We start from the raw sequence: 72,089 nt of genomic DNA on the forward strand, positions 1-72,089 counted from the left end.
ATACATCTTTTACATTATGTATCCTTGCTAGTTCCATAATTGCGGCCCTGGTTTTACGCATGCGTCGAAATATGCCTCTCTTTGTGACATCCTGATCGTAGTTTAACACCCAGTTAAAATCCCCCATCAAAATGAGTTCACCCTCCCATGCAAGTAGTTCCATGTTCAGCCAGTCAATGATATGTGGCTCATCAATATTAGGCCCATAAATAGCACAAAAATCATATTTGCGGTTTTCCAGCTGCATTTGAGCAATTGCCCATCAACCCATTTATCTGCAGCAGATTTAATCACTTCTCCGCATAATTGTCGCTTCTTCAGAATTGCCACACCCCGAATAGGAGCATTTAAAGAAGTGCATACCACCATCTCATACCCCAGTTGGCCCAATAGCTTCTTGTCCTTAAAACATATATGCGTTTCCGTTAACAAAACCAGGTGTGGATGATACATTTTCAATTCCTCATACATCAAACTTCTTTTGTTTTTGTAATTCAGGCCTGAAACGTTCCAGGCTAAACATCTAAAATGCAGCATAATAAATGATACCTAAGTCAAAGCGATCTGCACCTTTCCTTAAATTCAGCCTCATTACTAGTCTATAATCTACAAAGTTAATCATCCTTAAACTTGTCTTGTCCTTTTCTATTTTTTCCCCTCCCTTCGACCCCCCCACCCTCCACCAAACCCTTTCCTACCCTCCACCCCTACGTACCTTAAGGGAAAACCCCCCTCTATTACCTGCTGCCACTGGATGGGCAGCTGACTAAGGGTGCAGCTGTCTGAAGAACCCTTACCCTCAAGTATATAAATTCTGGACCCCCCAGATACAATAATCAGTTAGTCAGCTAATCTCCAGCAGCCAATTCATTTGAAAGACTTCCTATTGTAAACACAGTTATACAGTAGTAATTTTTGATAAGACCATCTCAGCTTCCTTGACCTCTGTGAGATAATACGTATGACCTGCTTTGATAACTTTAAGGCAGGCCGGTTCCTGAAGAAAGACCTGAGCCCCTGCTGACTTAAAAGGATCAATAGCTGTCGCAAATTCCAGCGCTTCTCCATTGTGCTCTTACATAAATCTGACCTGACAAAAAAAGTTACATCTTCTGTCACTACTAGGGAATAGGGTCTTGCTTTCATAGAGACTGCCTATCTAAGTAAGAAATTCCCAAAAAAGATCAGGAAAGGGCAGGGGAATTTACTTCCCTTGTTTCTATTTACTAAGGGCAGTCTATGAACTCTTTGCAGTTGAGAGTCCCAGTACCAGTCAGCCAGGTCAGGAAAAGCACGCTGAAAAAGTTTGACAATGTAGGCGCGAGGGTCCGAGCCTTCTGAGCCCTCCGGAACGCCGAAGAGTCTGAGGTTCTGCCTTCGCTGTCTATTCTCCATATCCTCAATTTTGTTTTGCAGAGCTCGGATCTCTACATCATGACGGGCAGACTTTAGCTCTGTGCCTGCGGACTGCTCTTCCACAAGCACGACCCTCTGTTGTAGTTCTTCTACTTCATGTGTGATGCCTCCCATCTTACTAGTCACCTCTAGTAGGCAATTTTGCATTTTAATATTGTCTTCCTTTAGTTGTAGGACATATTGCTGAGCTTCCAGCCGCTGCTCGGTCAGTGTATGCAGTATTAAAGCCAAAGAAGAGCTCTCAGATTGAGCAGAGCCTACCGGATTGTTAATGCTGGGTGAGGAATCAGAGAGTAAATTTGAAGAAGTATGCACTCCCATTAGATGTTCTCCGCTCGCCTCACCCCTTGGAGCAATCGTAGAAGGGGTTACGATGGAAATTTGAGTAGGATCCGTACTACTAATTCCCTCTACCCCACATATTGCCACATTTGTTTCAGCTTGTAAGTATCCCCCATCTTTAGAAGTTGTGTCCAGAGTTCTGGCCGCTAGGGAACAATCGGGAATGATAGATTTGCCGCATGCCTCTTGGATGGAAGAGCTGTATCAGTCGGGCTAGTACCTGATAGTCAAAGTGCCATATTTTTGACCCCTCCCTTAACCTGAATCCACTTTCGCAATGGGCTCTCATCCATGATGGGTTTACCTCTCGTATTTGAGAAAGAAATAACCGTTGAGAGAGTGGAAGGATTAATGGGTTTTTTTTGTTCTTGACTTTGCTTTTAGCCTTCGCCTTTCCTTTTCTCTTAGATATCTGCTTTGCCGCCTCTGAAGGAGACCCCGCTACCCCCTCTTCTGCCTCTTTGGAAATTTCCTCATATTCATCGTTAGAGAGATCTTCGGTTCTTTCCACGCTCCCAGAAGCATGCTCCGCAGTAATATTTACACCATCAGCACTGTTGTCATATATTTCCGGTGTCACAACACTCTGCTCCAAGTTGACAGACTCCAGGTTAACAGTAACCGATGCTTGGGGCTTTCAACGCCTATAGCATTGTCCTTATCAGTGGTACTCAGTTCCTACTCCATGCCCCCCTGCTCCTGCTCCCCAGCTGTGGGAGCCACAGATACAGTGCTTGCAAGTGCGCTGCTCAATGACTCCCCCTTGTTGCCACCAGAAGTGACCCCAATCGCAGTGTCTATATTCCGGTTAGCTCCCCCATTACGCAGCTCTCTCCCCGAAGTATCCCCTTTTAACTGAGTTCTTATTGGTGTAGCAATATTGTTGCCCTTAGTGCTGGTGGCGGCTCCAGTGACAAGGGCGGTTTTTAATTTGGCAGCGGGTATTTTGTCTGCGGCAGAAAATAAGGAAGGGCGAATAATTTGCTGCTTACCGGTCAACGGAGCAGCCTTGTCCTGCCCCCCGCAGTCTCCGCCGTAGCCGATAGTTGCCGAGCAGTCCCATTAATCGGAGACTGATATGCTCGCGTTCTCCATCTGAGCCGGCATCAAGGCAGCCCCCTGAGCGGAGCCGTCATCCGTTCCCGGCGCCCTCTTCGCAGCACGAGACCCTCTCGGTAGGTTCTTTGGGGCCATATTTTTGCCTGGAAGTGTATGTCCTAGCTTCCGCGGCGTCTCTCTGGCCACGATGTCTGACCGCAGAGAGTAGGAGCCAAGTCCAGAGTAGCCGAGCCAGGAGAGGAGCAGCCGCCGAGCCCAGCACAGCGTACCAGGACACAGAACATCCCGCCCCATCAAACCACGCAACAGTAGAAGTTGCAGCATCTGCCGCTCCTAAAGATAGCAGACTCACCACAGAACTTCGCCGCACACTTCTTGCTTTCCTGCTTTCTGGTAGCAATCCTTGCAGTAACAAATTAACGCTGGGAGTCCCAGGTCAGCATAACCGCCACAGCTGCAGTATCAAAGCAATGGAATGAGGGAAGTTCGGACTCTGCTGCACCGCAGTGGCATCTTCAATCCGCCATCTTTTTTCCCCCATCAACTGAGGCCTCGATTACCCATTGTTCACATACTACTACTACTATGCGATGAGGATGGCATGCCCTAGTAAGATATTCTATGCATGTTTGTTGAGATGATGAGGCTTTCTTTTACTTGCTCATGCTCAATCAGTAAAATGGCCAGGTTGGACACCCCGCAGTTGTTTATTAACTAGGGCTCGTATTAGCCGCAGTTCATGATGACTGTGCACCTTGGCTGGAAGTAAGTATGAGGAGGTCAGCCCCATTTCATTTGCAAGCTAAAGTCATATGTCTATTTTTCCACTCTTTATTTCTTGATCAATAGCTCTACCACTCCATTACAGTTTGTCTTGAGGCTTTTAAAAAATTGCCACCAACAAAATGCCTAACCTGATATTTTTCATAGAAGAAACTGTAACCGAATAGCAGTGATGTGTGTGGTTGTATTTTTCTATAAAGATAATTTTTAGGGAGAGGCGGATCTGGCATCTAAAAAAAGTGTAATCTTTTTCTATGCGGACTGACCACCAGTGCAGGGCCAGCAGTGATTGTGCCAGCCAGTCAGCAGATGTGGCAAAGGTACAAGGGGGTGAGCCAGCGGCAGTGGGGGACGGTGGTAAGTCATAATGCTTGCTTATTGACAATCATATACTCACTGCAAGGGTGTACTGTTGAATTGTGAACAGTTGAAGGCACCCCTCTTTAGCAGATACAGTGGGAGCAGATAATTGGCCTCTTTTATCTGCAACTCAACTATGATGGGTTGACAGAAAAAGGAAAGAAGAATGACACGAGAAAAATGGATGAAATGTAATATGATTGCAAGAGAAGAATGCGTCCGTTAAAGGATGCATATCGGTGGCTGATAAGATGCATGGGTGGGTGAAGGATGGATAAAAGGGCATACAGGTGAAAAGATACCTGTCTGGGTGGGTGAAAGTTTACGGGTGAAAGGAAGCCTGCCTGGGTGGATGAAAGTAATCCTCAGGTGGGTTTGATTGGTGAAAGGATTCTTGAGTACGTAAATGTATGTTGGAGAAAGGTTTGTTGAGTCAAAGAGCAATGTATGGATGGATGGATATATGGATGGATGGATGGTTTTCAATGGTGGAGGCTGGATTGAGATAATTTAAAACTTAAACTGTGAGTAGCAAATCCAGGGGTGAAGAATAATAATAGTAGAATAACAATGCATAGTACTGGCTGGGAACCTAATTTTGTGCAGATGACTGCCACAAATACAAAAAATGAAAACCCACCCCTTGAAAAAAGAAAAAGGGAGGAGGTCCAGAGCTAACATTTTAGTCCGTTCTACGTTGTATAGGCGTGCCATTGGGTGGTTACGTTCATACTGCCCCTCCTGCCTAAACATACCAGGGATAGTAACCTGGACTATTTTCTTTTATGGTGCCACCGATGCAGGTGACTTCTTGAGAACCAACAGTGGTAGGCTTAATGTGCATTTCAGTGGGACAGTCACTGTCCTTGCTTGCCTTGGTGTCTCGACCTGAGTTTTGTGCCATTGCAATGTTGCTGATGTGGTCTGTACTACAGCACAGCCGGGAAGAGGGCTGCTTTGTTTAATGAAAATGTCTTCCTCTTCTTCACCTTCCGACATGATTGGATCAGATTTTCCGTTCAGCCTTTCACCCCTACACCAACAACACTTTCAGCTTTTTGGCCACTGAGTTGCGCTTACCACTGGATCATCTGGGGAGTGAGGGTGAGTGAGGGTGAGGAGGTGTGAAGGTGAGGGGTTGTGAGGGTGAGGGGGTGTGAGGGTGAGTGAGGGTGAGGGGTTATGAGTGTGGGTGTGTGAGGGTGAGGGTGAGGGGTGTGAGGGTGAGGGTGTGAGGGTGAGGGGGTGTGAGGTGTGTGAGGGTGAGGGTGTGAGGGTGAGTGAGGGTGAGAGGGTGAGAGGGGGTGAGGGGGTGTGAGGGTGAGGGGGTGAGGGTGTGTGAGGGTGAGGGGGTGTGAGGGTGAGGGGTGTGAGGTGTGTGAGCATGAGGGTGTGAGGGCGAGGGGGTGTGAGGGTGAGTGAGGGTGTGTGAGGGTGAGGGGGTGTGAGGGTGAGTGAGGGTGTGTGAGGGGTTGTGAGGGTGAGGGGGTGTGAGAGTGAGGGGGTGTGAGGGGGGTGTGAGGGTGAGGGTGTGAGGATGAGGCAGTGTGGAGGTGTGAGGCGGTGTGGAGGTGTGAGGCTGTGAGGGTGAGGGGGTGTTAAGGTGAGAGATGTGAGGGTGAGGGGGTGTGTGAGGGGGTGAGGGGATGTGAGGGTGAGGGGTTGTGAGGGTGTGGGGTGTGAGGGTGAGGGTGGGTGAGGGTGGGTGAGGGTGGGTGAGAGGGTGTGTGAGGGTGAGAGGGTGTGTGAGGGTGAAAGGGTGTGTGAGGGTGGGTGAGGGTGAGAGGGTGGGTGAGGGTGGGTGAGTGGGTGAGTGAGGGTGAGGGATGAGGGTGAGGTGGTGTGAGGGTGAGGGTATGAGGGAGGGTGAGGGGATGTGAGGGTGAGGGGATGTGAGGGTGAGAGGGGGGGAGAGGGTGTGTGATGGTGAGAGGGTGAGTGAGAGTGAGGGTGTGTGAGGGTGAGGATGAGGGGGTGTGAGGGTGATGGGGTGTGAGAGTAAGGGGGTGTGAGGGTGAGGAGGTGTGCGCGGGTAAGGGGGTGAGGGTGAGGGGGTGTGAGGTTGAGGGGGATGTGGTGTGAGGGTGAGGGTTTGTGGGGGTGTGAGGGGGTGAGGGTGAGTGAGGGTGAGAGGGTTGTGAGGGTGATGGTGTGAGGGTGAGGGTGAGGGCTTGAGCCGGGAGATAGGTAGCTTGTTCTTGATGCCATGCATTTCTGCCATATGATAGTCCCTGTGCTGTTATTTTTAATTGTGGGCTTTTTACATCGCGTTTTTGCAAATTTTTGCTGTTTTGAAATAATACCTTATTTTTGTGGGGTTTACTGTGTGTTCACTGTTCTTACCCGTATCTATGCTCCTGATTCCCTTCTAACGTTGCTAGGGAGGGCTCCCTGACTCTGCTGACTCGCGTTCGAGTCGTGCAGAGGTAGCTATCTTGGGAGGATGGGGGGGCAGCAGGCTAGAATTTCACCAGCCTTAGCTACATAGGCAGACGCTGGCGCGAGCGCGTCCACTTACTCTCCTGACGCTTGAGCCACGAGATAGGTAGTTTGTTCTTGATGTTGTGCATTTCTGCCATATGACAGTCCCTGCACAGTTTTTTTTAATTGTGGGCCTTTTACATCGCGTTTTTTGCACATTTTTGCTGTTTTTATATAATACCTTATGTTTGTGGGGTTTACTGTGTGTTCACTGTTCTTACCCGTATCTATGCTCCTAATTCCCTTCTAACGTTGATAAGGAGGGCTCCCTGACTCTGCTGACTTGCGTTTGAGTCGTGCAGCGGCAGCCATCTTGGGAGGATGGGGGGGCAGCAGGCTAGTCTTTCACCAACCTTAGCTTCATAGGCAGACGCTGGCACGAGCACGCAGAGGACGCGCGCAGCGGGCGTGCCGTTTGCACGCCGATGGCGCACCTAATGCAAGCCCGTCTGCGCCCGTCCGTGCCCTGGTAACGCACAGCGCCCAAACTCTTGGCAATTCAGGACCAGGTGAGTCCCCAGAATACAAATATTCCAGATCTGCTTTGTTGAATCTGATGAGGGATTTTAAGACTGCTGATTGCATATGCCTTGTTTTTGATCTAGGGTTTGCAGTTCCCCGAGTGACCTGTCCTAACTGTAATACTGTTTTACTGGCTATGTGTCACCAGCTGATTAGGCCCATGGAGGTTATAAGGACAGGGGCAGCTAGACCTGACAATAAAAGTTTTTAAATATTTTCTGGTGAACGCAAGGTCCTTGGTTAACCATAGCCTGGAATGTGCAAGGCTTACAGAAGACAATGATATAAAGATGGCATTTATTACTGAAACCTGGACAGATGAGGCGTCTGGCCCTAATTTGGTGATAGCCACTCCTCCAGGCTTCCTTTGCCAGGTATTAAACAGGTCAGATAGGAAGCGGGGTGGGTTGGCAGTGATTTACCATAACTCTATCCAAGCAACATTCAGGCCAGTGTCATTAACAGCCTGTGAAGCCCTGCCTTTCAATTTTAGCCTTACTGATCATCATTCTTTCAAAGGCGCGCTTATGTATAGGCCACCAGGGGCAAGATATTCGTTTACCGTTCCTCTGGGGAACATGCTGGAAGATGGCCTTTGCTCTAATGCTTATACCATCTTAGGAGATTTTAACTTCTATTTAGAACGCCCGAATGATCCTGATACATCTATGTTGATGGATATGATGGGCAGTGCTGATCTTAAACAACTTGGCATAGGGCCAACTCATGTAGCGGGACATACCTTGGATGGTATATTTTCAAACCAGCCAGGCTTGTCGTGTCTAGGCTTACTACCTCTTGTGTGGTCCGACCACATAGCAGTTTTGTTTGAGCTAAGTGTGGAGGTCCAATGTATAAGGAGAAGTCAGCATAAAGGCCAGAGAAAGACCAGAGCCTAGAATAGAGAAGATGCAACTGCTTTTCAGGAGCTTTTAACCTGTATGGCAGGGCATGTAACCGGTGGGGCAGAGGAGGCTTCTACCTCATACACCAAATGGCTCACACAGGCGTGTGATGAATTAGCTCCGCTTAAAACGATTTCCCCAAAATGATTACATCCCTCGGCTCCTTGGTATACAGAGGAGATAAACACTCTTAAATGTAATTGTAAACCCCTATTACGCAATTGGAGACAAGGCTGTAGGGCTGCAGAGAAGACATTTAATAAAGCTAGCCTTCAAATTTACAAACAGGCTAACTTCTCTGCTAAACAAACTTTCTTTTCAACCCAAATTGAATTGGCTAAAGATTCATCCATAGAGCTCTTCCCAACGTTCTCCAAATTAGCTGCCCTCAAGCCTGCTATCGTCCAACCTACTAAATACCTTTGCAAGGATATTGCCAAATTCTTCCACAAAAAAACTTACGAGCATATTTTCAGTCTTCATTGGCTCCAATGATGATCGTTTAATTATGGCGAAGGAGGTTTCTGAACACTCTAGATTCCTCCCGCATATCTTGGATAAATTCAGCCCACTCACAGTGCATGAAACTTTGGAGCTCCTAACAGGAGCTAATCGGGCTCACCCTTTGATCCGTGCCCAGTTATGGTCACAAATTTGGCCCCTGGTCCAATTGCTTTATGTCTTACAGCTATCTTTAATGGGATGTTTGAATCTGGACAGTTTCCCAAGCGGTGGAAGGTGATCCCTGTACTCCCCCTTTTGAAGAAGCCAAGCGTTGACCCGAATGACCCTAATCATTTTCATACAATCTCTCGTCTTCCTCTCCCTGCCAAGATGGTTGAGAAAGTGATGAATCGTCAACTCAGTGCCTTCTTGAGGGAAGTTCAAGCATTACATCCCTCCCAATATGGTTTTAGAGAGGGACACAGTACAGAGTCTGCCCTTATCAAGGCTACCAAAGAGATTAGAGTAGCAGTGGACCAGGGAGGCAGGGCTCCTTTGATCCTATTGGATCTTCAGCTGCATTTGATACGGTCCATCATGTAATTTTGATGGACCGTCTCAAGGATTGTGGGGTACGAGGAAAAGCTTGGGATCTTCTCAAGTCCTTTTTAACAGACAGAAGCCAGATAGTATCTATGGGGAAATTTCAATCAAAACCTTTCACGCTTCCATGTGGTGTACCACAGGGGTCCTCGTTGAGCCCAACACTTTTCAATGTGTACGTCTCATCTCTGGCTCCTGTCATTAGTGCTTTTGGGTTCGGGATCACATCCTATGCGGATGATACGCAAATTGTGGTGTCCCTTTTTACTGGGCCAAGAATTGGGAATTGATACTGCTTTTCAATCTTGTATGGAAGCAGTTGGAAGATGGTTGGCTGAAAACTGTCTAAAATTGAACTCGGATAAAACCAAAGTGATGTTCTTTGGGAACAACCCCAACTTCTGGACCCCCAACTGGTGGGCGGCCTCTCTGGGATTACCCCCCCCCCTCCAAAAAGGTGAAGAATCTGGGAGCCCTATTGGATGAGAAATTGACTCTGGGAGCCCAGGTCAATGCAGTAGTTTCAAAAACAGTGCATGTTCTTAGAAGGTAATGCGTCTTCTTCCGTTGGGATGCCGGAAAACAGTGGTCACAGCTTTGGTTTAATAGAGGCTGGACTATTGTAACAGTTTATATTCAAATATTCAACAAAAGTTTTTGTATAAACTTCAGCTACTCCAGAATGCTGAGGCAAGACTTCTAACAGGCATAAACAAATTCTCCCCAATCTCAAAAGAGAGGAACCGGGTACAGTTTAAGTCCCTCTGTATAGTTTTTAAAGCGTTGCAAGGGTGGGGACCTGACCATTTAAGGTGCCAGTTACAGTGGTATAGACCATCAAGAACACTGAGATCATCAGTAGCAAAACTGGTGGCAGTTCCACACATAAAAAACACCAGTGGGGCAGTAGAAGCTTCTCCCTATGCGCGACTAAGGCTTGGAATGTTCTTCCATTCCACCTGAGAAATGCCTTCAATCTTCTTGTGTTTAGAAAGGGGCTGAAGACTTAGCTTTTTGATAAATAATTCCTCTCCCCAAGGCTTGCTAAATGAGAAGTATTGAGCGCCAGGACACTTCCAGGTAATCGTGCGCTTTAAAAATTTCCATAACATAACATAACAGGGTGAGTGAGGGTGTGTGAGGGTTAGAGGGTGTGAGGGTGTGTGAGGGTGAGGAGGTGTGAGGGTGAGGGTCCAAAGTAAATGGTGGCAGGGCAGATATCATAAGACAGAGAGAAGAGACTGCGTTGTGACTGTGTTGGTCAGTTTCAGAATCAGGAGGGGCAGAATCAGCACAGTCTGCGAGGGATCAACATGTCTAGAGGCAAAGCATAGCAGATGTAGCATTGCAGCTAGCAAGTCCAGTGTTTTCAAGCTGAGTGTCCCTAGAGAGATGGCAAGACAGCAACAGCATTTGAGGAGCAAGGCTACTATAAACAAGCACGGTAGGCTTTCACAGAAAAAAAGCGAGAAAGGTGCAGAGAACGTCGAAAAAAACACGGCTTCCCTGCGAAATGGATGCAAAAAAAACCAAGCTCTCAGCATTGCTGTAGCGGGGGAGGGTTGGGGGATCGCATTCCTTTGAAGTCTGATGCCAAGGATCGGACAATTGGTGGTGTGCGATGTGTACGCGGGGGCGGGGAGCGGCAGCCTTTGAAGTCTGATGCCGTGGTGTGTGATGTGGCTGGCTCTGTGCACGCGCATAGCTCTCATGAACTGTACGCGATCCGCAGGCTAGGCAGACTTTTCATTTCCGCTTGCTATAATCTCGCCTATTTATCCCTGCAGGATATAATAAGCAAGACCTTAAAATGAACAGGGCTTTAATATTTGCAACACACAATCTCCAAAGACATTACCTCACCTCTACACTGTTTGCAGAGAAAAAAGCGAGAAAAGCAAGAAAAAAGCGAGAATTACCACATAAAAACACTTTTTGGATTTTAATCCAATGCCATCCTTGGCCTATATGATGTTTCAATTTAACAGACACCATAGAAACAGTTGTTTTTTATGCACCCATGGCTAGCACTGGGCCTACTGGCTGGAAGGCTCATTCCATTTGCAAGCTAGGCCACATGGTATATTAAAAGAATAGAGCAAATTTATTTAAATAAACAAGGAGATAATGCACTAAAACTGGGCAACATTTTTCCTTTACAAAACATGAAAAATCACATGCAAAAAAAAAACAAAAACCAACAAGAAGGAATGGCCACAACAAATAACACATGCAAGCCTTGAGAAAAAGCACGCTGACTGCTTATACAAAATGTCGCCAGCCACATGGTCACAAGCAACTACAAGCAGGAGGCCTGGAAAACAAAGAACAAATGCAGGCTTATAGCAAAAGCACACTGGCTGCCTACACAAAATGACCACTGATCACATGGTCAAACAGCAAGTAAGGAGGCATGGCCACAATAAGAACATATGCAGGCCTATGGCAAAAACACACTGGATGCGTATACATAATGGGCGCTAGCAACATGGTCACAACAATAAGCAGGAGGCTTGGAAAACAAAGAACACATGCAGGCCTGTCAACAATGACTATATAAAATGGTCACATGGGGAACAAAGCCAAATGGTGGCCTGTGGTACACACATACACACACCAACCAGACAAAGAAGGCAGGGTAACACAGGAAACACAGATTTAAGTCAGCAATGCCAAAACCGAAAATTAGCAGGGCTAAAAAATGTTGCAACAACACACATCCTCCAAAGGCTTTACCCCATCTATACACTGTTTGCAGGAAGAAATACAATGTGAAATACAAAACAAACAGCGCATTTTGAATTTTAATCCAAATGCATCCATGGCCTAAATGATGTTTCAATTCAACGGACACCACAGAAACAGTTGTTTCATGCACCCATGACTAGCACCGGGCCTACTGTCAATTAAGAGTAGAAATAAATCCAGGTACATTGCACCAATCAGACAAACACCAGTTGTGAAATCTCAAATACAAAGTCCTTAAATGCTATGATATATGCAGCAGACACAAAGAGTGACCCTTCCAGCTCCAAATCCAAATGAAAAGTTACCTGGAAATAGACAGAGCTCCGGGAGGAGCCTGCAGGACAGAAACAGGAAGTTGGAAACTCTGGGGCACTTCCTTCCAGTTGGAAAAAAAGTTTTTAAAAAGGACTCATCGCACAACATGCCAATATCAAAGGTCTATTTGAGGAGGTTTTTATTCCAAATCGTCATTTTGGGAAGGTTTTGATGCTTCTTGAGGAGAGAATTATCCCCATGTTGCAGCAGCAGTACATTATGTGCGTTCAGGATTGCGTACAGCAGAAAACATCTGCTGGAAGTCGCTGGTGCTCCCGAATAATGTGCTGGCGACCAGTAAATATCACTGGAGCATGCAACCAGCTTCATATCTTGTGGCGCCCATGAACGGCTCTGTAAATCTCATGGGCAATCGTGAGCAACCATCAAGTTGCTTCCTCTGGCACAGAAGGACCTTTTGAGCATGCTAACAAAAAAAACCTCAGCTTTGTTGCAGAGTGCAGAGTTTATTGGTAACTCTGCATTCTCTGCAAATGTGGAGTTGCTGAATTCAGTAAACTCTATGAGCAGAGCAGAGTTTTATGCCCATACCTAATTTTGACTGATCTACAGGTACTTTGGTGTAAAATCACACATCCATAGTTGCTTGTACCTTTTGAAGTCATATTTTGAAATGTGTATGTTGGATTTTTGTTGTTTTGGTCTTGTTTGGTTTAGATAAGGATACTTTATTTCTCTGAACTGGGGTGGTCTCCATTTGTGGTGTTTTCACTGTGTTACTATGCGTTTGGGTACAAATACTTTACAAATTGCCTTTGGGATGGATAAGCCTGTCTGCTCGTGCCAAGCTACCAAGGGGGTGAGCAAGGGCTATCTCAAGTGTGTAATCCCCTTACCCTAACTATAATCAAGGCTCTCTACTTGCACAAATGTGCATATCTCTGCCAACTAGTGAACCCCACTTCTAACACCTGGCTATCAGAAAGCTTCAGAGTTAAATAAAAAAAAATGTTTACCCCAATTTTGGTATTTTTCAAAGCGGTCGCACGTTTTCCTTAAAACCAATTGGTGATCTTGGGACAGCAATACATTTTTTGAAAAGAGACACAATTCTAAATTAAGCAAGGGGTAATTTGTGTAGATCCCTCAAGGTTTTCCCAACCAAACTCATAGGTGTCGGTCCCACTGACATCAGAAGCAGCAGTTAGACCCCCCATTACAATGCGGTCGGTCTAACTGCATGGGTAATGGACCGACCACTGCAGTTTTGGTGGGCTCAAAGAGCCCATCAACCCAGCGGTTGGAATGTATTCCCTATAATTAGGGCAGGCACCGCCGTAGGGATTACAATGGCCCTTTCCAATGGCTTTTCAATGGTGGTCTGACCGACATTTAAAAGCTGTTGGAAACTGACTTTGGGGGCCCATTGCCGTGCCTCCATCTCTCCGCTATGAGGCCAAGGGTGCCCCCACAAACATCCATGCCCCATGTGGCAAGCACGGTAAGGTGCCTGCCACAGGGTGCAGGGATGTTTAAAAATATGCCTTTTGGCATTTGGGCTTGTGCTGCAGCCGTTTTCTGGGCCACAGCACAAGCTTCAGTGCAAAGAGGCATGTTTCCAACCTCCTTCACGTTGGTCATATCCTAATTTGATGGTCAGAATAGCGACTAATTGTCAGCCGGTCCCTTTAACGCAATGATGCTGGTTGGACGTTCATCCAATTGAGGCCTATGTGTTAAAATAAAAAAAAATTGAAAAAGTGTTTAAAAAATGCCCATTTGTGACAGCATTTTCATTAGTAACTTCCTATGATCATGGCCGATTCACAAAAGCAAAATACCATTACATCCGCTAAACATTTCTGTGTGCATGGCTATATAGGGTTTGTAGGTTCTCCAAGAACCCGAGGTACCCAGAGAAAACAACTAAACTGCACCTTATATTGGCTTTTAATTTTGTACCGTGTATAGAGCAATACATTTGGAAAACAATAAAGAGTGAAAAATGGGTATGAAAGAAACCTATGAATATCTGAAATAGACACCAGATACAGAGTTTATGAGCAATGGTTATTTGTACATTGCTGAGTTTGTGGGTAAGTATTCTACCATGTGATTCTCAGAATTGTCCCGTCGCGAACAGCAAAAGGCCTTTTGGGATCATCCCAAAAGTGTATCACAAATTAGAGAATCGCAAAATTTGCGATTCTCTATTTTGCGGTTACATTTACGGAATCGCAAATTGCGATTCCTTAAATGAAATGTATAAAGCACCTAGGTTGTGCGAATTTGGCATAAGAAATCGCAAATTACCACCAACTGACAGTTTTTTGGTAATTTGCGAATTCTTTGAAAAAAACACTTTTTTGCTTTTTTGAAAGTGTCATGTGCCACACATGCATGCCCTTAGGGCATGTATGTGCACCATATATGCACATATACATATTTCAGGGGTGCAACAGGGTGTCCTTTGGATACACTGGCAGCCTTAGAATTGCATTCTCAATTGGCAATCCTCAAATTGCGAATCGCAAATTGAGAATTTCTTCCCATTCATTCCTATGGGCCTCCTAGCCCATAGGAATGAATGGGAAGGTATTGTTGCAAGGATCCTGCTCACACACAGAACTGTGCACAGAGACCTAGGACATCAGTGAATTGCGCTGTACCAGAAACTCAACTCAGTACCTACAAAAACCACAACCAGCTAGCATCAGTGTCACATTAGCTCTTCGTCCTAAAGCAAAGGAACCAATGATCAAACAACCTAGAACATGCTACTTAGAACAAACTCAGGAGTGGTGGGAAGTGAGAACACTCTTCCGTTATACTCTCATACATGTCCACAACAGGAGTAAATAAGAGACACAGTAAAGTTAAAATATTTATTTTAACAACGTGATCTCATGTGCAGTATCTTAGCCAACATAAGCAGACATATGATTAGAAATAATATGGTCAGCATTATTACAATTCCATAAAATACAAAAGAAGAAATCATATTACAATGATGGTGAAAACAGGTTGTATAGCACCTAGTTTTAACACCCTCCCTACATAGGAATTATGTATTATAAACTATAGAAGGTCTCTTAGGCTTGTTTGGGGGACCCCATTATCTTTCTGCTCAGTAAGAGTAAATTACATCTGGATCAGCATAGGCTCTCTGCATCCCTGGAAACGAAGTGTGTGAAATCATGGCAAGTTGGTAATAATAAGGGTGCCAGACTCTTAGTTGGCTCACAGCTGCCAATCGTTGTGTCTAGAAAGCGCTACTCGAACATGTTGAAAAACAGCTAACATGTTTTTATAACCTTGACGGCTTCAGCACTCACTGTGCAGACTAGGGGCACAGTGTGTGTCTAGAGATGTCGAAAACAAAACCTTTTCTCATGTGTAGACCTTCGTGAAGGCTAACTAACAAAAACAGCTATGCAGTGTTGTGTGCAAAAGCAGCAAAAGGTAAAATGACGTTTAAACTTCTAATAAGCCATGCTAACATAACATGCATGCAAAGCAGGACTTAGGCCATACTACACCCTCCCTTGATCGGGTAACGCACAATAAAGGGAGCAAGATTCATAGAATGCCGAGTTCAAACTCGAATGAGACAGAAGCAAATTCAGGAATTTTGCCAAACTTGATAATTGGGAGTACAAATTTTTAAATAAAAAGGAACCAAGTCAGTGAAAACAATCACGGGTGGCCACGGTGTGAAAAAAATACCTCAAAAATTAGGAAACACATTAAGGCATTATAGAAAAAAATGTTCCTCAGTTCAATACATGTCTATGAAGCAGAACAAGTCACACTTCAATCCAACAGCGTATATGCACCGTACGTTGCAACCGCCTCCAATAGGAAGTCGTTGTCATCATCCATGAACATTTCAGCTATCTAAATAATTAGCGGAAATAAACATACATGTTCTTCAACAGCCTGAGCCTCTAGCAGCATCAGAGGACAACTTAGGCTTTCTTCAAGATAACTACGTGCCAGAAAGTCATTGGCCGCAGTCAATATGTTCCAATTGCCTAGAACCTCATGAGCCGCTGTGCAGGCCATAATCCAGAAACTAGAACAATCTATTTCATGAGCAACTAAGGGACTCATTAATTAGTAGATTAAAATTCAGGTCAGGAGACACCTTGTTGCTGAGACACAAAGCCAGGGCCCATTAAAATCCACAATCCAAGTAATGGAAAACAGGCTGCACGCAAGTAAAAAATGAGAACCGGAAAGATAATCCATACGCCACACTCAGAGTCGCCAGAGGCAGCGATCCATAGTATTCTAGCATCCGGTTATGAAGCTTGAGCAGCTGAGGCAGATCGTTGTGGGGCACAGACTGTGCTTCCATTGTGAAGTAAAAAAATTAACAGCAGCACTCCCGCATCCCAAAGCCAGAATTAACGGGAAACCGCCGAAGATACTAGAAAACATTTTATGAAAAAATGCTGGGATCACACCAAATATAGTTTGGAATGCGGTCACAAGGCCCGAACTTACTACTTTAAAAAAGAGTGCCAGGCCTGTGGTCGACAAGGCATTAAAGATTGTGTGAATCAAAGCACCAAAATGCAGGGGCAGGTCTGTGTTTAATAAGGCATTCACCTCAGTACGAGTATTTGCAACGTGAAGGATGAATGTCTCACGTGCAGATGTAAGGGAGACCTCCTTCTGGGACAAAAGAGCTCTTATTCGACTCATCTTGCTGAACTCTGCTTTCAAGGTTGGGATAGAGGGCCAGATGGAAACATCGAGCCTCCCATCTGGAGGAGGAAACAAGACATTCTTACAACAAACTACACGTTGGGAAACTGTAACGATATACGGAATACCGGCAAGCATACCACAGCAATCTTCATTATTTAATAACAAATAACTACCGTTTGCAAGCAACGTGAAAGTTGGTGTAAAAGCTGGAGAAGAGGTGCCTTTCAAAACACTTGCAAGATTTGGTGCAAGTACATTACAAAAACCGTGCAATTGCAGACAGATTTCTACAGAATAAAGAGTGATATTGTGTGGAACTGCAGTCTTCACCTTTTAGAGAAACCTCTTTTCCTTCTATCACACCTCCTGTAGAAAAGCGCAACCTAAAGGTTCAAATCTGCCTATGGCATAGTGTTTCATGCATGACTCAAATTTAAACAGAGGAAAGGGTAGAGTTATTATAAGATAATCATGGATAGAAAGGGTAGAGTTATTATAAGATAATCATGGATAAGCCAAAGTGCCGAATTCGACTCAGCCACTGAAAATGGTAACGGTTCCAGTTTTTCAATAAGCAATAGTGAAAAGGTGGCATCTTTCATTGACATACATTGTTATTTAACAGTCAAATTAAAAGGCAGAAATAAAGATGTTGTGATCATGTAATCCCAAGGCACCTTGCCAGATTTCAACGTTTGAAGAGTCTAAGCAAACTGCATAACAGAACGCAATTGATTTTACCCATGGTACAGAACTGCAACGTCTTCTTGTACAGTATCAACAACAGATGAAACAATGGTATCTAATGTGCAAATACAGGAAGAAAGGGTGTTAATGCTATTATCTGCAACGATAAGCACTATTTCTAAATTGACCTGATCTAAAGCTCTGAGCCTAGAAGCAGCTTCAATCTGGGACAGTTTCCAAACCTCGTTGTAAGCAGCACATATCCAACTTTTCAATCTGTCTGCTGCAGGACCTTTTACAAAATCATTTAAATCAACAGCGTCTGTCAGTTTGGACAAATGCAACTTTACTGACACTAAGGTTGAGTGTCTTAGACAATTCTGACATAATTTGCCTACAGAATAGGTAGTGACTGAATGTTGACTCTGAAAACAGGGGTCAACTTTAACCTCTGTATAGCTAGAGGTCAGAACCAAAAAACGGTGCTGGCAGGAATCTGCACCTTTTTGCCATAGCAACCAGGCTTCGTAATTAAAGCTGGAAACGTTAAAAGAGGAATTTCTCAACAGGGCTTGTAAATCGCTATGGGAGGTACTGGTGTAATTATTCCAATGGGGGTATTCACCCAAATCAGGAAATATAGGAGCATTTAATTTTTTAGAAGTAGTCAATCAAAAGCAGGTGGATTGTGAAATAGTGGCATACAGAAACAACATATGGTTTGGGATGAGATACGTACGATGCAAAGCCTCAGTGCCTTGCGCTTGCCAACTTTTAGAACCCCAAACAGATTTAGGATCAATGGTATCTTTCCGCCATTCATAGCCTACAACAGCCAACTGGTCAATAAAGGACTTGGCATACAATAATTTTTTGTGGGTAAGTCTAACCTTGGAAGAGGACTTCTCAGTCATCTTAAAATAAAATACATCAGGGTTTGATTGATTAAAATCAGTAAAATAAGAAAACTTTTTTTAAAGTGTTTTCAAGCTGCCTTCCACAGGTGCGGGACAGTGTTCCCACTGTGTGTAGTTAACCATATGTATAAAGGAATTTGTCTTATGCAGAAAGTGATTGCCTACATGCTGATAACAGTACAAATCACCATTGTTCGCAGACTCTAAATATAAATCTTCAGCATCGAAGGCAGCATAATATTTGAAATCAGAAAACAAAGCCTCTACGGCCTGGACGTCCCAATCATCAGAGCGAATATTTTGTTTAACCACATCCCCATAGAAACACAAAGTACATTGGGAACATTAATAACCTCTGTGGGCCCATGAATATGGAACTTGACAGCATCCCATACAATCCCATCTAAAACGGGCCAAGCAGTTATATTCACAAACGTCGGTCCCTCTTCATGATGTGTGAAGAGGAGTGGGGAGCCAAAGTTCCATCAATAAGTCTGATTGAAGTTTTCTTGAACGTAGTGTCCATTTATAAAACAAAAAAAATACACCACAAATCCGATGGACATAAATAAAAAAATTGAGAAAAGCACCAGCCAAATGTAAGTCCAAGGGGGGATCAAAAATTGTTTTTTAAACCAGGTAGCAAAAATCGAAATTTTTGAAGGGGACTTAGATGTGGAAAAGCCAGTGTCAAATATAAAACGTGATTGATTAGGCACACGGGTCTCCAAATCAGGCTTAGACAAGTCAGTGGGGTAAGTATATTCAGTATCATAAAGAGGCTCACCAGCAGGTGTATGCAATAAAGGATTCACAACTGTATTCATCTCAATAGCAACATCAGGCCTGATGGCAGGATCCAGGACTAAAACAGATTGTTGCACCATTGCTGGACACGAAACCGCAGGTGTCATACTATGAAGAATCTGCCACCTTGTGTAGTTTGACATTGTCAATGGAGATGTACCTGTTCCCCTTTCTTCCAGGAAGAGGAGGTAAAATGACTGTTCTTGTACCCTGCACGCTTAGCACAGGAACTGGGGCTCGATAGGAGGGACAGGATTCCTTCTTGTTATCGATCTTCTCTCGGACCAGTTCTCCAACTTGGGGTAGCCATCCGACTACTGGAATCTGCAATGCAGCATCTGATGTGAAGGGCAAATGTTCCTTTGCAAGACTGTCTCTGGTCTTTTGTAGGTTCTCTAAAACATTAGAATGTTAATCTACGTCAAAGAATGCCGCTGCCGCCGTCATGTCTAGACCACCAAGGTCCGGGACAAACATTTTTATGCCAAAGAGCATTTCGTTTGGGGTTCTGCCCACCCAGAGACCTTCTAGGGAGATTATTTAGTGCACGTTGAGTGCCATTTAGGTGGTTTAGCCAGTCTTGGCCTGTACCTAATACCTTTGCTGTCAACGATTGCTGTAAGTCACGGTTTATCCGCTCCATAACACTGTTACACTCAGGCCGGTATGAAGACAAAAATGTGACCTTGACCCCCAAAGAACTCATGGCATTCTTGTATGCCTTTGGGGCAAACGCTGGACCCTTGTCTGAATGGAAAGTACCACACACAAAAATTCCCACATAGACACAGAAAATCCCGTACAACAGTTCTGGAATCACACTCCTTTGCGGCCACAACCACACAAAGTGCGTGCAAGAGTCAACTGTTACTAAGATGTACTTATACGCAGTATTAGATGAGAAATGACTGCAGTGATCTAAATAAACACACGCAAGTGGTTTATTAGATATGTACAACTGAGTTTGGGGCAGGCGTGCAGCAGTAGAAGGTTTAATTTGCTGACAAATTCCACATTGAAGGACCTATTCACGCATTTGTTTGTACAAACCGAGAAACACCCAACACATCGGCGTCAAAACATCGCAGTGCTATCGCACCGCCACTTTGGCATCGTATGATCGTTCACATCGCATGCTATTACCACGCATGCTACGACGCCGCGAGGCCATTAACACTGCATGTAATTACAACGCATGTGATGTTAAGGTGGCATTTGAACGCTACAGAAACAGGTTCAAAATGGGCTTTCCCAACAATAAAAGCAGAAACAAGGATTTATTCATAATGCTGAGTATCACGCCAAACGGGCTCAAAACGACGGGTTCTGCATACCTGCAGTGGCACCGAGTATACAGCACACATGTACACCCATTTTCAGATTTTCAGACCCACTTGTAAATGACATCGCAATTCCATCCAGGTGTCAGCAAGGCAAAGCATGGTGAAGCACCCTGCAGCGCTTTAACGCAGAGGTGCAGACACATCCCATCAGCCCTTTGCACAAAGCACCTAGGAAGGCTGTTCCCAATTATTTTCTAGAACACTTGCACAGCCATTTACACCTATACACGCATAATTATGGATTTGCCGCACTTGCCACATAATCCACCATTTCCTGCATGATTTCCGGATTCCAGCAAGAGAACGTTTTGTTTACAGATAAAAAGGATTAAACGTTAACAGAAATAAGCATCACATACGGTGCCAGGCAGTGACCGACCAAATTTTACTAGTCATCTTTTTACTGCTGTATTCTGGTGTTAAATTGGTACTAACATGTCAAACTTGCGCACCGTACTAGCGTCAATTAAAATGACAAAAAAGTGAAATGATACTGCCACGGAATGTGCTGCATCAAGCCTCAGAGTTAGTCTCTATTGCCTCATATTGCAGTCAACCTTCTCCATACCTGCAGTGGCACCGAGTATACAGCACACATGTACACCCATTTTCACATTTAAATAAAAGCAACGTTGTCGTTTTAATGATCTTTGTTTTTTTTTAACGATGTGTTTACAGTGGGACAGCTGTAGGGCACAAACATCGCGTTGTTATGTCGTGCGATGTAATGTCGGCGATGTAACACGCGATCCAATTAAAAGGCCACATTAGCGGCGCAATAATGCCCGATGTTTAAATTGCCGATGTCATCGCCGTTGGGATTTAAAAGCTGTGATGTAAATGCGCACAATATCTATGTCCGCCATATCGCGTCATACAACTATACAAACCCCTCCACCAATATCATTGATGTAGAAGAGAAACAGGAGCTGACACGCCGGCATGCAATGAGGCCATCCAAACGTGGGCTGCTGTAATCAAAGTCTGCCTGCGGTCCGCGTTGGGTATCAACCTGTCACCAACGTCATTAATTCTCACATAAGGAACTTTATCAGGACTTAAATGATAAGAGTATTTAGAAGGGAAACCTCTAGGGCAATTACCCCCCTTCTCTGTTGCTGCAATAGCTGCTAAGATGTCATCATTAATCTTACTTTTGGAACGTGTAACCACTGCCACTGCATATGTTGCAACTGCTGTCTTCACAGATTCCAACAGAGTGAACTCCAACACGCTGGTGACCCGGAGTATGAATTACAAAGACAAGTGTCAGCCTCTCTTTATGCTCAGCCAATCGAACCCAGTTCATTTTATGTTTTATTGCGCCACGCTTGGAGTCACAATAATCATTTTGAGTCCAAAAGGGTAGATTGTCATTGTATTAATGAACACAGTAGTAAGAGTCACTTACAATAAGAGTAGTCACACGGGGATCCGTTTACCCCAATGCAAGGATCAGAGCACGGAGCTCTGCCAATTGGGCGGTACAGTCCCCTAATGTCTGTGTATGCACGACATCGGAATTAAATTCACCATCCACCATAGCACCAAAAAACTTATGCGCAGGCCAAAGAATATGCGTGCTTTGAATCCATAGTCGCTTGCGTCCGTGTAAATGATACAACAAAAATCCTCAAGTGGGCGCATAGTCAGAGAAGCAGGATGAACAAGCTCTTACTGCAAGAACTCTTGCGTCTGCAGAGAGGAATCAAAAATGAACGTGACATCCGGGGATGTCAAGGACGTGGCCCATTGTATCCAAAGAGTGTGCAAAGCTTTAGAATTTGGTGAACTGGCTTTCCTCACTGCCTCCAAGGCAGGATACAGAATAACAACCAAAATGCGCTTTCCCTGCGACAGTGCACGTTTGTTAAAAATCGCCATTTGCACTGCTGCCAAAACTTTTTCCACAGTAGAAAACCGCAACTCAGCCGAAGTGTACAGGTGTGACTTGCAAGCGATAGGGACTGTGTCACCCTCATTAAAGTGAGGTACGTGAAACCCACCGCCGCTGGCATGATTCTTATCACTAGGTTGGTGTGGTTTTCACGGGTCAACAAGAATTTAGATTCTAGAAAATCAGCCTGCAAAGATTGCAAGATGGCTGAATGTTCAGGCAACCAGCATGATTTGGAAAAAGAAGGTTGTATCAAAGCGTAGAGGCTTGTTACGCTGGGCATATCGGGAATGTAGGTAGGCCCGAAATTCAAAAAGCTCAGTAAAGATTGTAGTTTCTTTAGTGTTGTGGGAGCTCGCAAAAGTGCACATTTCTCCAGGAAGTGAGGAGCTAAACCTCTACCTTCATTGATGAGCTTGTAGCCAAGGAACAACGCTGTGTACTCTGCAATGTGTGATTTTGAAAAGTTAAATTTGCACCCAAAATCTGCAAAATTGCAAATTATGTGGTCCACACGGCACAGATGCGGCCATAATTCGTCGTCTGTGAGATAGATGTTATCCACATACGAACATGCATAGCCAAACGGTGAAACTGATGCTGTTTGCCACCACTGGTAAGAGCTGTTCATTGACTACTAAGAGGGGACAGGTTGTGGACAAAAAAAACATTGGATATGTCAAGTGTGGTTTTAGAACCTTTTGCGCAGAACTGTGGGTATTCTGCACCGCGCACATACAACAATGCAAGTTTAAGTGGCGGTAATCCAATACCAAATGGTACGACCCATCTGGCTTGGTCACAGTAAAAATAGGGTTATTCATTGAAGACACAGACATTTCAATTACACCTTGATATTCCAATTGTTCAAGGATTTCTGGAAAGGAAGCTTTCGCTTCTCGCCGCATGGGGTTTAGGGGTTGAGGCTGGGGCATTGATCGCAAAGTTATCTCATGACGAGGGGAAAATTTGTCTCACCCACAGTAAGTAAAGTACAAAGCCGGTGCAAGCGCCTTAGCCCAGTCTTCTGCAAAATGCAGCGCCTGCTCTTTTGGCACTGTGTGCGTGAAACTAGGGAGGATTACCTCCTCCCCTTGGGGAGCTGCTAAGATAAAAGGTGGGGGCCAGTCGACCTCTGCCAACAATATATCATAGGTAGTATTAAGATTTTCCCCAAATACCCCTTTTATGGTATGTTCTATGTCACCTTCAATTGTAAGGACAATTTCATAAAGTCTTTCAGGGGGAGCCACTCTAGTGTCAGCTGTCTCAACTACAACGAAAGTGTCAGTCGCTGTCACCTTCAGTAGTGGACGCAACGCCTTTCAAACGCAACGCCTCTCAAACAATGGTAATCTCCGCCTCGCTGTCCAACAGTGTCAGCGCCCATGTCAGATTATGAATCTGCGTTCTCACTATCTGTGGCATATCTCGCTGTTACAGCAGCTACCTTCTTCTTCTGAAACTGGGGTCTTTGACATGGTGACTCGTCCTGCTTGCCTTTTCTGTCAGCCTTGCGAGGTTGCTTACGGCTCTGTTGGGTACCTTGTCCTCTGCCGCCGCCTCCTCCAACGGTGGGTGAGACCGATGTTTCCCGCAAAGAGCGAGGAGAACATTGTTCAGGAACCTGAAACCGTCAGGTGACCTAAGCGTAGCGCCATTGCGCAACTCATATGTACACTCAGCAGAGGCAGGTGCAGGTGAAGCAGGACGGGACCCCTGTTTCTGCTGCTGTTTCCCCAGTATTTTTTTATTACTCCAATTTTGTTTCTGAACTTTCGGGTGGTCATCTTTATCAGATGACGCCTGTTGAGTTTTCTGCTGTGTTTGTTTTTTAGCAAAAAGCTTAACACCCAACTATTACGGCCTACGGTCTTATATGCCTCCGTAACAATTCTTGGTAACTGATGGGGTTTCTAGGCCTCTGGAATATCGCGCAAAGCATTAGACATCTGGAAACTTACAGCATCCCCCTTAACATTTGCAAGGACGAGATCGCGAACCATGTCAAACGCTCCCACGAGTAGCTTTCATAACTCTACAGCTGTCTCCGGTCCATGCTCATCCTGAACATTCTTAATGACAGAGGGCAGGACAGCCATTGACGGGGTGCCGAAGCACCTAGTATAGACTGCTGCAACAATCACACCCCAAGTGGTACAGTCATTTACGTCTGGCACTAAGTCTTTCTGCAAACTAATGGTAAGGATCCTGTGTTTTTCCATTCCACAGGAGAAGTATTCGGGAATACTGCCTCCAGTTGGTCACATTTTTTGGCAAGCCAAAAAGGCCTCTCATCCTTATCTTGGGGACACTTGCCCATAATTGCATTAACCATAACGGGATTAAGCTTCAGTCTGTTTGGCTCAATTGGATGCGTCGCACCACCCGAGGCCCCACCCGGGAGGTTGCGGGAAATGTAATGAACCAGACCCCTATTCACTGACACTGCATAGGGTCTCAATTCAGGAGCAGTACAATGCGCCACAAGAGGGTACGGAGTTTAAACAGCTAGAACAGGCCAAGAATAAGCATGGGCGAATTTTGCGAATCTGGCGTTCGCGAATTTGCGTATTTGCAAACTCGCAATTCGCAAAATCCGCGAATTCTTGCAATTTTTTTTTTTTGTGTGGGGTTTCTGCCAGTTCGCGAGGGTTTTGTACCAGTTCGCGATTGCGAACTTACTTGTTGGCTCGCAACGATCGCGACTTTGTTGTTTCTACGTCTGGTTCATCATCATAGGTTCACAGCACCCTCTGTTTCACCCCTGCCACCCTCTGATTCACCCATGCCACCCTCTGGTACATCACTGCCACCCTCTGATTCATCACTGTAGATTATGGGGGGGAAAGCAAGCACACCTGCCCTGCTTCAACTGACATGAATTAATTTGGGGTTGATTAATGTGTCACTGAATTTAAACTTCCTGTCTGACACCTGCTTCCTTATCTGTAATTTGCTTTCTGTTGCAGTGCAATTTTTTTTCCCAGGACCTTTGTGGCCTACTTGTAGCTATTCTATGAGCCTGCTGTGAGGGTCAGAGCAGGGTCGTAGAATAGTTGCAAGTAGGCAACTGAACTCTGGAGGGGCCTCTCAGGAAGCACTACAGGGAATGGTTACTAATGATGAGTTTGAACTTTTGCACCTGCTGAGTGCTTTCTGTTTTGCAAAACTCGTTTTTCTGCAGAACAGCAACTGTAATGCCCCAAACAAATGTAGGCAACTGAACTCTGGAGGGGCCCCTTAGGAAGCACTACAGGGAATGGTTACTAATGATGAGTGAACTTTTGCACCTGCTGAGTGCTTTCAGTTTTGCAAAACTCGTTTTTCTGCAGAACAGCAACTGTAATGCCCCAAACAAACTTACTTGTGAAACTTGATTTCTAATCCAAAAGTGATCCAAAGAAAGTCAAAAAGGCCTCAAATCCAAAAAAGTGCAGGCAAATGTCAACCTGAGGAGGTATTCTGATAAAATCATCATTTTCAGAAGGTTTATGCTGCTTGCTGGTGGATTTCTTGTGCAGAATTGCAAATCTTGTAATTTTGCGAGTGCGAGATTGTTGCTGCCCGCCGCATCTACATGTTCGCAATTGCGAACTCTCGCAATGCGTCGCCAAACTCCTGCGGGATCCCGCAGCAAGATCCAAAATGGCGCAGCACTTGCAAAATATCGAGAAAAGCAACTCGGCAAATGCTGAATGACGGTAAGTGAACGCCGCATTATTGTATCACCAAGCAAAAAAATCTGCTGCGTGCAAATTTGCGGATTTTCGGTAAATTCGCGAAATCCGCAAGCGGAACGGATTTTCCGCCCATGCTTAGCCAAGAAGTGCCTGCAATAGACAATGGTCCTTGTCTGACCGCCATTAGAACATGTGGGAGGCCGCCATTAAACCGAACATCATGCCGCCAAGCAGAAATCGGAACTTCCTGTGTCCTATATGGAGCGTACTCTGCAGGCACGGCAGTCGGAGTGTAAGAGTGAAAAACACCAGTACCAGCTTCAACCGCAGGAAACGTTACCCATGAGTAAACAACTCAAACGGGTACACTGCATCAGCAGATGCAACAAAAACCACTGCCTGACCTTCAAAGAGACTAGAAAATCCTCCAAATGATTCCGCACAGCCAAGCGACTGTGAGCTCGGATATCAACCGCAGCCATATTGACACAGTGAACGATAAGTACAATGCAATATAAAAAGCACAACTTGGTAGTAATTCAATAAAACACTATTTTATATTATCAAGCTTGAAAAAGATCTATGTAACTATAGGTAGGTTTTATCCATCACCACTGTCAACCAGAAACAATAGTGAGGGGGTCATAGACTGATACAAGCACTACTCAAGAGTCTCACAATAAGACCACAACGTTGGTGGCACCATGTTGCTTGGATTCTTCTCACACACAGAACTGTGCACCGAGACCTAGAACATCAGTGAATTGTAGTGTACCAGAAACTCACCTCAGTACCTAGAAAAACCCCAACCAGCTAGCATCAGTGTCACATTAGCTCTTTGTCCTATAGCAAAGGAACCAATGATTAGACAACCTAGAACATGTGACTTAGAACAAACTCAGGAGTGGTGGGCATGAGAACACTCTTTTGTTATACTCTCATACCAGTCCACAACAGGAGTAAATAAGAGACACGGTAAAGTTAAAAGTTTTATTTTAAGGACTTGATCTCATGCGCAGTATCTTAGCCAACATAAGCAGACATATAATTAGAAATAATATGGTCAGCATTGTTACAATTCCATAAAATACAAAAGGATAAATCATATTATAATGATGGTGAAAACAGGTCTTATATCGCCTAGATTTAACACCCTCCAGATATAGGAACTATGTATTATAAACTATGAAAAGTCTCTTAGGCTTGTTTGGGGGACCCCATTACCTTTCCGCTCAGTAAGAGTAAATTACATCTGGCTCAGCATAGGCTCTCTGCATCCCTGGAAACGGAAATCTTCCAAGTGTGTGAAATCATGGCAAGTGGGTAACATCAAGGGCACCAGAATCTTAGTTGGCTCACAGCTGCCAAATTGTTGTGTCTAGAAAGCACTACTCGAAACATGTCGAAAAACAGCTAACATGATTTGATAACCTTGACGGCTTCAGCACTCACTGTGCAGACTAGGGGCACAATGCAAGTCTAGAGATGTTGAAAACAAAACCTTTTCTCATGTGTAGACCTTAGTGAAGGCTATCTTACAAAAACAGCTATGCAGTATTGTGTGCAAAAGCAGCAAAAGGGTAAATGGCGTTTAAACTTCTAATAAGCCATGCTAACATAATATGCGTGCAAAGCAGGCCTTAGGACATACTACAGTATTCCTTAATGGCAATTCGCAATATATTTGCGACATATTTATTACATACCATTTTGCGGATCTCAAATAGCGATTCTCTAAAAAACGCTTTTTGAGAATCGCAATGACGGAATATGATACATATGCTCCTTACTCGTTAGAGCATCTCTGTTACCTCACCTGATGTCAATCACCAGGTACTGCACTTCACACTCACCTAATCTAGGTTACAACCTAGAACATGGATGCGCTGTAAGAAGCAAATAAGAAGAAAACAACACGCAAATGCCTTGCACTGTCGACCGGAGTGGAGCACAGGCAGTTCCTGAGAGGACTCACTGAATTGTCTTTAGCTCGTTGGCTGGGAGAGTTTTCTTCACCGCAACAATGAGGAGGATGAATCGTGTTCCCTTTGAACTCAATATGTATGCATTTTATGCAGACTTGCGGAACATTAACCTGCCTAGGTTTATTCAAGTGCAGAGTATGGAAAAGCCTAGTTATCTATTTTTACCTTTATCACAAAAAAGTATAGAGCTAAATGTCAAATGTAGGTGAGCCTATTGCTTTTTGAGGGAAGAATAATTTCACACATTCAAAAATGTAACGCAGAAGAAATACTATGTGTCATGTGAGGATTCAGACCTTAATGTGACTCAAGAACATCAGTGCGCCAGTGTAATAATAAATGTGCAACATCTTTGGTTCTAAAGTAAGGAAAAACCTATTATTTAAAAAGAGACATGGAAAAACTATTTTGATGGAAACATGTAAAAAAAAATTCTAGAGATAGAAGAGAGAGAAGTCTCCCTAGGAAAAAGCATGTGGTGTTTTCATATTGATCTCTTCAAATGGCATATGACACAGTATGTCACATTCTTAAAGGATGACTTAACATATGGTCCATAGACAGTAAGAGATGTAGTGCATAAAGTTCACAGTTGTGGTTAGAAAACTATGTTCATGTTGTGGCAATTTGTCATTGTTCATTGTAATTAAAGTTCATGTGAAGGCTGCTTGCCTAGAATCTTCTAGGGTGTTTAAGGGCCCTAAGTGATCACTTTGAGTTTTTAATGATTAAAAATTTGAGTACTTTTTATACCATTGATGTATATGATTGTATTGTTCTTTGTAATGTGTATGGTTTATAAGACATGTATTGATTTGTAATATCTATGTTTACTTTTTTATGAATTACACTTTTTATTCCATCATATAGTTGGGTTTCTATATGATTTTTATTCATACTTATTAAATATATGTTTACATACAGTTCATTTTTTCGCTCCTTCTTCACACCACTGGTTATGTAAAAATTGGTCATTTTCTTTGCTGATGTCCTAGGATTTTTTATCCACATAGATCACTTTGCAGTTGTCCATCCAGAATAGTTATCTTCTTGACAGCAGACCAGCTTTATCTCCTCCTTTTGGTCCCATTGTGACCTGTTTGATCACTTGCCATTTGAAATGCCATCATTGATGTTATCAGTGATGTCACTGACCATGTCATAAGCTATGTAATTGTTAGAGATGGATGGTCTCTATTTAACAATAGTGTACACCCTGTTCTAGTAGGGACCCTTCCTTCTTTCAAGCCAGGGTAAGGGGTTTACACACCTAAGGTAACCCCTGCTCATCCCCAACGTAGTTTGGCAAGAACAGTCATGTTTATCTCAGAGGCAATGTGTAAAGTATTTGTACATAAAAAACTCACAGTAATAGAGTAAAAACATTTTCGAAGAATAAAGCAAACATACATTCCATGGAAGTCGATAACGCAAACTGGGGCTATTGTAGTGTTGTGGCCAACAAATCCAACAGTTCAGTCCAACTTTGATAGAGGCATGGGCTGGTTACTGTGGGGTGGAAGACCCTCAAACAGTACCTTGGAGTTGAGGAGGCCTTCAAGAAATTTGCAGTGAGGCTTAGCGGTGTGGTGACGCTGGAGTCACAAGGCATCTGTGCTGCACGTCGGTGCAGACATTGGTGAGTTAAATAAAGTCACACATGTTGCTACAGTCTAATCTTTGGCAGTGCATTGTGCACTTCACGAATACAATGTCCATGACTTTCCTGTAGGCAGCGGTGTTCTCCTATATTAAAGAACAGTATGATAAAGAATTTTCCTCTTATATAGAGTACTTGAATTGTAAGATATCTAATTTTGATTTAGATTGGTCACGGAGAAAGAAAATGAGGAAGCCATGCAGATACCACAAGCTCTTCCCCCCCCCAAAAATAGGAAATAATGAAAGAAGGAAAATGTTAGCAGCCGGGTTAAGAAAAGGTCAATTGTGTTTTCATTTTACATATTTTTTCAATTTATTAAAATAATTTTTGTAACCGTAGGGTACGCGTACCGTCCTCGCATACTGCTGCACGAGTATAATCGTACTGCACTTGCACCAGCGCATACGTCTCAGATACGTTTTGACATTACGCGTCGCATCAGCCGTTCCGCGTGGCGTCATGTATGTTTGTACGGCGAATATACAGTCAGTGATACCCCGTACCTTCCATGTTGGTCAAGTTGTGGAACTTTACAGATATAATGACACATTTACTTTTAAGACCCGGGTGACTTTAGAACTACAAAACAGACATCCGAATCACATGATTTTTCATATATCTCACGACGGAATCATGCCCATAGCTCCAGAATCATGCTTCAGAGCCTTGCACAGCACTAGTGTACGTCAGGCCAGCCCACTCCGCTTACACTACCAGGAAAACACAACAACATTATATTGCCCAGATTTCCATTGTAGTGAACTGTTAGTTCCAGGTCTTGTTGTCAGAGTGGCACACACACTACCTCATGGTTGGTGTACACCCACACCACACACATCCAGCACATGCGTCACTACACACTCTATGCCATTTTAGAGTTGCTCCCATCTCAGTCCGTCCTACTGGTTTGAAAGCTTCATATAGGCTCGAACTACCAAACAAGGAGGCCCATTGGTCCAGTTCATCGTGTGCATACCTCATTCGTCGAGTTCTTCGAGTGCATACCTCATCTTTTTCCTGTTCTTGCAAGGTGAGAAATGTGCATTATTTATGTAATTGTCTATACTGTAACTATGAGTACTGTGCTTCCATACATCATTGTGTATTTCTGTGTCGCATTTTTGTGCTGTGCCAAGTGCCCTGTGCTTCCTTGTATGTAATGGTAGTGTAAGTTTTAATCCTAGTTCTGTGGTGGTCCAATCACTTAATCCTCCCTAGACTTTCATATTTTTTCCTACGCCACGTGGCCATTCCTGGCTTGTTTTTTCAAATATCATGCTTGTCTGAAGCTGAACTTAATGTAATGTTCTCTCTCTTAATCCTCCCCTGAATATAATACTTGTTGCTGCGTCACGTAGCCCTCACAGACCTCTATTCTTATAAATCGTATGTGCCATAACCCCAAAGTTAATATAAGTTTTCTCCCGCTCAGAAAATTGCTACCTCCATGTAATGCTAGGTATTCTCTGTCCCTCGCTTAAAATTCAAGAGCGGATTGAGCTGTGAAGATGAAGTAACAGTTGTTTTAGTAATTGTGTATTCACACACATTTATAGTTATTTATGTCTTTGTAATTGAATGTGAGCATGTACAATTTGTTCTTTAGATCTAACATGCAATTCTCGTTTATCTTTATTTGAAATAGAAATGGATGCCACTAAGTACCAAGAGCTTTTGGATTATGTAAACCGTAATCTGTATCCTGATGGTTTCAGTAAAGTCCAGAAGCATGGATTACGTAGAATGTCTAAAACATTCACCGTTGACTGTAGTATAATTTTCTGAGTATTGATTTGTCATTGCAATTTGAAATTTAGAGTACTCCAATGTGTATTTTAATCTACAAATTTATGTGATATGTATTTATACTTACATGTACTTGTTGAATACTTGTTAAAAACATGACATCTATTTTTTGCTTTGCTAATTTTCCTGTTTTTGTCATAAAATGTATTCATAAAAATTGTACTTTTTAAAATTTGAATAGAGTATATATTTTTAAATGGTAAGTATCAGTGATTTCTCAATATCTCAATAGAAGTCATCCTCTTGAGAACATTTGTCTCTATGAAGTGCTGCAAAACTATACTTTTAAACGGAATATTACATAAAACATCAATAATGGTATATATGCTGTGATTGGGTCTGAAGGATGTTTGGTGAAACAAAGAAAAGGACATTTCATTAATCACCAAAAACTAAGTTGCGATACTCCTGACAAAAGGGACTTTTACTATTTAGCTCTTTTGCAACTCTTCAAGCAGTGGCATTCAGAGTAGGAATTACTTGGAGATTTTCAGAGCTACGAAGATTTGTTTAACGCAACTAAAGATACTATAGAATGTCCTGTTTTTCCGAATTAATTGGAACTGCCAGCATGGTAAAACATGCGAAGACTCTTCATCCCCTCAATTATGTGAGAGTTGCATGTGACAGGCTGCGGAAAGACCCTCCACCAGCTGCAGCCAGCACTTCCACAGAACCATCAACTCCGCATCCAGACATCCGTCCCAATTTTGCAGATCTTAATATTTTTTGCAAATGTTGCAAAGAAACATTATGTTATGGGGAACAGTCCATTGATTTGATTTGCAGGTGCAAACAAGAGCACTGTTGTTCCCGCCGTTAATTTTTTTTTGTTTATTTGTTCCTGTTGCAGACTGTTTTGTTTGTGCAGTTCCCTTTTTTTCCTTTGAAAAAAATAATAATTTTATGGTAACAACTCCCCCGACAAGGCAGTGGGTAATTTGTGCGTCTGCTACTTTCGATAGATGTGCTTGCCAATTCCTATTCTAATTCCAATTACAGGGCCTCAATAGATCCCAGTATAATAATTAGTCTACGCCTTGGGCGTGGTCTACTTCGGCAAAAAGGAGAGACTGCGTTGCAGCAATGGTACGGACCCTGCCACGTGGATGCCGCCATAACTGCGTGCTTCCTCAAAACAGGCCGATTGCGAACTCACCGTCACACCACCGCAGACTTATGTCTGTATTGACTAGTGCCTTCGATCTCCACTATGGACAGCAGGGTTCAAAACTTGAATTCAACTTTGTCTTCAGTATCTTTGCTGAGAACTGCCTTCAATCTATTCTGCAGTCAGTAGAGTTGACAACTAGATACCAGGAGCGCCAGCACTACAGAAAACATTGAATTTGCTGAAACATAGAGAGAACACTCGACTCAGTTCCTACTGATAAACTAGATGTATACGTATTCCTTCGTCTGAGTTGAGGCCATTAGGGATTTTATAGAGCGATACCAAAGGGGAAGATGGACGGAGCGTTTGAGCAAATCAAACACTCACCCCCGTCAACTGATCTGGGTTTAATTCATCCTCATTCTTTAGCTCAGTCCACCACCCCAGTTCAGACATTGGCATATGTAAATCAGTCTGACCCTGTGCTTAATGGGAACTGTCCAGCCCGAACTGCCGAGCCATGTCTTCCCTGGACCGGAAACAAGCATCCTGCCAGGCTATCTTGAATCCAGTGGCAAAGTGAGCAAGGGACCCACGTCTGGGCACACCCTGCCAACTTAGGGCGAGCAATGGGATACCAGTCTTGCATTAAAATGTAACAAGACTCTAGTTTTCTTCGCTTAACCTACCTATTGCCTCCACTTCTTCTCTTAGGTACTGAGTGAATAACATAGTACGATAAATCATCAATTCTTCCTCTGTGTACTTGATTAATGTGGCAAGCCACTCGATAGGCTGGGCCCTATTTCTAACTGCTTCTAAATGGTGGCGAATTCTGACGTGGGCCATATGGATGGTACTGCCCACGTATGTCATGGGGCAAATGCATTTCAGCACGTACACCATGTGATCAATCCTGCAATTTAAAAACCTGAGAATCCTTCAAGGTTTAGTTGTTAATGGCGGCCGTACTTCCTTTATATTGACCCAAATGCTTACAGGCTTTGCATTTTAAACATTTGTTGACACCTGGATTGGCTTTAAGCCAACTGTCTGTTTCAAACAATTCTCGGTTGTTGTTAACTGATTGTCCCCACATGGATATATCCCCTTCTGTTGGAGACAAGTGGTTTCCTAGGGTCTACATCTTTTAGGATGGGACCCCCTCTAACCAGGTTTTAATGCCTACTCATGCTGGCTCTCACCCCAGCCTGGTAGGCATTGTACCTGGCTATCATTCTAATGACCTTGCTGCTTTGTGTTCTCTCTGGTCTTCCTGCTTTCCCCAAATAGTATGTCATGTCTTGACATACCGTTCACTTTAGTCAAAGCTTAATCAAGGACGGCCTGACTATAATCCCACATTGCTTGAACCTTAAAGTTACATCTGTTTGTGCTTGTGCTAATGTACTTTCCTCGCTGCAATTCCTTTTCTTGCGGAGCTGCTCCACGTAAGGGATGCTATGTTTTAGCTTTTGGGAGTGAATGCATTTGCAGTATAGAACAGAGTTCCCTGCAGTGGGCTTTCTGAAAGTGCGCATGTGCAGACATCCTTCATTGATAAAAAAACTCCAGATCTAAAAAATGTACAGCGGAAGAGCTAATGTTGTCAGTAAAATTCAAGTTAAGAATATTCAAATTCAGAGATGCAATAAACAATTTGGCAACAGTGGAAGACCCTCTCCCAATGATGAACAGGGCATCAATATATCTGACCCATACCATGATGTTTTTCTTCCACTCTGCCCTGAAGGTGGTTCTGAGTACCTGGTCCTCTCACCAGCCCATCTAAAGATTCGCATAGCTGGGGGCCAAGCAGATACCCATGGCCGTTCTCGTGAGTTGTTTGAATGTATCATTGCCATTTTGGAATAGGTTGTTTAGCTAGGCATAGCTCTGCCGTGCTCATTTTTTATCTCCGAGTATTGGTACAGTTCCAGGGGCCTATTGTCCAAAAAGTGTCTCAGTGCCCTCAATCCATCCGTATGTGCAATGCTTGTATGGAGCGAGGAGATGTCAAGGGTGATTAGTAGATATATATATTCCAAAAGACAAACCTCTCAATACAGAGGTAAGACAAGCCCTCCAGACGGTTTTAGTAGCAAAATCTATTTATTGGTGAGAGTTCTTTCAAGCATAACGAGTTTCAACTCTAACTGAGCCTTAATCATATGCGACACCTGATGTGAGCAGTTGCCTGTTTTTTAAAGTTTCACAATCCATAAACATTGAAGATGTACTACGGGCATTTTCACGATGTAAAGATGTGCAATGTTCACACTATAAATAGTGATTTATTCGGGTATAGTGGTCACTAGAACATTGTTTTATGCCAAATATCATCAAATACTCATCCCCAATTGGCATCTCCTTTCATTAGTTATTCATCTGCTTTGCATGCTTTGCTGTCGCCAGTAGGTATATATAGTTAGGATTTTTTCCCTATGGGATTTTTGAAAATTCTATGTCTAATAACTTTGGCGTTTGTGGACGGAATCGGCTGAAATTTTCAGGAAAATGGCACATTTTGTTTCTGATCAGCCCCTGAAAATTTGGGGGGGTTTCGTCAAGGGGGGGCCGAGAAAAAAGGGGGGTCCCAAAACACGTTTTTAACATTGAGTTTTCCATAGGGCGGTTGGCCTCACTTTTAGCTCGAACGGCTGAATGGATTTGCACGAAACTTGGCAAAATTGTAGGGATTGTTAGCCCGATGTGCCTTTGCTAGGTCTCAATATATGTGCTCCAGTGGATTTTGAGAAATTAACGTTCAAAACAAGATATATATCTGTAACAGCGCTCCGGGCTGCGCTCCGGTCCGCTTACTTTTCGCGAAACGGAACTTTGCGATGCGAAGCTGATTGGCTCTCCGGTGTCTGTCAACATTCTAAACAGTCCGGAGCGGCCGCCATCTTATCTCTCGGTAGGATCGAGAGAGAAGAAGAGGTGAAAAACGAAGGGGGAATTTAATGAAAGGGGGCAAGGTAGACCCTTCTTGACCCCCTAGGAATGATGTTGGGGTTATTAAAGGGTCCCGTGGGGAAAATTAAAAAAAATTGATTTTTCACGGTAGAAGCGCTTCTCGGGCCGCGAACTGGGCCGCAAACTGGTAGCGAAACGGGAATTCGCCATTTTGGGTTTCGTTTTAATTAAATTACTAGGTATAAGGGGGTGCGGGAGACGTATCCTGATCCCTTATGTTTTCTGAGGGTGGCTGAGGAGGCTCATATATGTTGATATATGTCTTCCAGCGGCTGTGCGTGCGCCATCTTATCTCTCGGTAGGATCGAGAGAGAAGAAGAGGTGAAAAACGAAGGGGGAATTTAATGAAAGGGGGCAAGGTAGACCCCTCTTGACCCCCTAGGAATGATGTTGGGGTTATTAAAGGGTCCCGTGGGGAAAATAAAAAAAAAATGATTTTTCACGGTAGAAGTGCTTCTCGGGCCGCGAACTGGGCCGCAAACTGGTAGCGAAACGGGAATTTGCCATTTTGTGTTTCGTTTTAATTAAATTACTAGGTATAAGGGGGTGCGGGAGACGTATCCTGATCCCTTATGTTTTCTGAGGGTGGCTGAGGAGGCTCATATATGTTGATACATGTCTTCCAGCGGCTGTGCGTGAGCGTTTTTTTTTTTTTTGCTGCGTGACGTCTGTTAACGTTCGATTCGATGGAAATCAGGAAGTGTTGACCGCCAATTTGTCACTGCGATAAAATATTTTGTTATAAATGAATCCTTATTGATAAACATTGTCTGCGCCATCTTGCCTTTTTTCCAATGGCACAATTTTGTCGTGCACGGCAGCCATTTTAGATGCCTTGACCAGACTCACTCTCTGCACGCCGTTGATTCTCAGCACGGCTCCCCACCCTCGCAAGCATCTCCCCCACGCACTGGTCACCCCCGCTCTCTCTCTCATGCATGGGCCATAAACTTCCCCCCATCTGCGCTGCTCTTCCCTGAGAATCACACCCTGTGCCCGCCCGACACCTCCCTTTCACCCTATTCACTACCGCACCCTCTGACACTCCTCTTCCTCTGTGTCCGATTGTCCAGGCCGGTCCCAGGCTATCACCTAGCCCTGCGGATGTAGTTTATGGCCCCAGCTGTAGAGAATCCAGACATGCCAACCCTCCCGATTCAGGCGTGAGACTACCGATTTTAGTGCTAGTCTCCCGCCTCCCGATTCCTGCAAGCAAAAACCCGATTCCTCGGGGGTTTCAGCTGACAGGGCTTGGTATTGTGTTACGTGCTAATTCTTTCAGGAAACGTCAGAGGGCCGATGCAGGGGCTGTAGAAGGGGTGATAAACCATTTAAGCCTCATTAACAAGTGCATGGTCTTTTAAAGATCTGTGAAGTACTCGGGGCGGCGGTGTGTGTGTGCCCTCTTTCAGGAGCGGGCGGGGGGGGGGGCACTGCCAGCAACTTGCCAGGCCAGGCAGTGTTCAACACTTGCATCACCCTTTCTCTGCCTGCTATTGCGCTCCATGCTTCGGAAAGGTAAGAAAAAGAACGTGCATTTGAGTTTGAAATGTCCGATCCTGTAGCAGCACACTTCCAAAGCCCACACATGACAATAACCCGATTCAAGGCCCCATTCACCCGATTTTTAAAAAATATATAGTACTCCAACAAAGTAGGATTATAAAACTTTATTAACTTATAAATATATCGAACGCAACAAAAACTGTAAATACATTTAAACATTTTTTGGCAAAAAGAAGCAACAATGGTCAGTAGCTGTCTTTTGTGCGAATAGTCCCAAGGCAGCACAACGTGCTGAGTTCTGGACGGCACCCAGGTGATGTTACCTGGGTGCCGCACTGGTTTCTGGTTTCCTACAATGCAGCTCAGAAAAACAGCGTGGGGCGTCCCGGGTGGTGCGGGGGGAGGCCTCGTCAGTAGCGGTCTGTTGTGCGAATAGTCCCAAGGCAGCAGAACGCGCTGAGATGTGGATGGCACCCAGGTGATGTCCAGTAACTTGCCGCACTGGTTTTAGTATCCTACAATGCTGCTCCGAAAAACGGCGTGGGACGCCCCGGGGGGGGCGTGGGGGAGGCGGCGTGAACGGGCCTCCCCAGGTGGAGGCTCGTCTGCTGTACTGGGGCGCCCCTTTACCGTTTCAGTTGCCATTCCGCCCGCTTTTGCTACACTGTGCCTCATCCTCCATTCAGCTGTTTATTGCCCGCTCTTGCGGCTACAGCGTCTCGCTCACCATGTAGTTGAGTTGCGCCCACTCTCGCGGTGCAGCGATAGGCGGCTGCCATTGGATTCTTAAAATGGCGGACGGCTCTTCGGATTTGGGCCTGGTCCACTAAAATGGCCCTGGGACACCTTGGAACTCGGACGCTTGCCTGCTAGGGCTTGGGCTCCATTCTCGAAAGCGTCCCCTCAGCCGTGAAGATTCTACAAAAGTCTTGGGGGCCCTCGACTCCTGCAGGCTTCCGGTGGGGAGCGGCTGCCATGATTGCTCGCGGAATGACCACGACGTTGCCACGAGATGGTGGTGCTCTCATGCTGAGGCCAGCTTCAGTCTGAAACATCCAGAAACAAGGTGGGGCTTTCATCGTTTGGGAAAAAAAAATGTTCTAAACCAATGAAAAGTGTTATTTTTAGGTCATATGACCAAGCCTTCCATCATTAGGAAACCAAAAGTAAAATGAACCAATGAAAAGTTTTATAAACAAGTCACATGACCTGTTATGCGGCATAGGGCTACAAAAAGCGTAGAAAATCCGTTGGCACGTGAGGCGGCGTCAGTAGCGGACCGATGTGCGAATAGGCCGAAGGCAGCACAACGCGCCGAGATCCGGATGGCACCGAGTTGTTGTCCAGCAAGTTGCTGCACTGGTGTGGCTATCCTACAATGCTGCGCCGAAAGTCGGCGTGGGGCGCCCCGTTGGCCTGTAAGGTCGCGTCAGTCAGTGGGGGCTGTGCGTCTCCCCCAAGATGGAGGCTCTTCGGCTGCAGTGCGGCGCCCCTTATCTTTTCACTCGCCGTCCAACTGAGTTGCGTCCGCACTTGAGGCTACAGTAGGCCGAAGGCAGCACAGCGCGCCGAGATCCGGATGGCACCGAGGTGGTGTCCAGCAAGTTGCCGCACTGGTGTGGCCATCCTACAATGCTGCGCCGAAAGACGGCGTGTCCAGCTGAGTTCCGGTCAATCTTGCGGTACAGTGACTCGAACGCGCCGAGATCCGGATGGCACCGAGGTGGTGTCCAGCAAATTGCCGCACTGGTGTGGCCATCCTACAATGCTGCGCCGAAAGACGGCGTGTCCAGCTGAGTTCCGGTCACTCTTGCGGTACAGTGACTCGAACGCGCCGAGATCCGGATGGCACCGAGGTGGTGTCCAGCAAGTTGCCGCACTGGTGTGGCCATCCTACAATGCTGCGCCGAAAGTCGGCGTGGGGTGCCCCGTTGGCTTATGAGGTGATGTCAGTAGTGGACCGATGTGTGAATAGGTCGGAACCAGCACAAGGCGCCAAGATCCGGATGGCAAGTCCTCGATGTTGAGTGCCATAGTTGAGAGTTCTGAGCAGTGCTTGTAAGACTGTCTGAAGCTTATTTGCACCTGCTGCAGCTTCACTATTGCCCTGGTGTGGCCAAAGATCGCCCATGACATAGGCGGCCGGCTCCCGAGGTCCGGCGGAACTTTTTTCCTTTTCCTTTCTGCATCTTGTCCCACAATCCGTTTGACCTGAAGACACGACCAGGTCCCTGATTGTGTGCAGGGGGACGTTATTGATTGAATCAAAATGGCGGCTTCACACAAAGCTGACTCAAGCATTGCTGTTGATGCTATAAAGACAAAAATTGGTTTTCAGTTTGTACATTCGTCAGGATTTTTTTTTCCATCCAAGGCTGATTGAGAGTTTGTAGAAAAATGGCTTCAGATTTTCAACATACTACTCTTCAACATTCTTCCTAAATGTAACAATGTGAGACTCACTAGGAGAACGGCTGTTTATCTTTCCTTTCAAAATGCTGCCAACAATATTTTCTGAATGGAAGACACCATCTTGTAGCATAAAGGGCCGAAAGGGGTTCTGGTCTGGCCGATGGTTGGTGGAGACATTTTGACTATATCTTGGACCTGCCCGGCCTCGCCCAAAATGGCGCCGGTATAAATAGGACTCGTATCTCCTTGTTGTGTACTGGTTGAACAACCTTGATATCACGAGATATGAATGCTGTTTTGATGCTCATGGCGGGCGGGGACGAGAATTGATTGAATATTTCGACATCCCTATTGATATTAAGTTCTGATGTGTTATTGATTACTGTACTATTGAAAGTTCGAATTAACGTCACCCATGGTACTTGCCCGCAAATGTATATCTAGATGATTTTTTTGTAAGTGGCTTTGTCGTATTTTAATTACAAAATGTACGTCCACCGATTCCGCAACTGTTAGACACCTTAGTTCTTGCAACCTAATGGCCCGCTCGTTACGTTCCTCTACAGTGTAAATGTCTCCTCATCATATACGATTTCAGTTTGCTCCGTGGCCGGCCCACGTGGATATAGGCCCGTATTTGTATACTGACATTTTCACAATAAAGGTTTTTAAAACAAAACATGGTAGTAGTATTTACATTGGTAAAGTTTTTACTTTTAGTCACTGTTTTCGAATCAGTAAAAGGCAAGTGAAATAAAGCAGTCCAATTACATGACGGATAAAAGGTATAATACGTAGGAACGCAGTAAAGATAAATGGTCAAGGGCAGTTGTGTTTTCCACTCCTGCAACATAAAGTGATCGATAAGAATCTGATAATCAGGCGTATCGGCGAGTAAGACAGCAGGCCGAGCCTCTTTTACTCAACGGCTCCGTCATGGGACGAAGAAACGCCCTTTTTCTCGAAAAAGGAATATATTTTACTTGCAGGACAGTTGTAAATTTTCCGGGAAAGTACATTAGCCTGGAACATTATAACATATATGTTTAAAAAAAAAAAAATGTTCGAAATCAATAAAAAGCGTATTTTTTAGGTCATATGACCAAGCTTTTCATTATTAAAATAACAAAAGTAAAATGAACCAATTTAAAAGTTTTATTAACAAGTCACATGACCTGTTATGCTTACGTTACGCGCTGCGCGCCGCGCCCCGGATCACTTCCGGGTGCGCTAACGTGGCGTGTCATATAACGCATTACGCGACAACGTAGGTCAAGAATATAGTCAAAATGTCTCCACCAACCAGCGTTCGGAACACAACCCCTTTCAGCAGTCCAAAAATGTCTACATGAGCCCCCTCGCGGCCATCGCACGCCAGCACAACCTCAACATAATCTCCTACGCCGAGCCAGCTGATCCTCTCCCTGACTAACGACCCCGCCGCCGCCAGAGCCAACCTGCACGAAGGGATGAAAGAGGTAGCCGAGTGGATGACGACCAGACGCCTGAAACTGAACTCGGACAAGACGGAGGTCCTCATCCTGGGCTTCTCACCCTCCGCCTGGGACGACTCCTGGTGGCCTCCCGCCCTGGGCACCGCACCCAAACCGACAGACCATGCACGCAACCTGGGCTTCATCCTGGACTCCTCCCTCTCCATGACCAGGCAAGTCAACAACGTCTCCTCGGCGTGCTTCAACATCCTACGCATGCTACGGAAGATCTTCTGGTGGATCCCCACCGAGACCAGGAAGACCGTCACCCAGGCCCTCGTCACCAGCCGACTGGACTACGGCAACGCCCTCTACGCCGGTACCACCGCCAAGCTCCAGAAGAGACTCCAGCGGATCCAGAACGCCTCAGCCAGACTCATCCTCGACATCCCACGAACCAGCCACATCTCCGGACATCTGAGAGACCTTCACTGGCTCCCCGTCAACAAAAGAATCACCTTCCGCCTCCTCACCCACGCACACAAAGCCCTACACGACCAAGGCCCGAGCTACCTCAACAGCCGAGTCAACTTCTACGCTCCCAAACGCCACCTCCGATCAGCCAACCACGCCCTCGCCGCTGTCCCCCGCATCCGAAGAGCGACTACAGGAGGAAGGTCCTTCTCCTACCTGGCCGCCAAGACCTGGAACTCCCTCCCGACCGACCTGCGCCTGACCCAAGACCACCTCTCCTTCAGGAAGAAGCTGAAGACCTGGCTGTTCGAGCAGTAGCGGCACCCCCCCCCTCCCCCAGCGCCTTGAGACCCTACGGGTATGTAGCGCGCTCTATAAATGTCATTGATTGATTGATTGATTGAAAAAGTTCTGTTAAATGACAACAGAGGGGACAGGCAACAAGAACCATCAGTCAAAGAGGGGAGGGCAAGTTCTTCTCTACCGGGTCATGTTGGGGCGCTACCGGAACTGATCGAATTGGTAGTCTACAGTGTTTCTGGATGTTTCAGACTGAAGCTGGCGTCAGCATGAGAGCACCACCATCTCGTAGCTCCGTCGTGGCCATTCCACGAGCAAACATGGCAGCCGCTCCCCACCAGAAGCCTGCGGGAGTCGGGGGCCCCCAAGACTTTTGTAGAATCTTCACGGCTGAGGGGACGCTTTCGAGAATGGGACCCAAGCCCTATCAGGGAAGCGTCCGAGTTCCAAGGTGTCCCAGGGCCATTTTAGTGGACCACGCCCAAATCTGAAGAGCCGGCCGCCATTTTGAGAGTCCTGTGGCAGTCGCCTATCGTTGCATCGCAAGAGCGGGAGCAACTCAACTACATGGTGAGCGAGACGCTGTAGTCGCAAGAGCGGGCGGTAAACAGCTGAATGTCGGAAGAGGCACAGTGTAGCAAAAGCGGGCGGAATGGCAACTAAAACGGTAAAGGGGCGCCCCACTACAGCGTGTCTTCAGGTCAAACGGATTGTGAGACAAGGTCCAGAATAGAAGAGTCATCAAAAGGCAAAAAGTTCCGCCGGACCCCGGGAGCCGGCCGCCTATGTCGGGGGCGATCTCAGGCTACACCAGTGCTATAAGACTTGGGGAGGGGGTCGGAGCCAAGCGTCTTCTCCGAGTCCGTGCCATCACACCGCCCCTCGGGGGCCTCCGTCAAGCGGTTTAGGGAGGTACCATATCACATTGTTTTAAAATGCAGTCAGGTCCACAAACGACCCTCACTTACTTTGAGAATAGTGAAGCTGCAGTAGGTGGAAATAAGCTTCAGACAGTGTTACAAGCGCTGCTCAGAACTCTGAACTATGGCACCCAACATCCAGAACTTATGCCATTTGAGAATGGCAGTGACATCGAAGCAACTCAGGGACCAAAACCATTAAGGTACTTTCACGTATGAAAATCTTACTTGGGGAGGGGGCAGGAGCGAAGCGCCCCCTCCCAGTCCGCGCCACCACACCGTATGTTGAAAATCTGAAGCCATTGTTCTACAAACTCAACCAACCTTGGATGGAAAAATCTAGAAAAATGTACAAACTGAAAACCAGTTTTGGTCTGCATAGCATCAGTAGCAACGCTTGCTATCAGAGTGCATGAGTTTCATGCTCGATCGATTGAGCTAGCCGGATCGGGCAACAAAAAGTATAAAATAGTTATGTAAATAGTTATTTAATAAAATGTTTTACCCTGTTACTTTGCTGGTGTGTTGTATATATTTTTAATATTTGCATAGGGTTTGTCGTTATTTTGGGCGGGGTGGGTGACGGAGCCGAGCTGTCTTGCAGCCCTCATGGTGTAGAGCTCAGTTCATCTCACTATTTTCGTATTTCTCATGAAGGGTTGTTCCTAATATTTCTATTTTTGCGAGGTCAAAAAGAGATCCAATTAGTGGCCTACTGATTTTGCTTGATTCCTTTTTTTTTTTTATACGATTTTTCACTATCTGAAAAGACTAAACAGAGTATTGCGACTTTGTGCTTTTTTGAAAATAGAGAATGAACCAAAGAGAATCAATTGTAAAACAGTAAATGCTTGGATAACAATCAATCAAATGGAGAGACAAGCAGGCACGACGGATTACAACGGGGGTAAAGGCCTGCGTTAACTACCCTTCACTATCTGCAAAGAGAGAGTACTACTAAGAGAAAAGAGGGGAGAGGGGGCAGCGTTCAAAGCACATCAGCGTGCATAAACACGAAAAAGTTTTTACCTATCACGTACTTGACATTTGACAGCTTTTGATATTTGCTATTAAAAAACCATTGAAATTCACAGAAAAAAACATAGGTTTTAGGCCATATATAGTTAGGAATTTGCATTTACAAAACCTTGAAAATTCACTGAAAAAACCATAGGTTATAGACCATATATAGTTAGGAATTAGCATTTACAAAACCTTGAAAATTCACTGAAAAAAACCATAGGTTATAGACCATATATAGTTAGGGATTAGCCTTTACAAAACCTTATTTTACTCGCACAAAACCATTGAAATTCGCATATATAGTTAGTTGCACTAACTATATATCGCGCACCCGCAATCCACTGCTGATGATGTCACATATTACATCATTCATGACATGGTCAGTGACATCACTGATGACATCTCAAATGACATCACTGATGACATCTCAAATGACATCACTGATGACATCACTGATGACATCTCATTTGACATTACTGATCACATCACTGATGATATCATTCATGTGATAATACGATGAACCTCTTCAGATTCTAATATAACCTTAGATACAATCAGTGTAAACAGACACTCACAGACTATCACTCATCCATGGAGTTACTCACACACCTAGTCAGTCATGCAAAGAATCAATCACACCTCCATTTCCTCAACTATACAGTTATACAAACTTTACTTATTCAAACATATACTAACACATATTTACTCTCTTATACAATCCCTGATACAAGTTCACAATGATCCATACAGCCACTCACACATTCACTGGCTCTTATGCACAGTTATTTATATATGTCAACTCTCACATGTACTGTGTTTTACATATGTACTTACTTTGACATGTAGCACTGAGATATCCATTCACTCACCAATACACTCATGCACACAGTCAACCGCCCATACAGCTGTTTCCACATGCACTTTTGAAACCATACATCTAGTGAATCAACTGCTCACACATCTATGCATAGAGTCATACACCTCCCAGCCACCCACACACACACTCAGTCTCCCATACAAATACTTGGGCAACCAATCAATAACCCATATAGTTACTCATATAGCTACTTATCAACACATGCAACAGTTTACAGAACAACAGACATAATGATGCACAAATTAAGATAGTTTAGTCACTAACCCATGCACTCAGTGAGACACATTTAATCACTCACTCATACAGTCAGTCATGCACCTACTAAATCCTTCATCCAGACACTTATACATCCACTCATTCTTCAATATGTAAGACATATTTTAACTTTACAGAAACATACAGTCACTGGATGTTGTCATCAGTGATGTCATCAGTGATGTCATTTGAGATGTCATCAGTGATGTCATCAGTGATGTCACTGACCATGTCATGAATGATGTAATATGTGACATCATCAGCAGTGGATTGCGGGTGCGCGATATTTAGTTAGTGCAACTAACTATATATGCGAATTTCAATGGTTTTGTGCGAGTAAAATAAGGTTTTGTAAAGGCTAATCCCTAACTATATATGGTCTATAACCTATGTTTTTTTCAGTGAATATATATATATATATATATATTACCTACTGGTGGTCACCAGTAGGTGGTTATAGTTAGGATTATTTTCAATACAAAATCTCAACATTCTATTGTGGATAACTTTGGCTCCGGGTGAGGAATCTGCCTGACAATTTCCTCAAATTTGCCTTGTGGCGCCCCGGTCCTTCCCTGAAAGTTTGGGGGGGATTTGTCAAGCGGGGGCCGAGATAAAAGGGGGGTCCCAAAAAGTGTTTTCCATATGGTAATTTCCATAGGGCAGTCGACCTCACTTTTAGCCCGAACGGCTGAATGGATTTCCACCAAACTTGGCAAAATTGTAGGGACTGGTAGCCCGATGTGCCTTTGCTATGTCTCAAGATATGTGCTCCAGTGGATTTTGAGTAATTTCGGTTCCAACAAATATATATATCTATAAGCACTCCCCGGTACGCGCACCGGGGCGCTAACCAGCGCGCTACGCGAGTTTGCGCGCGGAAAGCTGATTGGCTCTCGGGTGTCTGTCAACATTCCATTTTTTTATTTGCGCGGGGGGATCGCCGGGTACGCGCACCACGGAGCGTACCGGGGAGCGTTCCATGGGGAAAAAAGAATGATAGAGTTTTTAAAAAAGTAGCCTTTTTTATAATTTGGAGGTAGTTCTAAAAAGAACTGTTTTTTTTCTTCTTTTTGTTGTTTTATATTTTTTTAATGCTTTTTGAACATTTTGTACTTTTTTTGGCTTTTATGAACTATTTTATAATTTTTTGTTATTTTTATGGGGAGAAACAAAAAACAGGGAATTGAAAATGGCTCAACTGGAGCAAAAATAAAATAAGGAAAATATGAGGGTTTTTTGGGGCAATTGTGGTTGTCACCAGCAAGGAGGATGAGCTTTATGCTCTGCTCACCATAGGAGATGATCTTACCACAGTAAATACATGTGATCCTGAATTCACCAAACCGTGGTTGTATGCAAGGGATCGTGTCCCTTGTCTCTGGTCCTGATGGAGTGGGTTGCTTTCTTTTGGAGGTGCTGGTTGAAGATTGGGGAGGGTTACTGGCCAGTCCTCTCACCTCTGCAGCAGCATAGTTGTTCGGATGCTTGCGCTGCATGTGCCTAATCATGGTATTATTACCAAATCCCATTTTTTGTTAGGGTTCCCCCTTGAAAGTTCAATGCCACAGATTTGGCAAGTCACCTTTGGGGCATTGACTTTCTTCTTGCCCTCTGGGATAGAAAAAAACTCCCATACAATGTGCTGCCTTGGCCTGTATGGGGTATTGTCTTCTGGCAGCCACCTTCTCCCCTCCTCCTCCCCCTCCTCCTCCTCCTCTTCTTCTTGACCACCAATGTGATGTTGTGGTGGTCCTCTTGGTGGTGGTGGTGGTGGTGGTGGTGGTGCAGATGCTCCAGCTGCTGCTGCTACTGTAGCCATTTTAAAGTACAAAATATTTCTCAAAGATCTCCAAACAGGTCTTCCTCAGTCAAAGGACAAAGTCAGAATAAGGAAAAAAGGTGGGGTCTTTCATCATTTGGAAATAAAAACTGTCCTGAACCAATGAAAAGTGTTATTTCCAGGTCACATGACCCGGGCTTTCATCATTTGGAAACCAAAACTGTCTGCACCAATAAAACGTGTTATTTTCAGGTCACATTACCCGACGCACTTACACGACGCGCCCCCAAGCACGCCCGGGGGCGTGCCATGGGGCGCGTCACGTAAGCGCGTCAGATGCTTACGTTGCGCGATTGTATTCGCTCGAGTACTTCCAGGTGCGCTTACGCCGTGCGTATCACGCGGACGCGGCTACGCGATACGTCACAATGTTTTCGTTCGCGGCAATAGTGCTAACGGGACGCTCACCGGTGCGCGAACCGGGGCGCTCCAGAAAAACTGCGCTTTCCAGTGCGCACACCGGGGCATGCACCTGGAGCGCACCAGGGCAAAAATAAAAAAAGTATTATAGTATTAGTAAATATACAATATAGGATTCATTATAAAAAATATTACATTTCATAGGTTTGAGGCCTTATATATAGTTAGGAATTAGCATTTAAAAAACCTATGAAATTCACTGAAAAAAACATAGGTTTCACACCAGTTATAGTTCGGAATTAGCATTTAAAAAAACCTATTAAATTCACTGAAAAACGCATAGGTTTCACACCAGTTATAGTTAGCTGGAAATTTTACTGACATAAAACCATAGAAATTCCAACATTATAGTTAGTTGGACTCACTATAACAAGCGCGCCTGCAATGCACTGCTGATGACGTCACATATTACATCACTCATGACATCGTCATTGACATCACTCATGACATCACTTATGACACCATCCTTGTGACAGAGTGACAGACATCCTTTTAGTGTAATGTAACCCTTGAAATAGATATTCAAAAATAGAAAGTAACATTTTCAAAAAAATGGAGATACCCATATCAGTTACAACAACCAATTCAGTAATTCCACCATCTATATACACATCCACTCATTTACCAACAACTCATCATATGTAGTGATACATCTATACATCCTGTTATACACCGACAGTCATCCAAAAGTTACTCACTCACATACTCACACATGCAAATAAATTATTGAACATCCATTTATTTGCATATAAAACTATACACACACTACCTCTTTACTTCTAAGGAAACTTACACATACTTACTCTCTTAAACAATCATTTATATAAAGAGATCCTTATTTAAACAGGAACTCTTACAATCTCTTACTCTCACATATACTCACTTATATACATCAAAACTCACATACACTAGAATAAAGTATATGTTGTTACTAAAAAACACAATAGTGAGACAGTCATTCACTCACTAACACACACATATACACACTCATCCACCCATACAGTCCTGCACATATGCTGTCTTCAAAACACATACAAACAGTGAGTCAGTCACCAACCCATGCAGCTACTTATACACAAAGTGAAACACTGATACATATATTTCAATATTTAAAAGTTACTCGCTAATATATGTATTCAATAAAATACACTTAATAAAGCAGTTAAACAATCATTTTTTTTAAAAAAAACATCCATTTACACACTTATTTAACCATTTATTCTTCCATCAACCTTTACAAATACAAATATTTAACATATTAATTTTAAAGAAAGACACACATTCACTGGCTGGTGTCATCAGTGATGTCATGAGTGATGTCGCTGACGATGAAATGAGTGATGTGATATGTGACGTCATCAGCAGTGCATTGCAGGCGCGCTTGTTATAGTGAGTCCAACTAACTATAACGTTGGAATTTCTATGGTTTTATGTTAGTAAAATTTCCAGCTAACTATAACTGGTGTGAAACCTATGGTTTTTTCAGTGAATATATATATATATATATATATATATATATATATATATATATATATATATATATATATATATTCAATGAAAAAACCATTGGTTATAGAACATATATAGTTAGGAATTTGCATTTACAAAACCTTATTTTACTCGCATAAAACCATTGAAATTCCATATATAGTTAGATGCGCTAACTATATATCGCGCACCCGCAATCCACTGCTGATGATGTCACATATTACATCATTCATGACATGGTCAGTGACATCACTGATGACATCACTGATGACATCACTGATGACATCTCAAATGACATCACTGATGACATCACTGATGACAACACCCAGTGACTGTCTGTTTCTGTAAAGTTAAAATATGTCTTACATATTGAAGAATGAGTGGATGTATAAGTGTCTGGATGAAGGATTTAGTAGGTGCGTGACTGACTGTATGAGTGAGTGATCAAATGTGTCTCACTGAGTTCATGGGTTAGTGACTAATCTGTCTTAATTTGTGCATCATTATGTCTGTTGTTCTGTAAACTGCTGCATGTGTTGATCAGTAGCTATATGAGTAACTATATGGGTTATTGATTGATTGTCGAAGTATTTGTATGGGAGACTGAGTGTGTGTGTGGCTGGCTAGGAAATGTATGACTCTGTGGAGATCAATGTGTTCTTGTATCAATGATTGTATAAGAGAGTAAGTATGTGTTAGTATATGTTTGAAAATGTAAGGTACTCTATGTTTAACTGTATTGATTAGAAAATGGAAGTGTGATTGATTCTTTACAGGACTGACTAGGTGTGTGAGTAACTCCATGGATGAGTGGCAGAGTGTGAGTGTCTGTATAGGTGTATGAGTGCATATGATAGTGTTGTAAAGATGAGTGATTGTATGTATGAATGATTGTATGGGTGAATGAGTGAATCTGTGTGTAGACATTGGAATCAGTGAGTGTGTATGTAGTAACTAGTATTGGTGTGTCAATGGTTTAAAACATTATATTCTGTATTTTACACTGGATGTAACAGAGGTTATATTAAAGTGTGAGGAGATGCATTGTATTGTCACATGAATGATATCATCAGTAATGTCATCAGTGATGTCATTTGAGATGTCATCAGTGATGTCATCAGTGATGTCATTTGAGATGTTATCAGTGATGTCATTTGAGATGTCACCAGTGATGTCATCAGTGATGTCATTTGAGATGTCATCAGTGATGTCATCAGTGATGTCACTGACCATGTCATGAATGATGTAATATGTGACATCATCAGCAGTGGATTGCGGGTGCGCGATATATAGTTAGCGCATCTAACTATATATGGAATTTCAATGGTTTTATGCGAGTAAAATAAGGTTTTGTAAATGCAAATTCCTAACTATATATGTTCTATAACCAATGGTTTTTTCATTGAATTTTCAAGGTTTTGTAAATGCAAATTCCTAACTATATATGGACTATAACCTATGGTTTTTTCTGTGAATTTCATTGGTTTTTTAAAAGCTAACATCTGTAGCTGTAAAATGTATTCTACTTTAAAACCCAAAATATATTTTAGATGTTTATTGATAATTTTTATTGAAATATTTTTTTTCTTCGCTTCCGGTAAGCGAACCGGGAAGCTTTCCGTTAGCTCATTTTGATGCCGCGATCTAGTACGCGAACCGGTAAACGTTACGTTAGCGGAACTGTGACGCGTCGCGGAAGCGCGACGTATCATTGTCGCGTAATGCGTCTTATGACGCGCCGCTTTAGCGCTCCCGAAAGTGCTCGGGACCGCGAACCGGAAACGGTGCGGGACGCGGCGCGCACCGCGTAACGTGAGCGGAACAAGTCATGTGACTTGTTTATCAAAGTTTTCATTGGTTCATTTCACTTTTGGTTTCCAAATGATGTATGACTAGGTCATGTGACCTAAAAATAACACTTTTCATTGGTTCCGAACTTTTGCTTTTCCAAAATCACGTAAACCCCTTCTTCTTTCCTCACTCTGACTTTCATCTTGGTGAGAGAAAGACCATTTTCCATTTTGATTGCAATGGCTTCTATCTTTGCTTCAGCTGGTGGACCCCCACCACCACCTCAACCTCCTCATGACAAGAGAGGACCACCATCTCAATTCATCTCAAACAGAGAGGAGGAAGAAGACGACTTAGAAGAAGAGGACACTGATGAACCTGAATTTATTCAGGAGTTGCCCCGTGTTTCCAGAGGGAAAACAAGTTTCATTTGGCAATTTTTCTCAATTCCTCGAGGGGAGAAGAAGGTTAATGCCAAATATGCCACCTGCCTAATTTGCAAAAAAAGATTATCTCGAGGCACAGAGAAAAAGTATAGTATGGGCAACTATACTATGCATCGCCATATGGTCAGGTGGCATCCATTAAATTACAGCCGGGCAGAGTTAAGGGATCTGCAAGATAATCCCCCAACAACTCCTGTGGCCAAATCAACTTCTAATATATCTTTGACTGTAAGAGAGGCACAGGAAACTGTGCCAAACATACAGCCAAACTTCAAGCATATGAAGTTAACGTGCATACATTGTGGTGCTATGCTCTCATGTGGCAACATGAGCGTAAACTTAATAAACTTGGTGTTTGATAACCATAACTGCCCTAACCCACCCAAGCAGTAATTTTTTCTTTGCTCCTGTTGAGCCCTTTTCAATGCCTGTTTTTTTGTTGTTTCCCCTCCATGAAAAACACAAAAAAAACATAAAACTGTTCTAAAAATACAAAAAAAACAAAAAATGTTCTGAAAAAAAAATAAAATAAAATAAAACAACAAAAACATAAAAAAAAAGTTCTTTTCAGAACTACCTCCCCTTTCAAATAAAATTGCTAGAATGTTTAGCACTCTAGCAAGCTCTATTTCTTTTGGTTCGCTTCAAGTTCGCTGCCCGGTCCGCGAACTTGAAGCGAACCAAAAAAAATATTTTTTAAAAAAAAAGAAGAGTTAGTATAAGGGAAGTAAACAGAGAGTAATGTAAAAAGAAAGACAGCTATAGAGAGTAAATCAGAGATAGTGTTTAATAGATCTATTTATTAATTCAGGATGACGATAAGGTGTGATGTCTCGTGAGGTTTGTTTAAGGTGAGACCTACTCAGGGTTACAGATCAATTTTACACTTGTTGAAGAATACAGAGCAGATAAAGCATGTGAAGGCCTACCAATGAAGTAAATCATGTCCTCTTATTACATCATTCATGACATGGTCAGTGACATCATCAGCAGTGCATTGCGGGTAAAAAGAGTAGAAAACATTTACCTTATAATTCTTGTTACCTTTTTTAAATATTTTTTCATACTTTCAATCTGTAAAAGAGAAAACAAACATTTCCAAAAATATTACTACATGTATTTAAAAATTACAAAAGAAAAGGGAAAAGGTTCAAGAAGAAACACTTTTTCAACAATTTTGACATTTACAGAAGCCTCTGCTTCTCTACGTCCCCTACACAATCCTAAAGATATATATTTTAAATAAACAGTATCTTCATGCTGATGAACTGAGACCTATTTTGGAACATGGTACTTCTTTTGCACTGCTGATGTCTCACAATAGTGATGCAATAGCAGCGCAAAAAAGATGTAAAGCCATCATAAAATTGTCTCTAATATTTTAAATGATAGTTTCAGGATGCAAATAAGATGTGTGCTTTGAAGAGCTTTCTTTGAGGTGAGGCCTATTCCTTTTTTTAAAAAAAACAGTACCCGAAAATACAGCACTATAAGCATTAAAATTGACACTTACAGAAGACTCAGTTTCTCCATATCTACCTCACATTTCTAAATGTATATCATAAGTACAAACGAAGAACATTAATTATACATGTTATATGGTTTATTTTTGCTGTTCTCAGAATGTATCAAATTTCACTTAAATCAGTGACTTGAACGTATTCATCATGTAACAGCGGGGAAAAAAAAACACAATCAAAATGACTGTGTTTAAAAAACCCATACAACCTAAGAAATCTGATTTCAAAACTCCTTAAAATTAACTTACTTTCAATGACGTCGAAGGATCTCCTATGAACAGCATTCACTCTGTTGTGCTATAAATATTTTCAGCCCGCCACTTTCTGAAAGAAAACCTCCATCGATACGAAAAATATGTTACATAGAAGAAAATACTTCTCTCATTCTATCACATGTTTCCACTAGGCCAAATCATGTTGCCGCGATTCGCTACTCTTGTAATTCTTCCAATCAAATCCCGACATTTTCTATTTTCGCAACTTTCAAAAAGAATACATTTAAGATTATTTTCACAATCCTGGACTACTAATATCTTACCCTTCTTTGTCACTCATGTTCTCCTTTTCCTATGACACTGATACTGCTTACTATGAAGCAGACTTACTTGCATCAGGTTTATATAGTTGGATTTTTAAATTGACATTATAATTAAAAGTTTTGGACCAATAATCTAGACAGCATTGCAGACTTACATTCCCTCTACTTCATGACCTTTTGCAATTCTTCACAGGAAATCCCGAGATTCTTTCATTAAAATTTTGGTTTTAAAAACACCAGGTAAGAATTTTTAAGGTCAAACGGCAATTTTTTTTTGAAAGTTACAACGGAATCATTGCAGAATGACCAGCCGTTTCGAGACTTTAAATAAGCTGTATAATGTCCTGATGTTGTTGAAGGACCATCGTGATAGATAATTGCTACAGTTACAAAAGTCCTTCCTGATATTGAAAGCTGAGAAGCCACAAATTTTTTTATTAAAGTTGACAATTTTGATCCATCAGGCCTACATCGTTGAATCATTAAAATGACATACTGTCCATATCTACGTATAAATAAAGTTGACATCATTTCAGATTTACATTGGCTACACTCCATGTTGTGATCCGCTGCATTTACTAGCTTATTAAACGAGACTGATTTACTGTCTGGCAAAGTTAAATATATAAATCTTTCTGAGTCTACACTAGTAGTACTTGATACCCTACAATTCTCGCAGTCATGCTGCCATTGATAAGAAAGCCCAAACAGGTGATCTACATCTACACCCTCATCTTGCAATACATCAAGCATATACATTAAAAACTCCTGACAATCTTGCTGATTATTTTCAGAGAAGTCTGTTTGCCCTGAACATTCATCTAACAGATAACGAACTTCAGACACACTTTCTACTTTTGTTCGATCACTGCTACATTTCTCGAAAACAGAATTCAATAAACAGCATAAAATTTGTTCTGAATTCAACAGAATCTGTTCTTTTAAACTCTCTAGTGAAAAGAGAACATTAACCACTACATTTGCATAACAGTTGACACCAGAACTGTTTTCAAATTGAAAACCGACAACATCTTCAACAGAATCCACTTTCTTTCTGCTAACAATTTTCGGTTCATTGACTTTTAGTCTTTTTGCAACAACCTCCCTACTATTACTGATATTTCTACGTTTGCGGCCTACCACACGTTTCTCAAACAAAGGATATTGAGGCAAATGTGGCGCATACTCTCTTCTTAACCTATTGTATTCCTTAACACAATCTAGATCCGCACAAATGTTTGTGACATCACAGTCAATCAAGTACAATCCTGATAAAGTTCTAGCTCGTGACAATGCCACATATGCCATACCCTCCTTGAACACAGAACTGCCAATATTCACCAATGCACTGTCTACACTTAAACCTTGCGATTTATGAATTGTTACCGCATATGCCAAGCAAACAGGAAACTGTTTACGGCGAACATATAAGTCTTTAACAAGCAAAAACCTAGCAGAACAACGACCAATTAGCTGTACTTCCTCAATGCCATCAAATTTAATTTTTAAAAATTCTATTCCATCTCTATTTCTGTACTTCTCAAAATCAACAACATTACCCATTGATCCATTTACCAGACCTCTTTCAACATGTAAATTTCTTCTCAAAATGATTCGGCAATTTAAACACACATTCAAAGTCTTTTCAAAACCCGCTGTTTTAGATATAGTCTTCTCTAATGAATCCAATTTTGATTTCAAATTTTCTGACAAAATAATTGTTGATCCCATGTGCTCTATTTTGTCAATAGCTTCAAGTTTCACAATCTCTTGCTTTTCTAAATTCAACATTTTGTTGTTGAAGATGGCACATTCTGCAAGAGTTGGCATCAAACATATTCCGGATTTCTTCTCAGTAATTTTCTGAAAAATATTCTCAGCCACAATCTCTTGTTCGGGATATAAATTTGAAAGTAATCGTGCATTCAAAGCTTCTTTTCCATGCTCGGTCACTTTTCCAATTCTAATATCTTGTAGAATATTCTTGTAATCTTCATCTTTTGCCTGACGCATATTTTCATGCAGTTCAGCATAATTGAAGTTTAACCATATATTGACGTTGCCAATGCTCCCTAGGCACTATTTTGAACACAGGTTCTTCTTTTACTGGTGTCAGCTGCAGAAGATCTCCGAAAACAATGATGTGTTTGCCACCAAATAACACATCATATTCAGTTTTAAGTACTTCTTGCATTCTCAAATGCACAAAGGCAAGCATGACATTGGAAACCATGCTTACTTCGTCAATGATAAGTAGTTTCATTTTCCTCAAGACTCTTGAAACTTCACAGCAAGCATCCCCAGATAACTTGTGATATTGTAATTTGTTGTCATGCTCCACCGGCAGCATCAGTAGACGATGCAAAGTAATACCTTTAATGTTATGTGCTGCAAGTCCAGTAGGAGCGGTGACAACACAAGACAGCGATGACTCAGTCCTTTCCTGCAGATAGCATGAAATTGCTTTAATGAGGAAACTTTTTCCAGTTCCCGCTTCTCCACTCACATACAGTAGGACAGGCTTCAACGATGTACATGAGCACTCTTTCTTTTCATGACTTAATCCATGCTCAATTTGCTTGGTAACTTCATCATATATTTTCCTCTGCTCAACGTTGAGTTGTTTTTCCAAGTCTTCTAAGTTAACTGAATCCTCCTGAGCATGTGCCATGGCTCTTTCCACTTCATTCATAGCAGTGGCAGCTTCATTTTCGATAATAGGTCCTCCAAGTGGATCTTGACTCAATGAAACAGAACTCTGACTGTCCTGAGAACTGTCTCTGGCAATCTCGGCTGCAATCGTTGCTTCCTGCTCAATTTCCAAAGTTAGCATTTCTTGATATTTGGGAAAAGCAGGACATTCTATGCTATCCTTAGCAGCAGTGAAAGAGTCTTCGTAACAGAGGAAATCTCCAAGCAGTTCCTCTTCTGCACGCCAAGGCTTGAAAAGTTGCAAAAGTGCTAAATAGAAAAACTCCTTTTTTTCTGAAGATTCGCCACTCAATTTTTGATGGTTTACTAATTGGCATTTTCTTTGCTTGACCAGGCATCCCTCACTTCCAATTACAGCATACACTCCTTTCTCAATATCTTCTTTGATGTTCCTCTTGAATATATAATTTTGTAGAACCTCATATAGACAAACATTCTCAAGGTGACTGCTTCGATTTGGATAATATGTATCCAACATGTTGCTTTTCAAAATGTCGGTACTGTTTGGTTCCTTTTCTGCCAAATATTCAATTTCCCGGACAGGTTTTAGAACCCGATTTCGCGTTGCAGCAAGACCAAGACTCGCCCAAACAATACTCCTGGATTTGGCATAGAGACTTGCTGAAGACAATCGATCTGAACATTCGTAAGCTCCGATTTCTCGATGCGACAACATCTTCAGACTGAAACTGTACAACTTCTTGCTGAGGCTCTTTTCATGGGAAATGTCCTCCCACATATCCTTCAGTTCTGTCTTTTCTTTTTTGGTGATGTAAGATGTCACATACCGAGCCACAGCCATACAGTTGTCACCCACAAACTGTATATCCATGTTAGCATTCCACATAGACAAAATCACTGGGTTGTAGTCGTTGATGTACTTGGACTCTTCGTTCCTTTTCAAATTGTATGTATTTTTGGGTGATTTCCTTGTCACATTATGTCGCAGTGAAGACATCAAACTGTTCACTTTTCCTTTAGAAATCACCGGTCGTGGAAAGTTGAAACGACATTTGGTGTAGAACTTGTCCTTGTTTCTGAATTTACGACGACAGTACTTTCCACAACGATGGCTTTGGAAACGTAGAACTTGTTCTCTTAGGCTTTTCTTCTCCGTTGCCTTTGGAACAGCACACGTAGAATACTGTTATATGAAATTCATCACTAAGTCATCCGGATCTGTTCCAAATGTAGGTGTATCCTTGATCCACAACAACATATGTATATGAGGAGCACCTCTTGCTTGGTACTCCTTTCTCCAGAAGAAATCCAACACCTCTCCAAGAGGTGGATTCTTCTTATTTGTGATGAAAGACATCATAGCTTCAAATCTATGATTGAAGTACCTGCATACATTCACAGGATCCAAAGAACACAGTTCTCCAGGTGTCTTGAATTCAATGTTTTCAATATTTCCATTTGCCTCTCGTAGAAATTCAAGTAAGTCTTCCCAGCCATACTCGGCACAGCTCAGAGTGAGGAACCATGTCGGAGTTCCTAAGTTCCTCAGCATACATTTTAAATCACCATGACGACGGTACCAGTACTCATTAGTACCACGCTGACACGCCGTGAGATTATTTAAGTGAGAATCCAAAATACTGTCTTGGACATTGACTTTATGCATAAAGTCCCTTGCCGAGATATTTCGCATCTGTATACCACTTTTTAAGATGTGGTTCACTGCATATGACAGTCCAGACAGATCGCTTTCAAACAGGAGATGAAACAAATAGGGAATGCATTGACGAAACCTAGGATCGTCTGCATACAATCGTAAAGTCCGGTATTCAGACGCAGGAATTTGATGAGGTCGCTCATCATATCTTCCTCCTCGACCTGTGGGAAATAGCTGTGGGAAACACCGAGCTTCCAAACTTTCCTCCCAAACACTAATGGGACTCCCTTTAGCTTGTTTCATTTGAAACAACTCAATAGCATTCCCCATGACTTCCTTGGAATGCAAAGGATGAACACTATAATGTTCATATATTTCTTCACTTTTAGAGGCTTCTACTTTCTCAATTTGGCCAGCACACAAATCGCTATCCTCTTCATCACTTACTTCCTCTTCTGCAACATATACATTCTTATAGTACTTATTATTTGTCTTCAAATACACTGTTGCCTTTTTGACTTTCCTAACATCCACTAAATCTTGCCATATTTTCTTATTCTTTGTCGGAACCCCATTAACTAAGATAACCAGAGGTTCCTCTTCCACTTTTTCTATTCCAATTGTGTTAATGTTTTTGTTCAAATCTAGAGGCAAATAAACAACTCTTCCCTTTAATCCTCTCTGTAAATCTGCTGGAGGCAACTTCCCTGTCTTTGGCTCCATTCTTACAATAGCCTGAAAGGGATGGATACTTTGAATCAAAATACATTCATAAGTATTTAAATCCTTCAATTCAGAAGGAATCTCAACCAATTCCAGATTATTATGAACTGCCCTAGCAGGCATCTGGTTTTGGTTTAATTTATTACAACAATAAGTACACACACGTTGATCCGATCCTAAATCAAAATAATTTTCTACCATCAAGTATGTGGCAAAATCCTTCCATTCACTATTATTTTCCCTTTCACTTTTTGCATATAAATCCACTACCTTAGTCTGATTCTTATAATAAGTGCGTCGACAACATACACAAGTGAAATTAGGCCTCTCACTTGATTTCATCTGAAAAGTGGCAATTTCCTTCTGAAAATTATCTGTACTGGAAACCTGTACATTATCTTCAACATTACCCTCTACTTCAGGGTCAATTTGAACATTCTCATCTTTACTACTAAAGTAACAAAACTCAATTTCTTCACAAATATTCTTCACATCTATTTCAGAACCATGCAAAAGAGCAGCACATAATTGTTTAAGCATAATTGCTGGACTCTTAGCATAATACAACATTCTCACTAATTTTCTCACTTTATTATGATGCACTGCTAGCATCCTGAAATGATGAAAAACACTCTGGCATACTCTCCTGGAAAGACAAGCCAGTGAATGACCACGCAAACCTGTCATTTGTCTCACTCTGCAAGGATCTAAATCTTGCAACAACTTCATTTTCTGCTTCAAACTTTTCTTATTAAATGTCCGTATAAAATCACAAAGCAAATTGATGGAAACCTGTCGCACACTGCAAATAGAACTACACTTCCAAATGTACACAGGACCCTTAGGACGTCTTCCTAAAACCTCATCACTTAGCACCTCTTCTGTCTCTGTTGTCACAAGTTTTTCTTTTTCAACTGGACAACCATCCTTCACTTCATAAGCTCGACCACTGGTGTCAACTGCAAACATCAAATCATTATCCTGAAAATAACTCTCCTCATTAAAAAATGCCTCAGAACTTGAACTATGCATCCATTCTCCGGAAAAAACTTCACAAAAGTTACTACGATTTACTACTCTCTTCCATCTACTGTTTGTTTTGAAATCAGAAATTACCTTGCTTAGTTTCCTAATTCTATTGATTACCAAAATAAACAACTTTCGCTTAATTTCAAAAGCATGATCAATAATTTTCTCTACATTTTTCTTCTTCTTATAAAATGCCGCTTTCTGTTGGCCTTTTTTAATATTTCTTAATAAATTAACTATTATCCTGTTACGAAACATTCGTTTTCGAATGTCACAAAACTGTTGTTTCCTTCTACTATCATGCACAGAGTTATCTCTTCCTCTACCAGTAACCTTTTCGATGGGTCTTTCCTTTCCATTTAAATTACTCTTCTTTTTCTGAACTGAAACATTTTGGCGAAAAATACTTTTTTTACTAAAAATATTTTTTAAGAATGATTTTGTGCTCTTACCCGGAGCTTTCTTGGTGTTTTGATAAGTATTTGGGGAAGAGGACTGCTGCAATAAAACATCATCCTGCTGTCTTTGACGTTTTCTAGCCTTTCTAATTCTATTTTTCGTAGGCATTTTTCAAATTTAAAAAAGATCTGCAGTTGAATCTGTGGAAAAATATAATAAAAAATGTTATTAACCACTATTACCAAACAGTAAATGAATAACAGTCATCAAAAACTTAACGCCCTACTTATTATTTAACATAGAAAATCTTTTGCACCAGCACTGCATCACAAGGACATTTTCAGTCATTTCCTCTTGAATGCAGGTATACAATTGATTTATGTGCTGTGTTTAAAAACGATTTTTTGAAATCAATTACATTTCTGGATATGTACTGCTAGAGCTTTATAGGTTGCTTTGGGTCATATTTATAAGGCATATGAGTGTCTATAATGTTATTTTTCCTTTTTAAATGGAAAGCGTTCTTCATGGTGCAAGTTTCTTATAAATACGCTCCCACCTGCGAAACGGAACTTTGCGATGCGAAGCTGATTGCCTCCCCGGTGTCTGTCAACATTCTAAACAGACCGGAGCGGCCGCCATCTTATCTCTCGGTAGGATCGAGAGAGAAGAGGTGAAAAACGAAGGGGGAATTTAATGAAAGGGGGCAAGGTATACCCCTCTTGACCCCCTAGGAATGTTGTTGGGGTTTTTAAAGGGTCCCGTGGGGAAAATAAAAAAAATATATTTTTCACGGTAGAAGCGCTTTCCGAACACCGAACTGGGCCGCAAACTGCTGGCGAAACGGGAATAGGTATAAGGGGGTGCGGGAGACCATTTTGTGCTTCGTTTTAATTAAATTACTAAGTATAAGGGGGTGCGGGAGACATATCCTAATCCCTTATATTTTCTGAGGGTGGCTGAGAAGGCTCAGATATGTTGATACATGTGTTCCAGCGGCTGTGCGTGAGCTTTTTTTTTTTCTTTGCTGCGTCACGTCTGTTAACGTTCGATTCGAAGGAAATCAGGAAGTGTTGACAACCAATTTGTCAGTGCGATAAAATATTTAGTTATAAATGAATCCTTATTGATAAACATTGTCTGCGCCATCTTGTCTTTTTTACAATGCCACAATTTTGTCGTGCACGGTAGCCATTTTAGATGCCAGGCCGGTCCCAGGCTATCACCTAGCCCCAGCTGTAGAGAATCCACACATACCAACCCTCCCGATTCAGGCGTCAGACTACTGATTTCAATGCTACTCTCCCGCCTCCCGATTCCTGCAACCAAAAACGCGGGGGTATATTACCAACCACTAGCGATAACTTCTTTAGAGACAAAAATTATCGCCGCACATCGGCGATTTTTATCGCAGATAAACCTTGCTATTAGCAAGGTTTATCGCAAATGCGATAAAAAACGGCCGCAATGCATGAATATCGCTGAAAAGTCAGCAATATTCATGCATTATCCAGCAAATGCTCTTAGCCATGTTATCCACCTCTCATTGGATAACATGGCTAAGAACTGCTCGCAAATGCGATAAAAAGCGGCCGCAATGCATGAATATCGCTGAAAAGTCAGCGATATTCATGCATTATCCAGCATATGCTTTTAGCCATGTTATCCACCTCCCATTGGATAACATGGCGAAGAACTGCTCGCAAATGCGAAAAAAAACGGCCGCAATGCATGAATATCGCTGAAAAGTCAGCGATATTCATGCATTATCCAGCAAATGCTCTTAGCCATGTTATCCACTTCCCATTAAATAACATGGCTAAGAACTGCTCAGGGCCCCATGAGGAACGCTTTCCATTTAAAAAGGAAAAAATAACATCATAGAAAAGAATCATTTTTAAACACAGCATATAAATCAATTGTATACCTGTATTCAAGAGGAAATGACTGAAAATGTCCTTGAGACACATGAAAGCGTTTTCTGGTATGCCCTAGCACCATTTTTTCGACATTATTAACATGGCTATGTAACTCCCATAATCAAAATCTAAATTTGCCAAGCGCAGGTGGGAGCGTATTTACAAGACACTTGCCCCATGAGGAATGCTTTCCATTTAAAAAGGAAAAATAACATCAAAGACACTCAAATGCCTTATAAATATGACCCAAAACAACCTATGAAGCTCTAGCAGTACATATGCAGAAATGTAATTGATTTCAAAAATTATTTTTATAAACAACATATCTGTTTCAGCTTACATAAGAGACCATGGAATGGACTCCATGTACAACAATAACTTGTGTTGCTGCATGCCAGAATGCTACACCGAATATGCAATTACAATTTCTCAAAGTAACAAAATCTATTTCTATATCACTACAGACAAAGCCACAGTTTAAAAACACAGCTTTCTTCATCATTTTCTCCTTAATTCATACTATTCTCTATCTAAAATAAATAAATCTTTTCTCACCTTAGCAAATACTTTTTGAGTTTTGAAAACAGTCTCAGAAATACACCAAATTGTCTTCAGCAGAACAAAGAGTATGCACTCCAGAGGCTGCAGCTATTCAAAGCACAGAAATACAGATATTCATTTCACATATCTCTCATATTAGCCAATCATAACTCTTCCCTCACTTTTTTCAAATCAAAACCCTTCCCCCCTCTGCCCTCTCTGCCTTTTTTCCATAGCAACGACCTCCTGGAAGACCTCTCATGTTTGCAAATTCACACAACAATGTTTCAATTGAACTCTGAACTCTCAGTGCACCTGCGTATCCAGTGCAATCTTTCATTAAAAGTTTCTTCCTTGACCATTCAAATTACATCTTTCAAAGAACACATCCATGCACCCTAACTTTCTGTTTTCAGAAATGGAAATACACCAATCACTGCTAATGAATCATTAGCATTGGAACTCCACAGTTTTTTTTCTTTACAAACTCCTACTGTTTCAACTGCCCTTTCATTACCACACTTCATCTGACTGCAGCACAACCTTCACCCACCATGTTTAACGTCTGGATTGTTGGACATAGTTACATCCACTGGGCTCAAAGGTATGCTGAGAGCAGAAATTTACCCAACCTCAATTTACAAGATGTGGAAATTAAGTGGTTGGGCCAAAGAGGATTAAAATGTCACCAATTGATACCATTGGTGAAAACCTTTATGCATTTGCCAAAACCTGACCTGTTAATAGTGCACTGTGGAGGTAATGATTTGGGCACTTTGACAGGGGTAGGTCTGGAAATGCTTTTAAAGGACACCTTTGAGCAATTAATGGCACTTTTTCCTCAAACTGCCTTGGTATATTCCAATATATGCCAAAGACAGAAATGGAGGTGGTCCAACCAATTTTGTCCACAAATTGAGAAGTCGAGGAAGCATGTAAACAAATCTGTTTCAGCTTTCATGAGAGACCATGGAATGGGCTCCCTGTACAACAATAACTTGCGTTACTACATGCAAGATATCTACAGAGGAGATGGAGTTCACTTCTCAGATGAGGGCAACAGAATTTTCATTCTGAATTTAGGAATGTGCATTGGTACCTACTTATAAGTACCTAAATGTACCATAAACCCAAAAGCTCTTCTCAGAGCTACCCTTCATCTAATCACTCACAATTATTATTTTTTTCTAACTTTTTTCACTAATTTTCCACAAAATACGCTCCCCGGTTCGCTAACCGAAAGCTAACCTCGCGGAATTTTTTAAAAAAATGTTTTTTTTCCGCACATTTAAGCCTCCTCAGCCACCCTCAGAAAACCTAGGGGGTCAAGATACGTCTACCGTGCCCCCTTCTACACATTCTGAACATTATTTGCCCTCCATCTTGTATCTTAATGCGACCGAAACACAAAATGGTGGACTCCCGTGACGCTTAAGGTTCGCTAACCGGGCCGCTTTCCAGAAAGCGGTCCTTAAAAAAGGTGGGAAAGTAATTAGCAGAAAAATGACTAGAGACACTCTCACCAAATATAGATTAGCTCATACTACATAACAATCCCTTTCATTCTCACAAATTTGATTGAAATTTCATTTAGCCATTTAGCCTGTAGACCTATCTAAATACCCTGAGGTAAATTACTTCACAAAACACATCTAAAATATTGGAATTGACAACCAATGAAAACTTTACTTTCATTTACAATTTTTATTACCTGACATTTGATTGGTTATATACCTGAATATATATAAAGGAAGAGAAGGAAACACAGCCATTTTCACTGCTACTTCCTGAACTACATTTCAAGAGCCTTTTCACCTCCCTGTAAAGTTATTTGTTAATTTGTAAGTGGCACTTTAAATTAATTTGTAAAAACGTTTATTGATAATTATTTACTGTCCCCCTGCTATAGTTATAGATACAGATAACCTCCTCTGTTACATTTATTGATTGACTTACACTTCTCTGCTATAATTATGAATTTACTTACTTTAACTTCACTGTTAAAAAAACAGAACTACATGTCTGAACTTAAACCCAACAGTGCCCTAACTCTTCTAATATAATTATTTTTTTATGCAATTTACAGCAAAAAAATGGAAGGGGAGCAAGAAAAAACTAATGTTTCCTTCGACATCTCATCCGAAGACATTTTAACAGAAGAAAATGTGGATGAAGATTTTATGAATGAATCTTTTGATGAACAATTTATTCAAACCTTACAAGAGACAGAAACATCCATGTTTGACGAGATACCAGATGATATAATGCTGGAAGTTTTAATGAACTATGAAAATAATAAATAAATTTTTTTTAAATCAAAATAAATAAATAAATTAAAAAAAACGAACAAAAACAACAAATAATTAACATACAGTATTAGAAAAGTCTATCATTCTTTTATCCTTAAAGTACGCTGCCCAGAACGCTTTCCGGTTCGCGAACTTGGCGCTTACCACGCAAAAAAAAAATATATATATTTTTTTTTGGACCCTCCTAGGCCCTTTTAAAACCTCCACATAAAACTTCGGGGGTCAACGAGGATCTACTATGCCCCCTTATGGTAATTTCCCCCTTTGTTTTGGCCTCCTCTTGTCTCTCGATCCTACCGAGAGACAAGATGGCGGCCGCTCCGGACTGTTTAGAATGTTGACAGACACCGAAGAGCCAATCAGCTTCGCTTCGCAAAGTTCCGATACGCGAAAAGTTCGCTAACCGGATCGCTGCCCGGAGCGCTGTTACAGATATATATCTTGATTTAAACGTTCATTTCTCAAAATCCACTGAAGCACATATATTGAGACCTAGCAAAGGCACCTCGGGCTAACAGTCCCTACAATTTTGCCAAGTTTCGTGAAAATCCATTCAGCCGTTCGGGCTAAAAGTGAGTCCAACCGCCCTATGGAAATTAACATGGGAAAAACGCGTTTTGGGACCCCCCTTTTTTCTCGGCCCCCCCCTTGAGGAAACCCCCCCAAATTTTCAGGGGCTGCTCAGAAACAAAATGTGCCATTTTCCTGAAAATTTCAGCCGATTCCGTCCACAAACGCCAAAGTTATTAGACATAGAATTTTCAAAAATGCCATAGGGAAAAAATCCTAACTATATATACCTACTGGCGACCGCCAGTAGGTAATATATATATATATATATATATATATATATATATATATATATATATATATATATATATATATATATATATATATATATATATATATATATATATTCCAAAAGAAACACACACTCCTACAGCAGCGTAATACGGGCCACACCAACAGTGCTTCCAAAGATTCTTATTTCAAGACCAACAGGAACTATGCGTTTCGAGACATGCGACTCTTAATCATATGCCACTTGCTGTTATCTCGGTGGGTTTGTTAGCTCATTAAATAACATATTTTATTAGGCACTGAAAAAGGACAACAGTCCACTCTTCCAGTTTAAAAGGGCAGACAGTTCTTGTTTTTTTCTTTCTGGTTTTTACCACGTATCATTAATGCAATGAGGATGACTCCCCTGTACGAGAGAGTGAATGAGTATGTGTTGGGTGGGAGGTGAGTGACTGTCCAAAGATGTGTAAATAGTGATTTAGTAGGTATATGATGTTAAGACTGCATGTGGAAACAGTTGTTTGGGTGAGTGAATCTCTTGTGTGTTCATGAGTAAATATATTTTTCAATGATACATGTCTAACAATGTTGAAATATAAAAGGCACTGTATGTGACAGTTGGTGTATATAAATAAGTATATATAAGAATCAGTGGTTGTCTGACTAACTGTATGTAAAACTGTATACTTATAATAGTGATTTTTTAACACACTAAGTATGAGTTACTTTCTATATTAATACATAAAGTTATGTTTTTATAAGTGTCTAGCTGAGTAAATGTAAGTATGATCAATTATTTGCATAAGTAAGTAAGATGACTCCATAAGTGAGTAGGATATGTGCTGCTGTTTAATGTTGATATAGGTATATAAGTATATTTAATATTGCTCTATTGATCTTTGTCAGAATGTATGAGTGAATGTTTAGGTACGTTTTTAGATCTACAAATCACTGAGTGAGTTTTTAAAAACTTGTGTTGGTGTGTCAATGGTTTCAAAAATGGTAGTTTATATTTTATAGTGAGTGATGAAAGGTTATACTACTGTATGATGAGGTGTATCTGATTGTCACATGGATGATGTCATCAGTGATGTCATTAGTAATGTCATTTGAGATGTCATCAGTGATGTCACTAACCATGTCTTGAATGATGTAATATGTGACATCATCAGCAGTGGATTGCGGGCGCACAAGTTATAGTTAGTACAACTAACTATAACCGAGGAATTTTAATGGTTTTGTAGGAGTCTAGCTAACTATAACACCCCTAAAACCTATGGTTTTTCAGTGAATTTCTAAGGTTTTTTAAATGCTAATCCCTAACTATAACATTTCTGTAACCTATGGTTTTGTCAGTGAATTTCAAAGTTTTTTTCAATGATATTTTTAAATGTATTTATTGTTATATTTTTTTCATATTGTTTTACTACCTTTTTGTATCTATTTATTTATAGATATCTTATTTTTTCAATTACATTACACATAGTTAATAAAATATATATTTTTATTTAAAAATATAATTTTTATTTTTATTTTATATTCTTTTAAATATATTTATGTTACTTTCTATATTTAATTTTTTCAATTTTATTTTTGGAAGTCGAGCACCCGAAGCGCTCCTTTCTCAATCACTGCGCGCAACCTAGCCACCATTTTAGGATTGTTGTGTAGGATCCGCTTAGGATGTGACAAGTTCGAATTTTCCTACTCGATTACTATGCGACTGGTACGCGACTTGTGGCTCATACGCAACGTGTACGTATTACACTATGTGATGGCTGCGCGGTTCCGCGTGACGTCATATGCATGTTGGACGCGGTGTGTGCGTGACTCCCGCGAAATTTTTTAATGTCCAAAAACATATATATATATTTGCTATAAATATTAAGAAAAAAAATGATCTGAGCTAATCATAAAAATTATATACTTTTACTTTTCATAAAGGTACATTACTTTTAAATGCAATTTCGTGAAGTCATGCTGGGTGTGAGCTGGGTGCGAGCTGCGTGCGCGCACCCTACGCAGAGCCCATGTGACCAGAAAGAAAAGGATTTGATTGGTTCATAACACTTCCTATTCTAAGTATTGAAGGACCACCCATTTCAATCACTCTTCTTAGACCTTCCTTGAGAGAAGACCTCTGCTGAGAAGAACTTTTGTTTTTTGGGGAATTGCAGACCTGGTTGTGCTGTATCTTTGCAAAATGGCTTCACAACAACCATCTTCAGATTCTGAACACTCAAATGAAGAGGTGTTTGTTTCAGAACCACCAGGTCCCAAAAAATACAAATCTATTGTCTGGAAATTTTCTACATATCCAGAGGGATTGAAAAAAGTGAATGCCACAAAGGCAAACTGCAACCTAATATTTTATTGATACTTGGCCTTTATTCTCTGCCCATTCCCTTAGCATCATTGGGCTTGTAATCATCATTCACAGTCCTCTGGACTCTCCCCACTAACAGATAGCCTCCTAATGAGGCACTCTCCTATCATTTAGAAAGCTAATTTCATGACAGTTTCTCCAATCTTCATTCATTCATTCATTTTTGAGCTTGTAAAGCGCGCTGCTACCCATATGTTTCCTGGCGCTGTATAACGCTGAGGAACGCTTCCTGTCTTTCCCTGTGAGATGGTCCCTATTGGGCACCCCCAAGGTGAAACAAGGAATCCCCGGCGTTGATGGGGCCGTTTTGTGGAGATTAAGCAAGCTATTGCCCAGAGTTGCTGAGTGGAACCCATGGTTAGAGTGGCACAGAAGGCAAGATTTATTGAGCCCGCTGACATTGGCCCAACATCCTGCCGCGTCGGAAATTGAACCCTGGTCCCGGGCTTAACTGTTGTAGCAACTTACCTTCTTTACCCCCTTGAGCTCTCCCACTATCGGGATCTGTGACATTCATGATGGTGTCACTGAATAATTTCAGAGCCACTTGCTCTCTTGCTTGCACTTCACTTTCAGACATGTTAGTCAAATCAGTTTATTTTATAGGTAGAAGAATTGGCAATGAAGCAAGCATTCACCATCTTCACATTCCCTCCCACTTGGGCACTTCACACGTAAGGCGTGCTTGCAGTAGCACCGAGCGTTCTTTGGCACTTCAACTAAGATCCTTAACCTCCATTGGTTTTAGCAATGGCAGCCTTCAAGCCATAACATTCCACACATCTGTTTTGGTTGAATGCTGGAAAGTGGTAAATAGGGATTGGTTTTCGGCCAAACCGAGGTTCACCTGTCCTCTGTAAATTACCACATTATCCTTCATCCACCATTCAGAAGGAGGTGTCAGCAGGCTTCCATTAGTCTTCAAAAATATTTATTGGTCCACCCAGACACCACATGCTCAACAAGCTTTGGTTATCCTTGTAACCTTGATCACGACAATCGTACCCATCTTGAAACATGTTTATATAATGACTACATGCATCAACATAAAAGAAAAACTTCAGAACTCATAGTTCACAGTTGTTAATGACAAAAAACAATTGAGGTTCTGCAAATTACGAATTTGTTAGTGCTCAGCCTCCATTTTGAGATCGCCGCCATTTTGTGTTGCCCTCACTCAGGCAGCTCGGCGAACGCAATGTTTTTGTCGTTTCTGCTTTGCGTGTCAGGTGGCTTCCTTGCCTATGTTTGCTAACGAGTGTAAGGGTCTGGCCGAGTACACTAATTCCTGTCTGAGCTGATTAATCCCCGTCCTGACTACATGTCATTTTACACTATTGTTTCCTTCAAGTTATCTTATCTGCTGTCCGTCGCTACATGTCTCATGCATTCTCCTGTTTCTCGACTGCCTTCTACAACATGCAGCTGTGTTTTCTCTGCTTGTAAACTGAATTGTGTGGATTCACTTGTGATTTACTTAAGGGGTCGAATGACAAACAGAACCGGGAACTTGAGTTGCTTTGGTCTTAAAACATTGTCTATAACATTTGCCTATAGCTCATGCTCGTGTGTGATTGCATTTTGCATTGTATTGTATCATATATAAACCTGTGCACCACGGAGTTAAGTGGCAGTCTCTTTTGAACCTCGTTGTACTGACGACTTCTAAGACCACTGTACTAGCTGCAGCTAATAAATACTATCTTCTACACCAGACGAAGAGTCGGTGTCTCTGTTTTGACAAGGCAGGTGAATCCCGGGGATTTAGGCGTACCCTGTGCCACCGGACCTTAAGGCTGCGGTTCTCCAACTGGCGCCCAACGTGGGGCGACTTCAGCGGTAGCGGTTGATTCCAAGGGTCGTGAGGAGCCCCGCAAGAAAACTCCGGAGGAAGCTCACCACGTGATCGACCCCTGTATGTCGGAAGTGGACCGAAGGTCTTTGATGGCGCAGCTACTCCTCTCCGACGGCTGCTGACGACTGCTGCCCTGACTGTCGCCCTGCCTTGGACCCTTCTGAAATTTTGTAGAGCGAGACGATAGACGGACCTTCGCTGGTGCAGAACGATTCTTAGTTAAGTATTTGGTGGGTCGCTCCCACAGACCTTTGTTTTGTTTTTGTTCTTAGTCTCTGTTCAGATATTGCAATAGCTGAAGCCAAGGGGTAAGTACAATTGTACTGTTTCACTGATCTATACCCCTTGTTGTTTGTGATCAGTCTAGAGAAGTGACGATGCCTGGACTGAGTAAGTTCAAAAGATTTTGTTGTTTGTGTTGTACAAGGGATTCCCAGTTGGAGGAATCATGTCCGATCCCTCCGGTTGGAACTCCGACTTATGAGCTCTATTCGAAACATGGTATTGGTCCCATTACCTTTAACGAGACATGGGTCCGATATACGAAAAATAGTGCAGTTTTGAGATGGCCCCAGAATGATAGCTTTGATCCCGCTATATTAGATAATTTGGAAACAATTCTGTTTAGAAGAAAAGCCCGGCCGGCTATGTTTGACTCCTTTCGCAAAGAAGCCAAACAGAAAGAAATCAAACAAGCGAAAAAGGATGAGAAAGCACAAGACATGTCAGTCCTGAAGGCTGCCTAGCAGATTAAGGACAACGAAGTAGATGATGCGAAGGAGATATCAGAGAGACAACATCGTATGGCGATAGATTAATGCTATCCGATGTTGCCTATTTCCTCTTTAGATAAAAGTAAGGAATTAGAAGAAGATTCCCTAATGTCTTGTTTATTTAATTCACCTCCGCCCTATGTTCAGAATGCGAATGCACCTCCGTTACCCCCTCCCGTCGCTCAACAAGTGGGTGCTCAGTTACCGATTGTCCAGCAACCAGCTCAGCCCCTTGATGCTCCCTTGCCTGCTTCTGATCCGCACTCGCAGCTTGTACTTCAGCCCACACCTTCTCCCGCTCCTATTCTTCAGCCTGCTACGTTTTAGTCTCCGTTGCCTTCTACATCTGTAATACCTCCTATCCTTTCGAGGGATTCTCCTATTTCACAGAGGAGGATAGCAGATGCTCTTTAGAGTTTCTTTTCCCCTTTTGTTAGGTCTATAAAAATGTCTCCAGCTTTCTCTAGACGACAATCTCATTGTCAACTTCCTTTTGCGGACAAGAAAGTAGCTTTGGGTTCTCTCGCTCGCAAATGGATTGAGCATGGACCAGAATATAGTACCGATGATACCATGAGTTGCTTTCATCAATTGGGGGAGCCCATGCAGAGATATGTTTTCAACATTATGTGTCAAACTCTTATTAGAAGTTGGGAAGATATGGAGTTAGATACAGTTCCTTCGGACCTCCTGAAATTACAAGCTGATTTTGATAAAGGTTTTATTGTAGGACACCGAGTTGAGGAGGCAGTAACTAGACTCATTGCGTTTCAAACAATGTTTCTGTCCTTGTCTTTTTCTGAGGTTGATCCCGTCAATTAAAAAGGTAGCAAGAATTATCCGATGCATGAAGTTCCTCCCGTATGGAGAGAAGAGGTGCTTGGTCCACCTCAAGTCCCTGCTCATTTCCAGCGTATATGGGTCCATGAACCCTGGAAGAGGTCTGAAGTATTGGTGCTTAAGCAAACTAATCCCGACCCCCGTAAAAATCCTGCTGGATATTACAAAGAATTGTCCCAAACAGTTGACGCTTGTATTATGAATTTGGCCGACATTGATATGCTATTTGGAAATGTTGTTCCGCAAGGTATATGGGCATGAATTCGTAGGGAGAATCATTTGGCTGAATTGGGTGGTGATTGGGCTGCTATTAGAGCTACGGATGCGAATCAGGTGGGTGGTGCAAAACCCGAGGATTTGATTATGGCTCTTTCAGGTAGAATAATTGAGTTGATGAAGACAATGATGCCTGCAGTACGAGTAAATTGGGATAAGTTGGCCGAGTGTAAGTAAAAGAAAGATGAAAGTGTCTTGGATTTCTTCACTCGTTTCGAAGAAACGTTTATAGACCACAGTGGTCAGGACGTGAGTGTAGAGGGTGGTCAGCGATTGTTTGTGGACAAGTTTGTATATAACTTGCTTCTCGAATTATCGAATAAATTAAAGAGTTCTGAAAGTGCATGGGCTGTCTCTTCTCCTGCAAAAAAATTGGCTACTGCACAGTATTATGAGAATAGGGATAAGGAGGAGAAGGAGAAGCAAGACAAGAAAAATAAAGATTTGAAAACTAAAGTTCTTTTAGAGCAGGTGTATCCGCCTAGCTCGAATCAGCATCAGCAAAACCCTCAGTTTCAGCAGCCTCCACAGTTTCAGAGATTGTTGCAAAAGCCTGAGTATTTTACACCGAGACCTTCATTAGGTCCTAATCAATGCGCAGATTGTAGGGAAGAAGGACATTTCAAGAATAGTTGTCCGGTCTTATTACAGCGTAATAATGGGATGTCTGCTTCACGAGGTCGCGGTAATTTTCAGACAGTATCTAGAGGTAGAGTACGAGGTGCGTCCTCTCAGGAGCAGCGTTCTCTTGTCCCATCTACTTCAAATTACTTTGACCAGCAGACAGTTCCGTCTACACAGTATGACAACGATGATTACTACGTTGAAGAGAGGGCTGACAATTTTCAGACTGAATAGGACAGCCATGGACAAAGTGAGGGAGTTGTGTCGATTCTAGTAGATCGAAATGGGCCGTATGTCCCTGTCAATGCAATGGGTGTTTCAGAACCGTTTCTTTTGGATACTGGTGCGATGAGAAGTTCTATCATTTATTCTAAACTCCCTGGGGCACCTTTGTCTGGCTTAATAAATGCTTCTGTGGGATTTTCTGGCGCTCCAGTCCGTAATCCGGTTTCTTGCCCGTTGCCTGTTTCGATTGGTCCTTATGATTTGGAAGCTCCACTTAT

Source organism: Lissotriton vulgaris, chromosome 3_1 (assembly GCF_964263255.1).
Source record: "Lissotriton vulgaris chromosome 3_1, aLisVul1.2, whole genome shotgun sequence".
Classification (NCBI taxonomy): domain Eukaryota; kingdom Metazoa; phylum Chordata; class Amphibia; order Caudata; family Salamandridae; genus Lissotriton; species Lissotriton vulgaris.